Source organism: Hemiscyllium ocellatum, chromosome 9, assembly GCF_020745735.1.
Source record: "Hemiscyllium ocellatum isolate sHemOce1 chromosome 9, sHemOce1.pat.X.cur, whole genome shotgun sequence".
Taxonomy (NCBI): Eukaryota; Metazoa; Chordata; class Chondrichthyes; order Orectolobiformes; family Hemiscylliidae; genus Hemiscyllium; species Hemiscyllium ocellatum.
Genome location: NC_083409.1, coordinates 41,445,959 through 41,518,047, shown reverse-complemented (window position 1 = coordinate 41,518,047; position 72,089 = coordinate 41,445,959).

Here is a 72,089-nt window from a genome sequence, read left to right as displayed (position 1 = left end):
TTGGTTGGAGGTCCTGCATTGAGAAGAGGTATTATTCAAACCTGTGAAAATGTTGGCATATTGGATTGCAATTTGGTCCCTATGGCTGTTTTGTGTGCCTGGATGAAGAACTAGTTGTCAAAAGTCAAAAAGTTGTGGTCGACAATAGACAATAGACAATAGGTGCAGGAGTAGGCCATTCTGCCCTTCGAGCCTGCACCACCATTCAATATGATCATGGCTGATCATCCTTAATCAGTATCTTGTTCCTGCCTTATCTCCATAATCCTTGATTCCACTATCCTTGAGAGCTCTATCCAACTCTTTCTTAAATGAATCCAGAGACTGGGCCTCCACTGCCTTCTGGGGCAGAGCATTCCACACAGCCACCACTCTCTGGATGAAGAAGCTTCTCCCCATCTCTGTCCTAAATGGTGTACCCCGTATTTTTAAACTGTGTCCTCTGGTTCGGCACTCACCCATAGCGGAAACATGTTTCCTGCCTCCAGAGTGTCCAATCCTTTAATAATCTTATATGTCTCAATCAGATCCCCTCTCAGTCTTCTAACTCAAGAGTATACAAGCCCAGTCGCTCCAGTCTTTCAGCATAAGGTAATCCTGTCATTCAGGAATTGACCTCATGAACCTACGCTACATTCCCTCAATAGCCAGAATGTCTTTCCTCAAATCTGGAGACCAGAACTCCACTCAGTACTCCAGGTGTGGTCTCACCAGGGCCCTGCACAGCTGCAGAAGAACCGCTTTGTTTCTATATTCAATCCCTCTTGTTATGAAGGCCAGCATGCTATTAGCCTTCTTCACTACCTGCTGTACTTGCATGCTTACCTTCATTTACTGGTGTACAAGAACACCCAGATCTCTTTGTACTGCCCCTTTACCTAAATTGATTCCATTTAGGTAGTAATCTGCCTTCCTGTTCTTGCCACCAAAGTGGATAACCATACATTTATTCACATTAAACTGCATCTGCCATGCATCTGACCACTCACCTAACCTGTCCAGGTCATCCTGTAATCTCCTAACATCCTCATCACATTTCACCCTGCCACCCAGCTTAGTATCATCAGCAAATTTGCTAATGTTATTACTAACACCATCTTCTATATCATTATTTTATATTGTAAAAAGCTGCAGTCCCAGCACTGATCCCTGCGGTACCCTACTGGTCACTGCCTGCCATTCAGAAATAGAGCCTTTTATCACTACTCTTTGTTTCCTATCAGCCAACCAACTTTCAATCCAAGTTAGTACTTTGCCCCCAATACCATGCGCCCTAATTTTGCTCACTAACCTCCTATGTGGGACTTTATCAAAAGCTTTCTGAAAGTCCAGGTACACTACATCTACTGGATCTCCCTCGTCCATCTTCAGAGTTACATCCTCAAAAAATTCCAGAAGGTTAGTCAAGCATGATTTCCCCTTCATAAATCCATGCTGACTCTGACCTATCCTGTTACTACTATCCAGATGTGTCGTAATTTCATCCTTTATAATAGACTCCAGCATCTTTCCCACCACTGAGGTCAGACTAACTGGTCTATAATTTCCTGCTTTCTCTCTTCCACATTTCTTAAAAAGTGGTACAACATTAGCCGCCCTCCAATCCGCAGGGACTGATCGAGGATGAAGTGGATGAGTTGTAGGATGGTATTCGGAGAGTTGTTGGTATTGAGTACTGAGACAGTTGCCGCGATGCCGTCATTGTGGGGTACGCTGGTATAGAGTGCTGAAACGTACATTGTGACAAGGAATGTTCCCAGTTCAACTAATCCATTGGTGCTTAGTTTCTGTAAGAAATCTGTAGTGTCACAATAGAAGCTGGGGGTCCCCGGTACAATGGGTTTCAAGATGTCTTTGACATAGCCAGAGAGGTTCTCACATAGGGTCCCATTGTCTGATAAGATATAATGTTCTGGTGTGTTGGCTTTGTGTATCTTCGGAAGGCCTTTACACGAGAAGTATGTGGGATGAGAGTGCATAGGGAACTCTGAAGGACTGGATTAAAAGTCTTGATCAATGTGTTTAGCTCATGGATGTGTTCTTTGGTTGGATCGGCTGTGGTAGTTGCCTGTGGTGTTTCTGATTGTTCAATTGTCGGTACACTTTCTTGCAGTAGTCCATTCTATTCTGAATGACAATGGTTCCTTCCTTTATCAGCTGGTTTGATAACAATGTTGTGATTGGTTTTGAGAGCATGGCTGGTATTGCGTTGTGATTGGGTGATGTTTTGCTCTACCTTGTGGGTGCTGCTGCATCTGGCATTTACACATTTCCTGATGGTTTGAGCGTACATGTCAAGCCCAGGGCAGTGGGCCTTTGGAGAGGTCCTTCTTTGGTCGCTCCTCTACGGATCTCTCTGACGATTATTCCGAATTGTCTGTTGTCTCATTGGGCTTGCTGCTGATATCTTGGAAGAATTCCCAGAGTCTCATTCATCTAATTAATTCCTCCATGTTTGCCACAACATCAGTGGAGTCCATTTTGGGTGTGGGGCAGAAATTAAGCCCTTGGCTGAGAACTTCAATCTCTTCCAATTGAAGGGTATGATCAATTCCCCTGTTGTGATAACATTTTCAACTGTGGTGCGAGGGTGGGCTTGGTTCCTACTGCTGGTGATGCCAAGTTTCTCCAGTTTATTGTTCTTGGTGTGCATGCATGTGGTGCAGTTCTATCACCTTGCCTACTTGGCAGTATCATGTAACTGTACTGCGGTATCTTGAGCACAAACTGAGGGTGTGGACTCTAACTTGATTTCAATGTTATGGTGCCTGCTGTAGATTTGGTGCACGAGATGTATGAGGAGTTTGCAAGAGGTGTGGCTGCAAAGGCTTTTGGCGTAGTCTGTAGTGTAGGTCAACTTGAGTGGGTCCTTGATCCATAATCCTTTTGGAATCTTTCCCGCGTTCTTGCATTTCTGCAGAAATTTGATATCTGTGTCGATATGCATGATCTTCTTGGGGATACTCTGCGCTTTATGCCAGCTGTTAGTGGTGTCGATGGTAGCTGTATGTGGAGGAACTGGTGTTGGATTGGGGTGGACAAAGTTAAAAATCACACAACACCAGGTAATAGTCCAACAGGTTTATTTGGAAGCACTAGCTTTCAGAGTGCTGCTCCTTCATCAGGTAGTTGTGGAGCAGGACCATAAGACACAGAATTTATAGCAAAAAAGATTACAGTGTCATGCAACTGAATGATATATTGAACAAACCTAGATTGTTGTTAAGTCTTTCATCTTTTAGAATGGGTTGCAGATTTTGGTTCATTAATATGTAAATATTACACACACGCACTCTTATGTACATGCTCTCTCTCTCTGTCTCTCTCTCTGGAGAAAGTGAGGTCTGCAGATGCTGGAGATCAGAGCTGAAAATGTGTTGCTGGAAAAGCACTGCAGGTTAGGCAGCATCCAAGGAACAGGAGATTCGACGTTTCGGGCATAAGCCCTTCTTCAGGAATGAAGGGCTTATGCCCGAAACATCGAATCTTCTGTTCCTTGGATGCTGCCTGACCTGCTGTGCTTTTCCAGCAACACGTTTTCAGCTTTCTCTCTCTCTATCTCACATGCATGAGACATGGTGAATTTGTATGTGCAGAATTATATTTGCAGATACATTCTATTTTGCTCAAAAATGCACAGTCTGCAGGCAGTCGATCCATGGAATATTTTATGAATTCCATTTTGGAAACAGAACCAGTCTGACTCAACATTGGGGGATACAGACAGACTCTAACCTTACACATTTAATACATTGTCTGAGCTGAGATGTCACCTTTTTTTCACACACCTTCCGTTAAATCAAGAATGTGACTTAAAAGAATTCTGGGATATGCATATTAATGAACCGAAACCTGCAACCCATTCTAAAAGGTGAAAGACTAAACAACAATCTAGGTTTGTTCAATATGTCATTTCAGTTGCATGACACTGTAATCTTTTGCTATAAATTCTGTGTCTTATGGTCCTGCTCCACAACTACCTGATGAAGGAGCAGCGCTCTGAAAGCTAGTGCTTCCAAATAAACCTGTTAGATGATAACCTGGTGTTGTGTGATTTTTAACTTTGTCCACCCAAGTCCTACACCAGCATCTCCATATCTTCACTTAGTATAGTGTAGAATATCCTTTATTGTCACGTCTATACATTCTGTCCATGTGTTTGGTGCCTTCCCAACTAAGCATTTTCCATTTAGTCAGTCAAAGCCAGGGATCTCTTAAGGAGAGTTCTCCAGGGGTGCATTGCAGATATCCAAAAGTATTTCCACTGACATTCCCGGCTGTCCTATTCACAGTCTGCCCACTCTCACTTTGACATGCAGCCTTCCTGCCCTCTGTTTTCTGACTCACTCACTGCGGTACTTCACCGTCATTCCTGAGTGATGAGGGTTCAGTCCCCGCCTGAGTTCTTTGCAGCTTGCTGACTTAATTGTCAGCACTCCTTGGATTTCTTGCACTCAGCGAGATGGTGAGGAAAGAGATCAATCTGAGACTTGTACAGTTGAGAAGAGAAGCGAGTCAAACAGTCAGGGCAGGCAGGACAAAGCAGAGAGCAAGGTAGGACTGATAAATTAAACTGCATTTATTTCAATGCAACAGTCTTAACAGGGAAGGCTGATGAACCCACGGCATGGTTAGGAACATGGGACTGGGCTATCATAGCAATTACAGAAATATGGCTCAGGGATGGACAGGACTGGCAGCTTAATGTTCCAGGATACAAATGCTATGGGAACGGCAGAAAGGGAGACAAGACAGGAGGGGGAGTGGCGTTTTTGATAAGGGATAGCATTACAGCTGAACTAAGGGAGGATATTCCCAGAAATGCATCCAGGAAAGTTAAGTAGTGCAACTGAGAAATATGAAAGGGATCATCACCTTATTGGGATTGTATTATAGCTTCCCCCACCCCCTCACAATGGTCAGCAGGACATTGATAAACAAATTTGTAAAGCGATCTGCTATCTGTAAGAGTAATAGGGTGGTTATGGTAGGGGAATTTAACTTTCCAAACATAGACTGGGACTGCCATAGTGTTAAGGGTTTAGAAGGGGAGGAATTTGTTAAGTATGTACAAACCAATTTTCTGATTCAGTACGTGGATTACCTACTAGAGAAGGTGCAAAACTTGACCTACTCTTGGGAAATAAGGCAGGGCAGGTGACTGAGGTGTCAGTGGGGGAGCACTTTGGAATTCATGACTATAGTTCTACTAGTTTTAAAATAGTGATGGAAAAGGATAGACCAAATTTAAAAGTTGAAGTTCTAAGTTGGAGGAAGGTCAAATTTGATGGTATTAGGCAAGAGCTTTCGTAAGCTGACTGGGGGCTGATTTTCACAGGTAAAGGGACAACTGGAAAATGGGAAGCCTTCAGAAATGAGATAACAAGAATCCAGAAAAAGTACATTCCTGTCAGGGTGAAAGGGAAGGCTGGTAGGTATAGGGAATGCTGGATGACTAAAGAAATTGAGGGTTTGGTTAAGAAAAAGAAGAAAGCATATGTAAGGTATAGATAGGATAGATCGAGTGAATCCTTAGAAGAGTATAAAAACAGTAGGAGTAAACTTAAGAAGGAAATCAAGAGGGAAAAAAGGGGACATGAGATGCCTTTGATAAATTCAGTTAAGGAGAATCCAAAGGGTTCGTACAAATACATTAAGGACAAAAGGGTAACCAGGGAGAGAATAGGGCCCCTCAAAGACCAGCAAGGCAGCCTTTGTGTGGAGCCGAGGGAGATGGAAGAGATACTAAATGAATATTTTGCATCAGTGATTACTGTGGAAAAGGATATGGAAGATATAGAATGTAGGAAAAAAGATGGTGGCATCTTGAAAAATGACCATATTACAGAGGAGGAAGTGCTAGATGACTTGAAACACATAAAAGTGGATAAATCCCCAGGACCTGATCAGGTGAGCCCTAAAACTCTGTGAGAAGCTAAGGACGTGATTGCTGGAACCTTTGCTGAGATATTTATATCATCGATAGTCACAGGTGAGGTGCCACAAGACTAGAGGTTGGCTAATGTGGTGCACCTATTTAAGAAAGGTAAGGACTAGCCAGGGAACTATAGACCAGTGAGCCTGATGTTGGTGATGTTCAAGTTGTTGGAGGGAATCCTGAGCGACAGGATGTACATGTATTTGGAAAGGTAAGGACTGATTAGGAATAGTCAACATGGCTTTGTGCATGGGAAATCATGTCCCCAAAATTGACTGAGGTTTTTGAAGAAGTAACAAAGAAGATTGATGAAGGCAGAGTGGTAGATACGATCTATGTGGACTTCAGTATGGTGTTTGACAGGGTTCCCCATGGGAGACTGATTAGCAGGTTAGATCTCACGGAATACAGGGAGAACTAACCATTTGGACACAGAACTGGCTCAAAGATAGAAGACAGAGGGTGGTGGTGGAGAGTTGTTTTTCAGACTGGAGGCCTGTGACCAGTGGAGTGCCACAAGGATCAGTGCTGGGCCCTCTACTTTTCATCATTTATATAAATGATTTGGATGTGAGCATAAGAGGTACAGTTAGTAAGTTTGCAGATGACACCGAAATTGGGGTGTAGTGGACAGCGAAGAAGGTTACCTCAAATTACAACAGGATCTTGATCGGATGGGCCAATGGGCTGAGGAGTGGCAGATAAATGCGAGATGCTGCATTTTGGGAAAGCAAATCTTAGCAGGGGACTTATACACTTACTGGTAAGGTCCTCGGGAGTGATGCTGAACAAAGAGACATTGGAGTGCAGATTCATAGTTCTTTGAAAGTAATGTCACAGGTAGATAGGATAGTGAAGAAGGTGTTTGCTATGCTTTCCCTTATTGCTCAGAGTATTGACGGGGGGTTGCAAAGTCATGTTGTGGCTGTACAAGACATTGATTAGGCCACTTTCGGAATATTGCATGCAATTCTATTCTCCTTCCTATCAAAGGATGTTGTGAAACGTGAAAGGGTTCGGAAAAGATTTACAAGGATGCTGCCAGGGTTGGATGATTTGAGCTGTCGGGAGAGGTTGAATAGGCTAGGGCTGTTTTTCCAGGAGTGTCGGATGCTGAGGGGTGACCTTATAGAGATTTACAAAATCATGAGGGGCATGAATACGATAAATAGCAAAGACTTTTCCCTGGGGTGGGGAATCTAGCACTAGAGGGCATAGGTTTAGGGTGAGAGGGGAAAGATATAAAAGAGACGTAAGGGGCAACTTTTTCATGCAAAGGGTGGTACATGTATGGAATGAGCTGGCAAAGGAAGTGGTGGAGGTTGGCATAATTGCAACATTTAAAGGCACCTGGATGGGTATATGAATAGGAAGGGTTTGGAGGGATATGGGCCAGGTGCTGGCAAATGGGATTAGATTAAGCTGGGATATCTGGTCGGCATGGATGAGTTGGACCGAAGGGTCTGTTTCCATGCTGTACATCTCTATGACTCTGTGACTCACCTGCAATGAAGATTGTGGTCCAGCTCCCAGAACTGAGATTGGATTATGCCCTTGACCATTTGTGGAGCTAGCCACCAAATAACCCTTGTCCCCGTTGGCTACTCCCTTTAGACTTCCACAGCCATGTGTTAAAACGCAGATAATATGTCCGCCAAGTATGTTGCAAGCATGTACCTTAGATATGTTGCCAGCGTGCCCGCCCCTTTGATTGTTCAGTGCTGGCAAGCATAGCAAGTTGCTTGACTTTGTATCAGTGCTAAAAAGCAAGGGCAGAGATGTTGTGAGCATCTAAGTAAACACATAAGTGATAGATGAGAGAGGAAACTCTGAGCCCTGAGGTGCACAGAACGAGTGTCTCTGTGGCTACAGCATGGCAATGAAATTTGTCCATGATCTCCAAAGTGCGTTGTTGAACTGTTGATCCACATTATATATTAGTCTTAGGTGTGCCATGATGATGCAGTGAGGCTGGTGTTTTAGCAGTGCGGCCTTCCGTAAATTGAGGGCACACTTGGACATACAGTCATACAGCACAGAAATAAACCCTTTAGCCCAATCATTCCATGCCAACCATAATCCCAAACTAACCTAGTCCCACCTGCCTGCACTTGGCTCATATCCCTCCAAACATTTCCTATTCATGAACTTATCCAAATGTCTTTTAAATGTTGTGACAGTACTTGCATCCATCACTTTCTCTGGAAGTACATTCCACACATGAACCACGCTGTATAAAAAATGGTGTCCTTCAAGTCCTTTTGAAAGTTTTTTCCTCTCACCTTAACATAATGCCCCCGGTTTTGAAGACCCCCACCCTAGGGAAAAAAGAGCATTGTCAGTCACTTTATCTATGCCCCTCATGATTTTATAAACTCCAATAAGGTCACCCCTCAACCATCCCTACAGTCCAGTGAAAAAAGTACTAGCCTATCTAATATCTCAAACCCTCCAGTCCTGGCAACATTCTCATAAATCTTTCCTGAATCCTCTCCAGTCTAATTGTATGCTTCCAATAACAGGGTTACCAGTATTGCACACAGTATTCCAGAAGAGGCCTCACCAATGTCCCGTGCAATCGCAACATGACATCCCAACTCCTCAACTCAAAGGTCTGAGCAATGAAGTCAAGCGTGCTAAACACCATCTTAACTACCCGGTCTACCCGTGGGGCAAAGTTCAAAGAATTATGTGATTGGTCACTGCCTCGTGAAGTGTGCTCTGAGATGTTAGGGATTGCCGGTGAAAATGGAGGCCCAGAGAAGACGGTGAAAAACTGCAGTCACCAGGTTTGAGTTTCAAGCTGGGAACTGACATTGTCCAGTTTCCCAGTGGCATTTGCGCGAATATCAACCTGCACACAAATGAGGAGTGATCAGGTAACGATGAGATGACAGTGCTTGAAAATAGGGCCCCTCACTGCCCACTGGCAAGATTCTCATCCATCCAGTGAAACATGAAGGGGAAAATTCAACATTTCTTTCCCTCAACTTTGAGTATCTATTTTTTTAAAAATTCCAGTCACAATCTCCCAACTGATTGGCCGTTGCCCATATCAGTCAGATGTTGAAAACGTTCCACCCACAAGAAAAGTTAAGTGAGTGGGCAAGATTGGACAAATGGAGCATAATGCTAGAAAATGTGAAATTGTTCATTTTAACAAGAGCAGGAGAAAGCAAACATGTTCTCTGAATGGGGAGAGACTGTAGAGCTCTGAGATACCAAGGGATTCTAATGCACGAATCATAAAACATTTGTATGCATTTAGAGCAAGTAATTAGAAAATCGAAAAGAACGTTATTATTTATCATGAGGAGAGTTGAATATAAAAGTAGGGAGATTAATTTTCAGTTATACATGGCACTGGTCAGACTGCATCTGGAGCATAACAGGTTTGTATTTAAGGAACAATGGAAGTTAGTTAGAGGCAGTTCAGAAAAGATTTACTCAACTAATACCTGTCATTCTTATTGGGTTGGTCAGGCTAGTCATGTATCCTCTGCAGTTTGTGAAAGTAGGAAATGACTTGACTGAAACAGAGAAGATCCTCGGAGAGGTTTCAGAGTAGCTGTGGAGAGGATGTTTCTTCTTCCAGAAGAATCTGGAACTAAGGGAGCTGCCCATTAAAAACAGAGATGAGCTGAAACATTTTCTTTCAGAGGGTTGTGAGTCTTTGGAGTTCTCTGCTTGAAAAGAAGCATCCATTGACTATTTTTTGAAGGCAGATTAATTCTTGTGAAGTTTATCAGGGATAGGCAGGAAAGCAGATTTGAGGTTACGATTAGATCAGCCATGATCCTATGGAGTATTGGAGGAGGCTCATTCGACTAAATGGCCTACTCTTCATCCTTGTCTGTATTTCTTATGCAATATTAAGTCAAGCATGCTTTGACAATTTCTAAGGCTTGTTTGGATATAGAAACGTTACCCCTGAGTGATTTACCAAAAATAACTAAAGTTAGGTTATTCAGTTTGGCAGTTAGAATCAAAAACAGGAGCTAGCAAAGCAAGTGGTGACATTGGAAGAAAGGGAAAGTAGGCCAGAAGGTAGTTCAGGAGCAAATTATTGCAGATGCTGGAATCTATACTGAAAACAACAAATGCTGGAGATCACAGCGGGTCAGGCAGCATCCATGGAGAGAAAGCAAGCCAACATTTTGAGTTTAGATAACAGTTCAGAGTTCTGATGAAGGGAATTCCAGAGATTTTTGAGACTTTGTGTAATGATATAGCCTTGTTTGACTGCAGTCTCAGTAAGTTGGAGTCTATGCTGTTTTGTTAGTGAGGGTGGCAGCTTGCATGTCATCATGGTGTCGGCAGAGAAAGGCAATAAATTTCTGAACCAAAACGGAGGATGATACTCCACAAACCTTCACAGTTGACACAAAGGCTTTTTGAAATTGATCTTTGCAATGATCTTTCCTCTGGCAAACAGGGAGACTTCTCTGTTGCTGCTGCAATTAGAATCACATCCTTTCTTGAATACGATCAACATCTCAGTCTCCCTGAGATCCTTTAGCATGCACTCTGCTTCCGAGATGAGGGATCGGAGGTTGTGCAGCCATGCAAAGGCTGCCATGTTTCAGAATTTCAGGAAGGATTCCATCTGCTTCAGGGACTTTGCTGCTTCTCAGCTGTCGAATGGGTTTTTCAACCTCATTTCCACATGTGGAAAGATACAGTACTTCAAATTATTTTACCTTTTGACTTTAAGTGCCTGAGCCAGTTGGGTTATTGGTGAATGAATTTGAGGAACTCCAAATCAAAGACGTTGAAGATTCTTTTTTTTCAATGTTTTCTCCAACGAGCACTAACTACTGATTACTTGAGGAGCTCCACTCCACATTTGGCTCTCAGTGGAGTAGGTCCTTAGGTGTTTGGGCCAGAAATCATCTTGACATTTTTGAAGAATCCTCACATTGGTGTGCATATGGTGTTGGATCTCCCAAGATCTTTCTAACCAGCACTGGTACTAAATGTCACAGACTCTACGCTGTTCCACTGCCTTCAGCTGTCTATAGGACTGCTACTTTTCTCTTGTGCTTTGTACCAATGTTGAATTAAGTCCTGTATCTCTTCATTAGCTACATCAAACTGGTCACAATGCTAATGAATAACATTGAGAGCCACAAAGGACGTCCTTGCAGTTACTCATTGTGGCGGACCTCAGGATTGTCCAGACACTATGGCAACACTGTACTCCTGGTGGCTGTTAGTTAAGAAGTTGGCAGCGAGGCATTGACTGAGAAGGGCTACTCCGTAGAATCTTTCAGACTCTCGATGTCAATTTTCTTACTCTGTTACCTCTGCTGTTTGAGTGACAGACTGACAGAGATGGAAGATCAGATGAGGAAGTCATCAATACCCGAGTACCATGAACATCTCTGTAGGCTTTGCTTGAACAAAGACATGGGTGAACATGCCCTAGTGTTTAGACCGTGGGTCCTGCAATGAGGTCTTATAATTGTCTTGCTTTGCCAGAACAGAAGTGATTGTCTGAAAGGGCATGATAGTTGAGGAGGGAGTGGGAAAATCCCTCTTCTGTCTGGAGCATAACCTTGCAATAACAAACATCCTGTTCCAAACAAGACAAGTATGAGACATCATGGCCAATATTTATCCCTTGACTAATATCATGACAATTGGCTATCTGGACATACGCCTGGAATTTTTGGTAATAATGACACCAGAATTCTCTTTACTCCAAAGAAATTGACATGACATGGAGTTTGGAGGCATGTACACAAATCCAGAAGTTACAGTCTTTGATTCTGTGCTGTTCCTCATTGATTATCCTCTTGATATCAATGAATCAGGAATCATTGAACGGACAAGAACCTTCCTTTTAGCATTAAATATTACTCTTGAAACTATGAAAGGATTACACCGATGAAGCATAACTGGATTTTCAACAGAATACTAAGTCATAACTACTGTTGGAGAAGTCCTGGTAATGTAATTTTATTTTTTCCACTCTGAAAAATCATTTTTAAATGCATTTTTAAAAAAGTTTATGATCTTTCAGCTCTGATTGTATAGGAGCCAGTTAGTTTTGTCCCCTGTGCAAAATTGAATGAGAAGTGAAGGATAACATTTCAGACCAAGTGATTAGATTCAATTCATCTGTGGTTGGCATTCCAGTTTCCTAGAGATACTTAGCGCAGACAATTTTTAGGGTGAAACACATTTTCATGCTGAGCTTTAATCTTTCAAAGTCTGTTTCTATTCAGTTCACGCAATGAATCCCAAATGCAGCAAATGTTTGAAATGGCATTGATTTATATTACAGAGGGGAAAAATGGCTACATTAGCAAAGTTTGAAGAAATGTGACACCATTGCTTCACCAGCAGAGCAAGTGCTGTGAAACTTGCAGTAAAAATCAATAAGTGGAATAATCAACACCTGTACTCTCTTAAAATAGCATAAAATTAATTGTGTTCCTTTTTTTGAATTATTCTTGTCATAGAAGAGAGATGTGTGTGTTATAGTCATGAATATAAAAGTATAAAGTAGTGTGGCTAACAACATTGCTGTCTGATCTACTTAAATATAGTAGACCAAATCCTTATCTGATAAGACCCTTCGTACTTGATTCTACTGAGTAACAATTTAAACCATTTCTGGTTCAAGTGCTTTGCTTCAGGAGTAGAATGAATGTTTTTATTGCAGGACATTGGTTATTCAGTCAAATACACCCAACCACCTGACACTTGTGAGGCTTAGAACAGTAAGGCACAGTATTTTAAATTATTTTCCCTTTTGGCATTTAAATACAATGTTCAATAAATAAATATGATTTATCTCTCCACAGGACTCAGTAAAAATAAATTTTCTAACTAACTCATTGAAATGCAATGGTCATCAGACAACACTATTTAATCTGTGCATCTGTGTAAGTTCAACAAATAAATTACAAGCCCTGGAAGTAAGTCATGGCAAAATCACAACAACTGGAAGACCAACTGTTCAGATTCCACCCCATCCCAATCAAATTGTCAATGAAATTGCCAGCTAAAAATCAAAGATTTTCTGAGGAAAATAAATGATTTCATAACCCATAAGAAGCATACAATTATCTGTGAAGAATGGGAATCCTAGGGTTTTGTAGTGCATTTATGGGAAACATTGTGCTGAACAAAAGATGCAGGTAAATTATTGCCACAAAGTAATTCTGGTTCTCGAGTTCCTAATCAGTAAGTATCTTCACTTTGACTTAGAATAAGTTAAAACCTCATATTTTACATGCAGAAACAACTAGATTTTTTCAAGTGTATTGTACATAAACACAGGGAACAAATACTAAGAAGGCTTTCATGATGATCGTAGAGAGATTAGTTTGTAATCAGAAAATGCAATTAATAGCAGAGTCTGGTGTCTGATCAGTACAGTGTGACTTACAACTGGATTGAAGAACTGAGTTGCCTGGCAACCAATAGTGACCAAAATTTATTGACCTTCAAAGCAGCACATCCTTCTTGCCATTAATGGCTTCAACAACAGCTGCTTTGCTTTTTTAATATTAGTTTCACTTCTTAAGTGTTCACTATTTCTAATATATGTTGCACATGCTTTGACTTTTTGCAGGCTATATTGCTCTCTTTTTCATTTACAGGTATCTGAGATCCAAAAATATTTTTGAAGCAATGGAATATAATTTTGCAACAAAGAGCTTTTGAAAATGATTAGGCTGATGTTTACAGTAGCTGTAACTTAGTTTTAATTTCCGGATTAAAATGTTTGAGATCATTGTGCTAACTGAAATTAGGACAGTAAACAAAATACATTTACAAGGAAAGGCACAGTTTATTTCTGTTTGATATATGTCACCATTTGCAAGTGAACACACAAAGGAGCAAGAGTCTTTTTATATACTTGTCTGGGGTGTATATCACTAACAAATTCAGAAAGATCAATCATGGATCAAGCACATTCAGAGTACTAGGCACAGTTCCGGTTGTCATGTTATAAAACAGGGTGTAGAGGCAGTGAAAAAGGTACAAACAGATTTTCAGAGATTATACTGAGAAGACATCCTTATCAGGAAGTCTGAATAGTTGGGGTTCTTTCTCCAGATAGAAGATTGCTTGGTGATCTGAAAGTGAAAAGCTCGGTAACACAGAGAAAACATTTCCACTCGTGGATGAGTCCAAGACTGAATTTCCTGAATATAACAGTGTCACTTATCAATCTAATAAAGGATTCAGGAAATGATGAAAATGTGAAATGTGCTACCCCAAATAGTAGTTAAGGCAACAGAGCAGATTCATCTGAAGGGAAACTACGTATGCATGTGGGAGAAAGGAATCTAATAACATTAGATATACCACAAGCAATTAGATTAAATAGGGTGGAAGGAACATGTGTGGTACACAAATGCCCAAATAGAGAAGCTGGGCTGAGTGGCCTTAATTAAAGATTGACATTCAATATAACTCGTATAAGAGAACGGCTTAACTGCCTTATACTTGTGATCGGATTCACCTTGGGAAGGATGAAGATGGGGTGGCTGGTGAGGACAGGAGTGCTATTGCAGCAGGAGCTGCCAATATGACATGGAGGCTCCTCCGTTGGCTAAAGAGTGACAAAAGAGATGACCTCCAGAAGCCAGGTTCATCCATTAACAGAGTTCCCACCTGCCTCTGGTTATATGTGAATAGAGGTGCTGTGTTAGTGTTGTGAAAGTGCATCAGGACCTTGGGGCAATCTTATGATAATATCACGGTGCTGCACATCACTGAGCATAACTAGCACAGTGTTGGCAGAGTTAGAAGACACTAGCATTTGAAGAATCTTGAGCACATATAGATATGAACACACAAAGGGAGTGGATTTGTCTTAACCTAACATAACTTTAAATTACCGCCTGGTATATCTATGATTACCATGTAAAGCAGTATTTAGTATTACTGTTTAATACTTCCTTGAAATCCAAGTCTAAAGACAGTTCTTAAGTTTGCTTTCTTTTCAACCAATCTGTCTTGAACCTATGCTCATAAAGTGGCACTAATTTATGTGATAAAGGACGTAATCTGCCATTTAAGTGGCATAGTTGACTTCTTGGAGACAGGATGTGGGGTCGGCTATTCTTCAACTTCCCCACCACCGGGCAAATGCCATAGCATTGGGCAAGTGGCAAGCATTCCACCCCCTTGTCCTCCCTCATCATTTTACTGCCACCAACCCTGCCTGTACCTGAATTCCATTTCTGGGGAGCTAGTTGAATGCAACCATAGCCTTTCTATACCTGTCATGCAGTGGGCTGCATCACATAAACAGTGAGCGTTACGAGGTTATCAAACTTTGGCATTGAACCTGTTTATCAATCATTTCAGAAGTGTTATAGGACCATCATGTCAGTCACATTGTGGTTGGCTGTTTTTTTTTCTTTTACATGTTGCAAACATAATTATATTCTCAGTACATAAGTACATTCTCCTCAGCCATGTCTGCTGACCATTTTGTTTGTGGGTTGTCCTCCCAGACACTGAGGCATTTTTGCATGGTGATACAATGATAGCTCTTATTGGGATGTGTCATGGGATTGTTTATAGGCACACAGATGCCTTTGTGAGGATAGTTAATGGGAGCCTCTGAGGAAGCAAGCAGTCTGGTCAAACTGCAGCTGCAATTGTTGTTCATCTTTTTGAAACGTTTGCAAATGATTACAAAGGGACCACAGAGTCTCAGCTGAATTTTTTATAGCAGCCGCAGATGACTTCATGATAGATTCCTACCATGTCCTTATTAAGATGTCAGGAAAAACACCACGACATGCCAGTTGAAGAAGGGTGACAACCTTCAACATTAGATTAGATTAGATTACTTACAGTGTGGAAACAGGCCCTTCGGTCCAACAAGTCCGCATCGACCCGCCGAAGCGCAACCCACCCATGCCCCTACATTTACCCCTTACCTAACACTACGGGCAATTTAGCATGGCCAATTCACCTGACCCGCACATCTTTGGACTGTGGGAGGAAACCGGAGCACCCGGAGGAAACCCATGCAGACACGGGGAGAACGTGCAAACTCCACACAGTCAGTCGCCTGAGTCAGGAATTGAACCCGGGTCTCAGGCGCTGTGAGACAGCAGTGCTAACCACTGTGCCACCGTGCCGCCCACTGATAGTAAAAATGGTTGGCCATACATTCAAATCACTGTGCAGCAGATAGCACATGCACAATTCACAGGCCAAGACCCACACCGCTGTGATACAGGCAAAAGCACTGAAGGTACAGGAATTCACTGTTCCAAGTATGCCTGACAGATTTCCCATAGTCAAAATAATGAACATAATGGTGACAGTACTCCCTGAATATCAACAGGGAGCTTGGCCAAGGGAGCATAGGAAGAACAAATGTGGCAGACCTCATTTTGGCACAAAGCAAAATATATTTGAATTATACATTTCCATCTGTATACAGATATCGTACAAACTATTAAAATATAACTGGTCATATATGACTGAACAAATTGCTTATCCCACCAAGGACATTTCAACATGTAAAAATGGCTACAGATTTAACCAATATTTTCCCAACGCTGTCCTCATCTTAACTATGCCAATTCAGAGGCACAAATGTCATGAAAGATTGACTGCAATCTCCCTACTGACCCCATTTAAACAATAATTCCTTGTGATATCTTGGTAACTGCATCTGTGGTTCAGTCAGATCAACCTTAACAGCTTCACACAAAAAGAAATTGTTGCCATTAATGTCTTTAACTGCATCACTCATATGGAAGCAAAGTAGATAATGATGCGGAAAACCTCTTTTTTAATTAAAAAAGGCAAAAACACGGACTTTCAGTTATGAGATATGCAGCAGAAAAAAAAATAAGCTATTCTGGATCATGAGTATCCACGTGCAAAGAATTCTGATGCCTGGCCCCTTTAATCTCAAATATTATTTTCCTACAAATGCTACTTTGGAATCTTCAACATGGAAGGAAGTCAAGCATTGTACTTGTGTTCACTGGAGCTGAACTCAATATCTAAATTTTATAATTACCTTCTCAACATACAAATTGTATTTAAAGCATCACTTCTCCCATATCTCCTGTAACTAATTCACATTTTTACATTATCACTAGTATGTACAGCTAACCTAAAACTGGCACCTATGACAGACATGCTGACTGTTCTTGATGCCTCTAGGCCATTCTTCATGCAGGGTACAACTTCTTTTTCATCAACATTTTTTGATAGATTTAATGTAATAATTTCTGTCAGCATGCATTCCAGAAAATCCAGGTGACATATTGGTGACTTTTTTCGTGATGAAGAGGCATTTGTTCAAAGGCAAATAATTAGCGCCACATAAGATTTTCACTGGGCGGAACAGTTTTATCACCTGTGCATGCATTTAAATAAAAACAATCAAATCAAAGGATTTGGAGAAAATGAAAAGCCATTATCAGGTACCTACATCCCTTTTACTCAATATTTCCTCATTAATAAAGCAAATACTAGCAGATTTCAAACCAAGGACCATTTATTAAACTGCAGATCTGTACATGGTGTTTGAACCAAATACTGAAAAGCATATGCTTTTTCCTTTGGACTTAACATTGAATGAAAAAGTATTCAAGCCACTACAGAGACGGAAAATGTTGGGATAGTTCTCAATCCTCAGTTGTTCTAATATGGTATGCAAGTAGCTATTGGACAAATGTCAGTCAAACCACTGCCACTTGCTTTACCCTAATTTCTTCTTATATCGTATATACTGAGTTTGCATTAATATTTAACATTTCTTTTGCTGCACAAAGAAAGATTTGCAAATTACACGTTATAGCAAAAGAGGTATCATTTTATATAGTGATTGATTGCATGTGATGTTTAATGGCATGTGGTGTACATCTTTGCTGTTAGTTTGCTGTCGTGAACCCACAACATTAATATATTTCAGACAGTTCAATGATAAGCTACTTTTACAATGTTCTTTTAACAAGTGCTACTTTTGTTAACGAAACCTAGGAATAAAATAATAATCAACTCAATCATTGTTGCATCATCAACAAAGTTCAAATCAAGATCTTCTGGAAGGATGAAAGGTTGAGGATATGGAATGAGCTGCCAGAGGAAGTGGTAGAGGTTGGTACAATTATAACATTTAAAAGGCATCTGGATGGGTATATGAATAGGAAGGGTTTAGAAAGATATGGGCCAAATGCTGGTAAATGGGACAAGAATTTAGGATATCTGGTCAGCATGGATGAATTGGACCGAAGAGTCTGTTTCCACCCTGTACAACAATGACTCAATGACTTTAAAGCACAGATTTGGAGTTCTCATTAGGTGACAAATGTATTTTTAATATTAAGATTGTTTCATCTCTGCTTCGTTACTCATCCCATTCTCTTAGGTCATCCCCTCACAATTTTCGCAGATCTATCCAAAAATATTCAAATCAAATTAGTGCCAACCATGACTAATTCAGAAGGACATGGATTCATAAGACCACTTTAGTAATTTAGGTTGGCACTTCAATGCAGTACCATAGATTGGTTAGAGGTGCCGTCCTTCCATTGAGATGCTAAAGCAAAGCATTACCTGCTCTGTCAGAAGGACATCAATGATACTTCTCACAGAAAAGCAAGGCAATTCCTATCCAAGATTTAGTTCCCCACCAACATTTAAAACAGATTTGCTGTCTTCAAATTGGCTGCCACATCTCACAACTACAACAGCAAAGATTCTTCAAGAGTATGGCATTGACTGTGTCATTCTTTGGCTTTCTTGAAATTGTGAAAGACACTATGTAATATAAGGTTTTTTTAGTTATAAGTAGTGCAACCTTCACCGTATCAATCCATAACAAAGCAGACTAAAGTTGCACCTCGAGTGCAATATATTTTGTGTGTAACTAGTCATAAATATTACAACATACATTTTGCATATGCCTTTCAATCCATATTATGGTAGGTTAGATTTTTTAAACATCAGCTTGCTGCTTTTCTGAAGTCATCATATTTCATGGGAAGCTCCTTCTATTTGATGAGAATGGTTATCAGCATTTCTGACAATAATATACACCTTCTTCCCCAAAAGCAAAAAAAAATTGCCTTTTTTCGCCCAAAATTGGCAGTCCATCAAACGATAAATTCTCAATCTTAAACTAGAGTCAGAGAGTCATAGAGACGTACAGCACGGAAACACACCCTTTGGTCCAACCTGTCCATGCTGACCAGATATCTCAGCGCAATCTAGTCCCACTTGCCAGCATCTGGCCCACATCCCTCCAAACCCGTCCTATTCATATACCCATCCAGCTGCCTTTTAAATGCCGCAATTGTACCAGCCTCCACCACTTCCACTGGCAGCTCATTCCATAATGCATCACTCTCTGCGTGAAAAAGTTGCCCCTTATCTCTCTCTTATATCTTTTCCCTCTCACTCTTAGCCCATGTCCTCTAGCTCTGGACTCTCCCACCCCAGGGAAAATAACTTGTCTATTTACCCTATCCATTCCCCATGATTTTACAAACCTCTATAAGGTCACCCCTCAGCCATAAACAACACTCCAGGGAAAACAGCCCCAGCCTTTTCTACCTCTCCCTATAGCTCAAACCCTCCAACCCTGGCAACATCTTTGTAAATCTTTTCTGAACCCTTTCAAGTTTCACAAAAACATGATTTCCCCCACACAAAGCCATGTTGACTACCCTATTTGGTCCTTGCCTTTCCAAATACATGCACATCCTGTCCCTCAGGATTCCCTCCAGCAACTTACTCACCACCGAGGTCAGGCTCACTGGTCTATCATTCCCTAGCTTGTCCTTACCACCCTTCTTAAACAGTGGCACCACATTTGTTTTTCAATTTCCCTCTGGTCTATAATACAATCCCAATAAAGTGATCATCCCTTTCTTATTTCTCAGTTCCACCCACAGAACTTCCCTGGATGTATTTCAGGGAACATTCTCCATCAGTATAGCTGTAATGCTATCCCTTATCAAAAACGTCACTCTCCCTCCTCTCTTGCCTCCCTTTCTGTCGTTCCTGTAGCATTTGTATCCTGGAACATTAAGCTGCCAGTCCTGTCCAACCCTGAGCCATGTTTCTGTAATTGCTATGATATCCCAGCCCCATGTTCCTAACCATGCCTGAGTTCATCTGCCTTCCCTGTTAGGCCCATTGCCTTGAAATAAATGCAGTTTAATTTATCAGTCCTATCTTGTTTTCTGCTTTGTCCCTGCCTGCTCTGACGGTTTGACTCATCTCTTTTTTCAACTGTACAAGTCTCAGATTGATCTCTTTTCTCACTATCTCCCTCGGCCCCACCCCCCACCCCCCCACCACCATCACCACCACCCCACCCACCCCCTCCCCCCACCACCACCACCCCCAAGCTTACTAGTTTAAATCCTCCCGGGTAGCTCTCGCAAATCTCCCTGCCAGTATATTAGTCCCCTTCCAATTTAGGTGCAATCTGTCCTTCTTGTACAGGTCACTTCTACCCCAGAAGAGATTCCAATGATCCAAAAATGTGAATCCTTCTCTCATACACTAGCTCCTCAACTATGCATTCATCTGCTCTATCCTCCTATTCCTGCCCTCACTAGCTCGTAGCACCGGGAGTAATCCAGATATTACAACTCTCGAGGATCTTCATTTTAAAGTCCTGCCTAACTCTCTATATTCTCCCTTCAGAATCTCAACCTTTTCCCTTCCTATGTCATTGGTTCCAATGTGTACAATGACCTCCTGCTGACCTCTCTTCCCCGTGAGAACATTCTGCACCCTCTCTGAGACATCCTTGATCCTGGCACCAGGGAAGCAACACACCATTCTGATTTTTGCTGCTGGCCACAGAAACGTCTGTCTGTGCCTCAGATCAGAGAGTCCTCTAACACAACTGATCTCTTGGAACCTGATGTACCCCTCATTGCATTAAAGCCAACTAATATTTTCTAATATTTTATGCTGCTTTTTTCATTTCAATTTTGCTGTGAATCAGACAGCATTAACGAAACATTCTTTTTAATATAAATTAAGTGGTTTGTCTTTGTATATTGAGGAAGCTATGGATACTTAATGATTGGACACTCTACTCTTATTTTATTCACGGCACTACTGTGGTTCATCATATTGATTGGCAGTTATTAAACACCGACAAAAGTAGACTTCTTAACCCCTTATTTGAGAAAGGAGGAAATATGACCTGTAATCTCCAAGCCTGCCATTCAACAGCATGAGTTAATAACACGGTTGTTAGAAAGAATACATGATCCATTTTCTCTTATTCATTGTAATTACAGACACTATAGGTTGCACAGGTATCTGGTGTGATAGGTTATAACAGTGCTTTGACTTGGCAGCAGTGCTTATGAAATGTTCTGTCAGTTTAATGACAGACTAGCCATATTCAATTTTTTTCATGGAAGATATTCATTTTATTTAGTACGGAATTTAACTGAGGTGCATTAAAATGTGAAGCGTAAAATAAATTATTTTTCAAGCTGAATCTGAGTTGCTCAATTAACAAACTAAATACTACTTTCTTTTTCCAGTGAAAAGAGGTTTTGTTATCAGGTCAGCATCTGCATTGAACATTAAGATTGTGTAAATACACCATGACACAGCTCATTGTTTTTCCATGTATCACACCAAGCCATTTACCAAGTATAGGAATATGTTTGAGTAGAATTGCTTTCTGGAATTCTATTATCACATTTTTCATGCAGGATAATAACAGATCTTAAAATGCACGATGGTAGCTGTATATCCTATTTAGGAATGTTAAGTCAGTGACCTTGCAAATGAAAGCTTTAAGTACTTCAGGCAATTTAGACAATAGGGCTTACAACAAAGGCATGACATTGTTGGCAACTGCAATTTTCATATAAATAGTAACTTTCCACATACTTGTAAAATTTAATGATATCTCATAGCTATAACCAGTATTGACTTCCATTCTCACCTTGACACCATTCCCTCTACAATTCATCGAAGATCAATTGTTGTCCTCATCAAACTTACCTGCATTGGAAACAGTGTCCAAAGGCCTGGTGTGCAGTTCGATATGTACACTTATACCCACTCAGCCGACACTGGTGAAATCATTGAACAGGAAGTCTGGGTCTGTGCAATATTCGATGCAAACACTGGTCACATTGGTGAGGTTCAGAGGGTGGTACACTGTCCAAACATACAACAAGAAATTAATGCAAGGAAAATCAAACAATTCAGTTCCCATTAACCTGGCAGCAGTCATTTGTATAAATATCGTGACTGGGTTTTAGATGCATTTGAAAGATGAGGACTGGAAATCACACTAGAGCAAACAGATGAACATTTATTACATATTTATGCTACTTACAGAGAAGTGGTGGGAAAACTTGTGGCAGCCTCCTTAGCCCTGGGCCAGAAATTCTCAGTTCATGTCCAATGCAAGGACCCATTGTCCATGAGAGTTGCATTCCTAACATGTCGGAACAAATTTATCAACAGCCTTTACATTCTTCTAATAAGCCTGATTTCAGGCAATAATCATTGGAAATTCTCCCAGTCAGCTATCTTACAGAAGGCAGTGGCAGGGCTTTGCACATATTATAGACCAAACCATGGGACTGCATAGTCAAGCCCATGGAAACAATGAGGGGAAAATAGACAGGCAGAGAAATGGTTCAGCAGGACTCCATTACTTTTTTCTTCTCAGTTCCCAATTCCTCATCTCTTTCAGGGAAGGTTAGTGTTAGATACAATTGCTAGAGGAGTATATGAATACTCCTGTGAGGTGTGTGAGGTAGCTTCCACTTCATCTCAGCAATCAATTCGGGCCTGCAAAGGATGCTTGCTGCTAGACATCAACACCAAGCTGATTGCATTAGAGGAAGTTATGTCAGTTCTGACTAGGTAGGAACAAGGATGAACCAATGGACTCAAAACTCAGCCAGGTCAGTTCCACTACTGAGTTCAAACTGACTCCCCAGAGCGGAGCCCTGATGATTCCTGTGTCTTCTGGCCATGGTTGAAGGCGAAGACCTGTTTTGCAGGATAGTAATGCTCATTCTGTCCGACGTACCCAAGTCTCTGTGATACCTTCTCAGAGAGGACCCTGGAGACTCAAAACCTGTTGGGATCACCGAAGGAGTCAGATAATTGTCTAAAGGTGAGGACAATAATAAAGTAATGTCAGTCAATGTCTTTTTTTATTTAACTGGGCCTAGAGCATAAGAGCCCCTGTTCAGTCTCACTATTGGCTTGTGGCTAACAAGGTGAACTGGTCACCTATATGAAAGTGTATAATTCAGTGAAGTGCTTGGAGCAGTCATTGCCAATTGGAAGTCACTATTCAGGAATGCCACCTGTGGTGAAAATATCCTTGAGCATAATAATTACTGCTGTCGAGGTAGGATAAAATAACTGGAAATCATAGTCAACAAGAAGAATAATTTTATCCTTGAAAACAATGATCCATCCTGATGCATTTCCATTGTCCAGGTTGGGACTATAAGGCCCTCCCTTATGTTTTCCCTTATGCATAGCACAAACTGGACAATTGGAAAGCTTGTCTTCAGTGTCTTTGATACATCAGGCCACCACACAGAGTTGCTGGCTAATTCCCTCTACTTGCTAATGCCCAATTAATCCTTATCGAGGCACTAGCAAATGGCCAATGTGAGAACCATCAGACTAACTATTTGGTTGATACAGAGAGGAGGCTGTCATAGAGTCAAAGAGATGTATAGCATGGAAACAACTTGCCCATGCCAACCAGATAGCCTAAATTAATCTAGTTCCATTTGCCAGTATTTGGCCCATATCCCTCTTGATCCTTTCCATTCACATGCATATTCAGATGCCTTTTAAATGTTGTAACTGTACCAGCCTCAAACACTCCCTCTGGCAGCTCATTCCATACACACACCAGCCTTTGTGTGAAGAAGTTGCCCCTTAGGTCCCTTTTAAATCTTTTCCCTCTCATCTTAAACTTAAATTTCACACTGGGATCAGATTCATCCAGTATGGGATTAAAATAACGTCAGCATTTGTAACTTATCATTATCTCATTGATGCTACTGTCTCTTTGATGGTGCCCATGTTTTTTCACTAATGAACAGAAAAAAAATGGTCTTGTAAATTCTTCCTTTCAGTCTCGGTGATACTTTATCATGTAACACTGTATTGCATTTATACAAATTACTCCAACCAAACCTAATCCTTTGTTTAATTTCCAGTTTTAGACTGCCTCCCCACACTAAAACGAAGATTTGGGTGTTCACCCTATCTATGCTCCTCAGGATTTTATAAACCACTGCGTGCTAGCAGCCAAGAATGCACACTTAACTGAGACGTGAACCCACTCATCCATGAATCCAATCCAGTCAATTACAGTCTTATTCACCAATACTCATTTTGGGCCCTGCCCGGAAGACATGACTGCAAACCTCATTACACAACAATGAAACAATGGATAAAATAGCTGAATTTCATAGGTGGTGTGAATGGCTTTGACACCAAAGGCAGATGGTATTTGACCAAGGAAGATCTAACATTCATGGAATTTGAAACAAAACCCTCTAAGTGGCTGGAGTCAGACCTCAAATGTTGTAAGTTGTTTGAGACCAATTATTTCAGGCTGAAGACATTGCTGCAGGAGGTTCTCAGGGCAGTAACTTTTTGCTTATGTGGTTTTTATGTCCAAAATCAGGAGTTTTTGTTTAAGGCAGACTGGCAAGGTGAAGGCAACATCAAGAACTTGAACTTCTTTAGAATACTGTTTGTTGTGAATAAACACTAAGTATTCTTTCACCTGATAATCTGAGATATATCATGTTCTTTATTCACACCCTATTATTTATGCCAGTGGCAGCAACTCAATGATATAGTCACATGAGCCATGACCTAGACCCAACCATATTTAGCTACTTTATCAATGACTTTGCCTCCATTAGAAGCTCAGAAATGGGGATGTTCAGTGATGATTGCAGAATATTCAGTTTTACTTCATTGTGCAACAAGATTTCAAGTTGAATACCTGGTGGGTGTAACAGATAAAGTATTTGCCATTGTTGAAATTTATGAGCTTTAAATAAAAGACTAGCTCAGTTTGAGTTGAGAATCAGGTTTCAACTTGGAAAATGTTTCATCTTAGCAGATGGGCAGTTTATTAGGTGTTCAGAAATCTTCAGACTGGGAGAGTTTAGTATGTACAACATCCATGTTGCACAAGTTTGCAGAAGTCTCCAGGCTGGCAGAACTGAAAAGCAATTCAGGCTCTCAGAACTGGAAAGAAGTTAAATTTGAAAGAATCCGGTTATGTATAAAATTAGACAGGAGTGATATTTCACTGAAAATGAGTCTATGTAAATGGATATTGCTGGGATAAGTGGTGAATCTTTCTGTTTATGTTGAGGTCTTTCTAAACTATCAGAATAACAGCTTTATGAAACAAAGATCTTTGGATGCTGGAAATCTGAAACAAAGACAGAAATTTCTGGAGAAACTCAGCAGGTGTGACAGCATCCTGGAAGTGGAGAGAAAGCAGAATTAATGTTTCAAGTCCAGTGATTCTTCTTCAGCTGTGTTTGTTTTTATTTTGTGTATTAAGTGTGTGTTCTTTCACTAAGTAACATTGGCACAGACTCATGTGAATCTGTTCAGTGATGAAGTGCCACAGTGACCAGACTACAAAAATGAAAATATGATCCATCAAGCTAAATTTCACACTGGGATCAGATTCATCCAGTATGGGATTAAAATAACGTCACCATTCACCACTTATCATTATCTCATTGATGCTACTGTCTCTTTGATTATGCCCATGTTTTTTCACTAATGAACAGAAAAAAATGGTCTTATAAATTCTCCCTTTCAGTCTCAGTGATACTTTACCATGTAACACTGTATTGCATTTATTCAAATTATTCTAACCAAACCTAATCCTTTGTTTAATTTCCAATCTCACTTTTCCACTATATGCCCTGACTTGTTAAGCTTTTCGCCAGTCCTCCTGATAGTCAATCACATTCTCAACAACCCCAACGCATAGTTCAATGTCATTTACAGATTTCACTTGGTGGAGAGTTCACTTCCTATGGCATTAGCTTTGGGGTTGATCCATTTGCCTAGATAAATGTCACCCCAATAATACTCAAGAAGCCTAAAATCTAAGATAAGCCAATCAAACCAGTAAATGGCAGCCACATGAATATTGACTATGTGAAAATTGGCACACATGTTCTTTAGTATGTGTTGTTTAGAACATGTATATTCTATAACATATTCAAAACACACAACCACTACCACCAAACAATAAGGGATAGGGACTCCAGCATTTCTGAGTTTGGCTCCAAGTCATGTACAATTCTGGCTTGAAACTATATTACCATTCCTCAGTGCTGCTGGGTTAAAACCTTGAAATTGCCTACTTAACAGTATTGTAGATACACCTCACTGTAGCAATTAAAACAGCAGCACACCACCTCTTCTTCAGAGCAATTAGGATGGCCTTGCCGTCAGTGCTCTCAACCTATAATTGCTTTGTTTAATAAGTGCTATTTAAATTCTACCAATAAGCTACTGTTCTTGTAGTGGTAACTAACCCAGGAGAGATACCAGCACATTCTCTTCGATATGCACTTTTCCTAAAGTGAAATAGAATATATTCAAAAATAGTATGCTGGTGAAAAAGCATGGGTGTGCTTAATTTGTTTTTTTATAGATGTGTCATGTGGATTTAGCAAAGACCTGAGCTTGCAGCTATTAAAAATTGAACAGTTGCAATTTTCTGGCGGACACAAACACATATATAAAAGAAAGAATATGAAAGATCAATTCATTTATTGACTCTGTCCCATTCAGTCATTTTGCAATTAAATATTATGCCCATCAGAGTTTCCAGTCTTCAGCAGCTACAATATCTCCTAAGTTAGGTCAGAAAACATAGTAGTTCAAGGCAAAAACTAATTGTGGGGCATTCTTCTCTGAGTGCTCTCTGGAGTTTAGAAATTGTTCCAATGACTACAAGACCAACATCCAATCTTCCTTCTGCTTGCAGCAATATCAAGACTTCTTCCGGAAACTTGTCCAACTTTCATTCAAACATTGCAGCAAATCAGCACTCACTACATGAGCCAGAAATCTGGCCCACTTTGGGAAACAGACAAACCTCAAGATATCAAGCCTGTTTCTCTGTACACGCAACAGAACCTCAAGTTACCTGATTCTCCCAAATTTAGCAAATTTAAAACTTTTGAGATGGGCAATATTTTTATCATTTAAATTATTTTAATCCAACCATTCCAATGTCTACTGTTACTTTTACAGAAAAACAAGCAAGATCCCTGTGTGTACCAAGATAGGAGGATGCTTTTAAACAAGGGATTAATTGTCTTTCTCTGTACTTCCATATCAAAAACCATGTAATGGAACACAGTTGAGGCACAGTATTTGAGATGGAGCGGAACCAAGGTCTATGACAAAACAGCATGGTGTTAATTCCTGTACTGAACTGCTTTAGCTAAATAATCTAATGCTTCATCTGTTTGCATGATAACTTCTCAGCAATTGGTCATTAACCTTTAGAAATTCACACCATATAATGTCTATGCTTCTTTCCCACTGAAAAGAATACTATTCAGAATCCAACATGATATACCTATATTTGATAATAATTCTATTGAAGTTGCTGATGGACGTTTATCAACATTAGAATTATAACATTAGCTACAGGCACACAATCCTTTATCTGAAATCCTTGAGGCCAGTTGCTTTTCAGAATTTGGAACTTTTCCAATTTCTGAATAATTGACATTTTTACAGTGACATTTTTTAAAAATTATCTAATAGGAGATGAACTTGTGACTAGTATGAGTGCTGAGATACAACTGACACCTGCCAGTGCTGGGCCATGCCACCACATCACATCTGAGTGACGTGGTTCGAGTGGGTATGGAGTTGGGTCACCTGTTCACACGCCAAAATGATGCTCCATACTCAAAGAAAAGAATTTTGGATTTTGGAGCTTTTTGGATTTCAGAGTTTCGGATAAAGGTTTGTGTACCTGTATTACTGTCAGCTGTAGTTTCATTTCTCATTGTATTTATGTCTGTTGATCATTTAACATGTTTATGTAACACCTTTAAACCAATAAAACAACCCATGGTGCTTCACAGGAGTGTTACAAAATAAAGGATGATTCTCAATTACATAAGGAAATATGAGGTTGGACAAGTAGGTTAATGAGAAACATGAAGTGGAGAAGTGTAGGGAGAACATTTCAGAGCATGGAATCTAAGAAACAGAAAGAATGGCCACCAATAATGGAGGAAATAAATTGCAGGTACAAATATAGAAAACAGGAGTAGGAGTAGGCCATTCAGCCATTTGAGCACGCTCTCCCATTTAATACAATCATGGCTGATCTCCCAGTCAGTACTGTGTTCCTGTTTGTTACCCATACCCTTTGATAACTTTAGCTCTGTGTACTATATTTAATTCCTTCTTGACAACATGGGCAGCACGATGACTCAGTGGTTAGCACTGCTGCCTCACAGTGCCAGGGACCTGGGTTCAATTCCGACCTCAGGCAACTGTCTGTGTGGAGTTTGCACATTCTCCCCGTGTCCATGTGGGTTTCCTCCAGGTGCTCCGGTTTCCTCCCACAATCCAAAAGATGTGCAGGTTAGGTGAATTGGCCATGCTAAATTGCCCTCAGTGCTCAATGTAGGGGAATGGGTCTGGATGGGTTGCTCTTCAGAGGGTCGGTGTGGACTTGTTGGGCTGAAGGGCCTGTTTCCACACTGTAGGGAATCTAAATCTAAACATTCAATGTTTTGACATCAACCACTTCCTGTAACAGAGAATTCTGCAGATTCGCCACTCTCTGATTGAAGAAATGTCTCCTCATTTCAGTCCTGAATGGCCTACCGTGCATCTTTTGACTGTGAGCCCAGGTTCTGGACTCCCCAGTCATCAGAATCGTCTTTCTATACTAGACTAGCCTGGAATTTTATAGGTTTCTAAGCGATTCTTTCTCATTCTTCTAAACTCCAATGAATATAGTACTAACCAATCCAGTCTCTAAGTGTCAATCCTACCTCCCAGGAGTCAATCTGGTAAATCTTTGTTGTACTCCCTATTTAGCCAAAACATACTTCCTCAGATAAGAGATGTCAGTAACCGTAGGAAAATGGCAGACATACTGAACGATTCTTTTGCTTCAGTATTTTACAGCAGAAAAGGAGAACAGCTTGCTGGAAATCCCAAAGAAATTAACAGAGGATCAGGGACAGTGTCTAAATACAATTATCTTAAGAAAGTCATCAGTAATGGGGAAATTTATGAAACTGAAGAGTGACAAATCCTCAGAAGCTGCTGGTTCCTATTCATGGGTGTTAAAGGAAGTAGGAGAGCACGTTGCTGATGCCTTAACCATAATCTTTCAGAGTTCCCTCGATTCAGGAGTTATGCATCTGAATTGGAAGTTTGCTCATGTCACCCCACTCTTTAAGAAATGTGAGAGAGGGAAATCAAGTAATTACAGAGCAGTTAGCCTAACATCTGTAGTGGGGAAATTGTCGGAGCCTATTATCAAGAATAGGGTAACTGATCACCTCGAAAAATTTCACTTAATCACAGAACGTCAATTTGAATGCATGAAGGCCTGACAAATCACAGAGTTTTTTTTTAGAAGAGGTGATAAAGGTGGTGGACAGAGAAAAGTTGATGGATATTGTTTAATATGGACTTTCAGAAGGCTTTTGATAAAGTTCCACACAAGAGACCATTGGCTAAGGTGAAAGCCCATTGGCTAAGGGTAAGTTACTGACATGGATAGGAAATTGATTGAGTGGCAGGAAACAGAGTTGAAAAAGAGGGTATTTGGTAGGCCATGACTAGTGGTGTTCCACAGAGATCTGAGTGGGGCCTCAATTCACAAATTTCATTAATGACTTGGATAAGAGCACAAAACATCAAATATCCAAATCTGATGATAATACAAAATTGAGCAGCTTTGTAGGAAGTATTCAGGAGCTACGTTAGAGAGCACTTTTACACTCCAATGGAGACTAGAAACTCTGTTCCTTAAACAGCCTTCAATACAGAAAAGATTAGAAGGAGCACAAATATTTCAGAGGGATGTACAGCTGGAGGAGATTGGAGAGATGAGGTGGTGAGGCACTGGAGGGCTTTGAAAACAAGGATGAGAGTTCTAAAATGAATGCCTTGCTTAACTTCTCCAACATTAGTCAGTGACTGCAAGGTTAAAAGGGCAATGATAAGACATAGGCAGCAGAGATTAAACTCTGAAGAAGGGCCCTCTTGTTTTCCTCTCCACAGATCTGCCATACTTTCTGAGCCTCTCCAGCAATTTATGTTCTTGTTTATTTCAGAGCTCCAACATCCACAACTCTTTGTGTTGTTTTAAGGGCCAAATTCTGACCAAGTAGATAATAATTAACAGCATTGTAAGGTGTGCTTCACTAACAGTTTATATCATCACATTAGAATGTTTTTTTCTCTCTAATTGAAGGTTTACCTGGAAGAAACAAGCAGAGCAAAATAACATGGTGTCTGAATGAACTTTAACATAGCAATGAATTCACAAGTCTCTGAAACATATTAGCTGTTGCTTATACGTTTAACTTTAGTTATAGTGATCTTTACTGGAGGCTGCTGTATGTTTCAGATTGCTGGTTGGGGGGGCTTTGTTCATCTTAGATTGCTTCTAGTAAATTAATTCTAGTAATTTGATATTTCTGGTTGTACTATTGTTGTGATTTGGCATCTGTTTCTTGGCATGGTCGTGTTATTTGGTGTTAGTATTTGAAATGATTCTATTTCTGTGCACATGATGACATTTTCTGCTGGATTTGATGTCCCATCAAGAGTTTGATTATTCTGGCAGCCATCACTGTTGCTGTGAAGTTATAACCATGACCCGCGTTTCTACATCTCTTACGAACTGGCAAATGGCCCCTTCCTGCTATAGTTCGAAAGGACAGGAATTCCAGATGGTGTGTTCTGAAGACGAGTTTCGCTCATAATCAACATTCCTGTGCTGATTGTATTTTCAAATGGTCATTGGATAAACCTGACCTTTTCAAATTATGAAAGCCTTCATTGTCCAAAGTAATGCTGATTTTACTGGCTCGCTGGTCAAAAATATCGAGGTGCAGAAAACAGGGCTTGATGAACTGTCAGAACAAAGTAAGTTTATATCAGAAACACTCTGGAGGCAGGAAGCATGTTTCCGCTGATGGGTGAGTGCCGAACCAGAGGACACAGCTTAAAAATACGGGGTAGACCATTTAGGACAGAGATGAGGAGGAACTTCTTCACCCAGAGAGTGGTGGCTGTGTGGAATGCTCTGCACCAGAGGGCAGTGGAAACCCAGTCTCTGGATTCATTTAAGAAAGAGTTGGATAGAGCTCTCAAGGATAGTGGAATCAAGGGTTATGGAGATAAGGCAGGAACAGGATACTGATTAAGGATGATCGGCCATGATCATATTGAATGGTGGTGCAGGCTCGAAGGGCAGAATGGCCTACTCCTGTCTATTGTCTATTGTCTATTATCTGTTCCTTTTCAATTGAGCGCTGGAAATTTTGTGGTCACCTTAGCCTTTTTACAAGATTTATGATGTTATCTTAATGAACAGCTTGTTCAAGTTTCCCACAGCTTATTCAGCATTAACTCTGACTTGCAGGACTTTTAATAGCCACTGCCTTAGGTTATCATGGGCTACTGCTTGACTGCAATGATGGTGTTATTGAGTTCCCTGAATTTATTTTACATTGAGCCGGGTTTTGCTCGCAAGTGTGATATTTTTGGAGTGAAATGGAGTCGGTCGCTTCAAGGAATAAGCAAAGCAATGAGAAAAAGTTTTTTGTTTGTTTACAGGCTTCTTTCACAATCTGATGATTTTCTGTCCAGCCTGGTCTGCAGAACTCAGCTTCAGCAGGAATAAAATTCAACTGTCTGTGGAGGTCTAGTCAAGAGCTGCAGTTTGCTGATTGATCTCTGTTCCTGCACAAACTTTGCAGCAAGTAGACTTACTTTTTTGACTTAGCTTTTTAAACCTCCCTAAGTATGAACAACCTTACCTTACCAAATGCCTGCTGGATAGAGTGAAGCACGTTCACAGAATTAAGGCATGTCATGCAGAATCTCTATAGTACTTCAAAATTGAAGGGACAGAGTGAGTACCAGGAAGCTTACCAGTGAGACTGAACTGATGAGATGCTGAGCACAGTGGCCTCACAGCGCCAGGGGCCTCGGTTCAATTCCACTGTCGGGCAATTGCCTGTGTAAAGTTTGCACATTTTCCCAGTGTTTGTGTGGACTTCCTCCCACAGTCCAAGCATATGCAGGTTGGGTGGACTGGCTATGCTGAATTGCCCATGGATGTGCAGACTAAGTGATTAGGCGTGACAAATGCAGGATGATAGTGTAGGGGCATGGGCCTGGGTGGGATACTCTTTGGAGGGTCAGTGTGGACTCAACGGGCCAATTAGCCTACATCCACACTGTAGGGATTCTAATCCATAACAGATTCTTCAGTGTTGAGAAGCTCCCTTTAAGACATACAAGGCTGTGAAGGGAATGGCACTGGGAGATTGTCTCCAAAGGGGGAGAGTACAGAACATGGGTGCACAATCTTAGACTAAGGGGCTGATCATTTAGGACTGAAATGAGCAGAAATTGCATTTTAAACCTCCCAAGTATGAACAATTTTAATTTACCAAATGCCTGCAGGCAGAGTGAAGTGTCTTCACAGAATTAAGGCATGGCATGCAGAATCTTGACAGCACTCCAAAACTGAAGGTACAGAGTGAGTCGCAGGAAACTTGCTGAAAGTTTTCAAGCTCCATTGAACTTCCTTCCCCAGAGTGTTCTCAATGCTCTATCACTGAATATATTTGGAACTGGGACACAATGTGGGCTTCCTGGGGAACCTAATGATATAGGAAGCAGGCAGGAAAGGGGAACTGGAGCCCAAGATCAGCCATGATCAGATTAAATGGCGGACTAGGTTTAACAGAGCATATGGTTTACTCTTTATAAACTCAAATGAAATTACTTCGTCAATTTGATGTGTGAAGTATTTATTCTTCCCATTCCTCCTGCAAGTGTCCCTTCAGATATAAGTGGAGTGAATGTGCATTCCTTGAAATACCAGAGTTAATTAAGTGGATAGTTCATCCCGAAAAGCTGAACAAGCTCAGAGGGTTAATACTCTCTGCTGTCCCTGCTATGACTCTATGCCTGTGTAGTCCCCTTTGGTTTGGTTTGGAAACTCCAATCTGTCAGTGTTTTTTTGTATTACAACTTTATTTTGGTCTGCTGGGTGTCCACATCACTCAAAATGAAGTTAATGAAAAATCTGCAGCCACTGTATCATTTTGCGGGAAATATTTGCAGGACACATACTTTTTCCCCAATAAGGATAACTAGGACCAGGTTATTGTCCAACAGGTTTATTTGGAAGTACAAGCTTTCGGAGCGCTGCTCCTTCATCAGGTCACCACCATATAATAATAGCATAACAATAATTTCAATGAACGTCTGTTGCAGCTTTAAAAAAATAGTAAGACTGCATGAACTGTATTAGAACCACTTCAAATTGTTTATCACTAATCCAACTTACCAGCTTTCTCTAATGTGGTCTGGTTTTCCATTGGCCCATGTCCAGCAGTCCAGGCATTGCATTGAGTTTGCCATTGCTGATTAATGTGCTTCAAAATTCCAAACACCTGATATTGTATCATCATCGCCAATTGTTATAAAGGTATACAGCTAAGTGCCAGAATACTGTTGCATTGTATTCAGGTTCCGAGCAATAATGTATCAGTTCACCAATCACCTGGAGGACTGTGAAGTTCTAATATGTTGTGTCTAAAAGTGTGATTATTCTGAACTTTTGAAAGCACAACACCAGTTAACTTTGGTGCAGTTTCACTCGAAAGAGACTCAAATCTCCCACGCAGTAGTGATTGAGCTATGGCAGTGTCATGGAGAGTGAATTGCTACTGTATTTGCAAGCAGTAAAGAGAGAGTGATATAGGCACTTTTTAAAAAATTGCCTCTTTCTTGTGAATAATTTTCTTCATGAATGAGTACCTCAGCAGATGAAGTCAATAATGTACAGAAGCTAAATGAAAGCACACAAGTCAAGATTACTGTTACTGAGTAACTATGTCACTGAAGGTAGCTCCTAATGTTCATTCAGCTTTTCCTCCAAACCAGATCCACCAATTATGCCATCAGTGTCCTTAATCATAGTAATTAAAAATGTAGAAGCAATGATGATTTAATTGGAAGAACTATTAGGGAGGAGTCCTGGGAGTAACAATTTTTGTTTTATTATATCAACAGAAATAGATCTTTTTTAAAAAATAATCCAATTCTGTCAACAAAGCTCTTGAGTCTTTAGGGAACTGTAATGGTGAGTCTTTAAGACTGTTGATGGCTGTTAGATAATGTAACTGAACTAAAAGGACTGAATATAAGTAAATGATTTCACAGTTTTCACCGGAAAAATATCTCAAATGTGATACAATTGAAATTCAAACCAAGCACTCAATATTTGTTGAAGTATAGTGACTGTTGTTGTGTAATGATTTGGAGATGTCGGTGTTGGACTGAGGTGTGCAAAGTTAAAAATCACACAAAACCAGGTTATAGTCCAACAGGTTTAATTGGAAGCACTAGCTTTATAGCAATAAATTCTGTGTCTTACGATTGTGCACTCCACTCCATAAGCTAGTGCTTCCAATTAAACCTGTTGTTGTGTTGACATACTCAGTCATTCATCTGCAAAATCAAGATCTCAAAAAATAGTACTTTGAGGCAACTTACCTTTTAATCTGTTTCCTATTGGCTGAAGGAGGAAAGAGCTCTCTGCTGACTTTACTAGCACATTAAGAGGTTTGTCTGAAGGATGCTATCTCTGACAGAACAACACTCACTCAGTACTGCATTGTCTGCCTAGATTCTGAGCTGAAATCCTGTCCAAGAATGGACTTGACATCTTCCTGAAACTGAAGCCAGAAATGCTACCAAACCAAGTGGCCGCAATCATCCAGCCATGGAGCTTAGTGAGCAGCCCCTCTCTCGTCCATGGCAACACCAACACTGCCCCTCCCTGAATGTGGCTACATATCTAATTTCAAATAAGCCTATAACAAAAGAGTAATACTCACCCAGCATCAATATACTGTAGTGTTAGTTTAAGTAAAGTAGGCATCCAAAGAATGCATTGAAAATGTTCAATATTCAGGGATAGGAATGAATACCAAAAGATAGGAATGAATACCAAGAGGAAGTGGACATTATTTTAGCTACTCAGCTAGATGCTGACAAAGGCTTGGGAGAGCAAGGAAAGAAACGAATAAAGTTTTACATAAATGCAATTATTTTCTGCTACATTAACTGTCTGTCTTATTTCAATATCTGCACATGCACATTTACCAAATCTCTTGAAGTCAGTCTTAAACATTTGAAAGTCTTGTGATGAGTCCCAACATCCCGACGACAATTAAGTGTTGCGACAGTGAGCTCGATTTTGAGCCCAGGTGGAAATTAAAAGACCCATTTATAGGAGAAAGGAATTCTCCAGGCCACAGGCCTCAAAAAAAACTGTTCCTGCCCAGTTACATTGTTTCCTTCAATGAAAATAGCTCAGTTGGGGTGACAGATTGGGGGATTTTCTATGCAAATGATGTTACACACAGATTGTGTATCCATGGCCTTTTGTGCCAACTTTAAAAAGAAAATGTGACTGGAAGCAGGCTCTTCTCAAATTAATCACCATTCAAAGTTACTGCTAACTTACAGTGTTCGAAGGAGACTCTGAGAGTTTTTAGATTCCCTAGTATGGAAACAGGCTTTTCAGCCCAGTTAAGCTGGCTCTTTAGGGTACGTGGTTGTTGAAAGTTTAATTCTTTGTCATTTACTAAAAACTGACTGGTTTGTTGTACCTCAACATAATGATAATAAGAAGAATGATTTTCCACAAGCATTTTAAGTGATTTATATCGGACTTTTGCAAAAGCTTTTTTTTTGTGATAAATGCATTTTGTAAATCCAAATGTCTTTATCAAGAGATAATTTTAAAGCAAACTTATATTTTTTGACCAGGTCACGTTTTGGAAGGTTGCCCAATAGTGTTACTCATGGCAAGTTCCACGTTCAGGGGTTCGAGCAGAAACGGGAAAAGGTAAAGCACTTGTCAAAACTGCTGCAATTTGGGAGCATTTGTAACCTGCCCAGACAATTGCACCCAAAACGGATGTTCAACATGCGAAGTTTCTCATTATGCTTTCATTATCCAGTCGAAACCTGCACTGTTGGGTCTGGTGGCTAAAATGCACAAGCAGCTAAAACATGGCTTTGCAGTGGATGCTTCAGTGTTACTTCAACTGAGAAAGTCAGCTTTTCAGAATAATATATACCAAGCTTTTCTCATTGACCTCATCAATTTTGAACTGAGCTTTAGTTTAATACTAATGACCTTCCATTTGTCTGGAGAACCCTCAATAGTAAATGACTACTAAACGGGAATTTTAAAAAAAAACTCACCAGCAGCTTTAGCACTTCATCAACATCAATACTGTTCTGAGTCGCCCTTTCCCCACATTTCAAAATATCCATTTATTTTGCACTTACCAAAGTCTGGTTATAGAAAGTGAAGTATATACCTGCACATTGGGGTAATCAAAACAAAGGAAATCTGAAATAAGAAAAAGGTATCTGTGGAAAGAGAACCCTTTCAAGTCTAATGATGCTTTTAAAGCAGGTGGTAATAGGTGTTGCAAGGAAACAAAGTATTGGTCCAGAATAGATGTTAGCATGAGCCACAGATCAGCTCTGTTCATTAGACCATAAGATATATGAGGAGAAATTAGGCAATTAGGCCCATCGAGTCTGCTCCGCTATTCAATCATGGCTGATAGGGTTTTCAATCCCATTTTCCCATTTGATCCACTTGGCAATCAAGAAGTTATCTATCTTGGTTTTAAATGACCTGGGCTCCCCAGCTTTCTGTGGCAATGGTTTCTACAGATTCAGCACTCTCTGGCAACATAAGTTTCTCCTGAGCTCTGTTCTAAAGGGTCTTCCCTTCACTTTAAGGCTGTGGCCTTGGGCAGGAGGAATTAAAATGGAAGACCGATCTCATTGTCTCAAGCTGAGTCCAGAGGGCTGCAAGAAAAGATCTAATTGCAAATTAAGGTGCTGTTTCTGCAGCTTGCATTGCGCTTCACCAGAACATTGAAGCAACCCGAGGACAGAATTGTGAGCACGAGACCAAAGATGGTGAATTAAAATAGAAAGTGACTGGAAGATTGGGGTCATTTGCAGAGGGTTTCCGCACAGCTGGTCTCAATCAGAACAGAGAAGACCACATTGTGAGCAGCAAACACAGTTGGAAGGAGGACAATTCAATTACTGCCTCATGTGGAAGGATTGTTTGTGGCCTTGGACAGTGAGGAAAGAGGAATCAAAGTGACAGCTCATGCAATTGCATGGGACCATGCAAGGGACAGAGTGGTGAAGATAATATATGAGTGGACCAGATTATCACGGAGGAAACAATCCCTTCAGAATGCTCACGGGGGATTGTCTTGCAATGGCGTGATTTAGAAGTGACAGGAATGATAGAGGATGCTCCATTAAATATGGAGGTGGGTGGGGTCAAAATTGACTAGGTAAAAACAAGGACTGCAGATGCTGGAAACCAGAGTCTAGATTAGAGTGGTGCTGGAAAAGCACAGCAGTTCAGGCAGCATCCAAGGAGCAGGAAAATTGATATTTCAGAAAAAAGCCCTTCATCAGGTGTAGAGTCAGAGTGCCTGCAGGGTGGAGAGATAAATGAGAGTACAGTGGGGGTGGGGGAAGGTAGCAAAGAGTACAATGGGTGAATGGGGGTGGGGATGAAGGTGATAGATCAGAGAGGATGGTGGAGTGGATAGGTGGAAAGGAAGATAGGCAGGTAGGACAGGTCATGGGGACAGTGCTGAGCTAGAAGTTTGGAACTAGGGTGAGGTGGGGGAAGGGGAAAATAGAAAACTGGTGAAGTCTATGTTGATGCCCTGGGGTTGAAGTGTTCTGAGGTGGAAGATGAGGTATTCTTCTTCCAAGCGCCGGGTGGTGAGGGAGCGGCGGTGAAGGAGGCCCATGACCTCCATGTCCTCGACAGAGTGGGAGGGAGAGTTGAAATGTTGGGCCACTTGGCGGTGTGATAGATTGGTGCGGGTGTCCCAGAGATGTTCCCTAAAGTGCTCTGCTAGGAGGTGTCCAGTCTCCCCAATGTAGAGGAGACTGCATCAGGTGCAACGGATACAATAAATGATATTGGTGGATGTGCAGGTAAAACTTTGATGGATGTGGAAGGCTCCTATGGGGCCTGGGATGGTGGTGAGGGAGGAGGTGTGGGTGCAGCTTTTGCAATTCCTACGGTGGCAGGGGAAGGTGCCAGGATGGGAGGGTGGGTTGTTGGGGGGCGTGGACCTGACCAGGTAGTCACCGAGGGAATGGTCTTTGCGGAAGGCGGAAAGAGGTGGGGAGGGAAATATATCCCTGGTGGTGGGGTCCGTTTGGAGGGGGCGGAAATATCGTCGGATGATTTGGTTTATGCAAAGGTGAGTATCAGGGGGGTTCTGTCCTTGCTACGGTTGAAGGGGTGGGGTCTGAGGGCGAAGGTGTGGGATGTGGACGAGATGCGTTGGAGGGCATATTTACTAACTTGGGAAGGGAAATTGTGATCTGTAAAGAAGGAGGCCATCTGGTGTGCTCTGTGATGGAATTGAGCTCATGGGCAAATATAGAACAGTCTGGATAAAGGGGAGCAGGTCAGGGCAAAGGTCCTTACAGGAAGCAGAGTATGAGGAAATGTAATCAAGCTAAATGTGGGAGTTGGCGAGTTTATAATGAATAGTAGTACAGCGTGCATCCCCAGGAATTGGGAGTGAAATATCAAGGAAGGCAAGGGACATGGATCAGAGATGGACAGGTGAAAGTGAGACAAGGGTGAAAGTGGAAGTAGAATTGATGAATTTTGAGTTCAGGATGAAAGTAGGAGCAGCACAGATGTAGTTATTGATGCACTGGCAAAGGGGCTGTAGGAAGGATCCCAGATGGGGCTGGAGCAATGAACGGTCAACGTATCTCACAAAGCAACAGGCTTAACTGGGCTAATGTGAATAACCGTGGCAAAACCTTTTATTTGAAGGAAGTGAGGCATGTTAAAAAAGAAATTATACAATGAGAGAAGTTGTTCAACAAGGTGAAAGATGGTCATGGTGGGTGGGAACTATTCAAATTTAGAGTGATGCTGAAAAAGCATAGCAGGCCAGGCAGCATCCGAGGAGCAGGAAAATCGACTTTCAGACAAAAGCCCTTCATCAGGAATGAAGGGGGTGGGGAGAAGGTAGCTTGGGGGTGGAGAGACAAATGGGATGGCAATAGGGTTGGAGGAAAGGTAGCTGAGAGTGTTATAGGTGGATGGAGGTGGAGGTAATGGTGATAGGTTGTGGAGATGAGGGTGGAGCAGATAGGTGGGAAGGGAGATTGGTAGGTAGGACAGGTCATGAGGGCGGTGCTGAGCTGGAAGGTTGGAACTGGGGTATGGTAGGGGGAGGGAAAAAGAGGAAACTGGAGAAGTCTGCATTGATGCCATGGGGTTGAAGGGTCTCGAAGCGGAAGATGAGGTGTTCTTCCTCCAGGCGTTGAGTGGTAAAGGAGTGGCGATCGAGGAGGCCCAGGACCTGCACATCCCCGGCAGAAATATTCAGCCACGAGGTGGTTGGGTTGGTTGGTGCAGGTGTCCTAGAGGTGTTCTCTGTAGTGCTCTGCAACTAGGCGTCCCATCTCCCCAATGTAAAGGAGACTGCATCGGGAACAATGGATACAGTAAATGACATGTGTGAAAGTGCAGGTGAAACTCTGATGGGTGTGGAAGGCTCATCTGGGGCTTTGGACAGAGGTGAGGGGGAGATGTGGGTGCAGGTTTTGCAATTCCTGTGGTGGCAGGGGAAGGTGCTGGGAGGGGAGGGTGGGTTGTTGAGGGGTGTGGACCTGACCAGGTAGTCTCAGAGGGAACAGTCTTTCTGGAAAGCGGATAAGGATGGGAGGGAAATATATCTCTGGTGGTGAGGTCCATTTGTAGGGAGCAGATATGGCAAAGGATGATGCGATGTATACGGACGTTGGTGGGGTGGAAGGTAAGGACCGGGGAGTGGTGGGGTTCAAGGGCGGAGTTGTGGGATGTGGATGAGATGCGCTGGAGGGCATCATCAACTACATGGGAAGGGAAATTGCGGTCTTTAAAGAACCACCATCTACCACCATTTACTGTGGAAGAACTGGTCTTCCTGGGAGCAGATGTTGCGGATGCAGATGAATTGGGAATAAGGAATAGCATTTATACAGGAGGTAGGGTGGGAGGAGGTGTAATCTAGGTAGCTGTGGGAATCAGTGAGTTTGTAGAAAATGTCAATGTTGAGTCGATCTCCGTTGATGGAGATGGAGAGGTCCATGAAGGGGGGAGAGGAGTCAGAGATGGTCCAGTTGAATTTAAGGTCAGGGTGAAGTTGATGAACTGTTCAACCTCCTAGTGGGAGCATGAGTGGGGAACAGGCAGGGAATGGTGCCGGTGTAACGCTGGAAGATAAACTGTTCCACGTAGTCGACAAAGAGACAGGCATAGCTGGGGCCCATTTGGCAGGTAACACACCAGTACGGGATTTCCAGGTGGATGGGCATGTTGGAGGTGAGAGAAGGGGTCCGCAGGAGGGGGGCAAGAGTCTTGATTGAAAACGCAAGCTCGGAGGTGGAGGCAGCAGAAGACATGTTCGATGTCACAACATCCATTGAATTTGTTGATGTATGGATGGAGGGGGATGAAGGTAAGGCCTTTGCTGAGGACTGATCATTCATCCTCAGTGAGGGGGAGGTCTGCAGGTGAAAACCTGGTAGGGCTGGGAGCTAGGACCTGGTGTAATGCTGAAGCTGGGAGTAGGGGCAGAGACTGTGACTGGAATGGGTGTGGTAATAGGGGGAGCGGGGGTGGAGTCGTTTGCAGAAGTGACACTCATCCCAGGAAGCAGGGGTGGTGACAGTGGGATCTCAGTGGGGTGGGGGGGGGTGGAATGTGTTGGCGGTGTGCAGGTGAGTGGTGTCAGTACAGGCGGAAGTGGTTGCGACGGCGGCAGCTACGGGGATGGAAATGACGAGACGGCTGGTGTAGGTAATGTCTTTGGGGACGAAAGCGGCTGCAGTAACGGTCGCGAAGGAGGTGGAGGTAATGTTGGAGGGGGTGGAAGTTGACTGCGGCAGCGGCAACAGAGGGGGCAGAAGTGTGGTTCTGGTTGGGTCTTGCGTTGGTCTCAGCGGCGGTGGATCTCGTGGTGATCACGGCAGCTGTTGTCTGGACAGCGGTCGCGGAGGCAGCTTGGGCAGCCATGGCTGCAGGCTGCCGGGCAGCGGGGACGGAGATGACGTCATCGATCACCGCGGTGATGGTGGCTGTCATGGCCCCATGGCTGATGGTGGCCGAGCAGTTCCAGAGGCTAGGAGTTACACCGAAGTTACACCACAATTTGCAGAGTTACACCGGCACCATTCCCCACCATTTCCTCCACTACATTGATGACTGCAATGGCACCACCTCACGCTCCTGCGAGGAGGTTGAACAGTTCATCAACTTCACCAACTCATTCCACCCTGACCTTAAATTCACCTGGACCATCTCTGCCACTTCCCTCCCCTTCCTGGACTCTCCATCTCTATCAACCGTGACCAACTCAACACTGACATTTTCTACAGACTCAGCAACATCCACAGTACCTAGATTATACCTCCTCCCACCCTGCCTCCTGCAAAAATGCTATTCCTTATTCACAATTCCTCTGCCTCTCCACCATATCTGTCCCAAGGAGGAGCATCATTGAACACACCAAATGGCCTCCTTCTTTAAAGACTGCAATTTATCTTCCCATGTAGTTGATAACGCCCTCCAGCACAACTCATCCACGTCCCACTCCTCTACCTTCGAACCCTACCCCTCCAACCGCAGCAAGGACAAAACTCCCCTAGTCTCACCTTCCACCCCACCAACGTCCGTATACGTCGCATAATCCTCTGACATTTCCACCATCGACAAATGGACCCTACCACCAGAGATGTATTTCCCTCCCCATCCCTATCTGCTTTCTGTGAAGACCGTTCCCTCATCAGGTCCATGCCCCTTAGCAACTCATCCTCCCCTCCTGGCACCTTCCCCTGCCACCGCAGGAATTGCAAAACCTGCGCCCACATCTCCCCCCTCATCTCCATCCAAGGCCCCAAATGAGCCTTCCACATCTATCAAAGTTTCACCTGCACTTCCAACAATGTCATTTATTTTATCCATTGCTCCCAATGCGGTCTCCTCTCCATTGGGGAGACAGGACGCCTACTCACAGAGCACTTCAGAGAATATCTCTGGGACACCCGCACCAATCAACCCCACTGCCCCATGGCTGAACATTTTAACTCCCCCTCTCACTCTGCTGAGGTCATGCAGGTCCTGGGCCTCCTGCGTTGCCACTCCCTTACCACCCGATGCCTGGAGGAAGAACGCCTCATCTTCTGCCTCGGGACCCTTCAACACCAGGGCATCAATGTGGATTTCACCAGCTTCCTCATTTCCTCTCCCCCCACCTTATCCCAGTTCTAGCTCAGTACCATCCTCATGAACTGTCCCAACTGTCAGTCTTCCTTCCCACCTATCTGCTCTACCCTCCTCTCTGACTTATCACCTTCCCCCCGACCTCCATCCAGCTATTGTACTCTCAGCTCCCTTCATCCCAGCCCCATCTCCTTCCCATTTATCTCTCCATGCCCAAGGCTCCCACCCTCATTCCTAATGAAGGGCTTTTGCCCAAAACGTTGCTTTTCCTGCTCCTCAGATGCTGCCTGATTTGCTGTGCTTGTCCAGCACCACTCTAATCTTGACTGTGATCTCCAGCATCTGCAGACCTCATTTTTTACTCTGAACTCCAGTATCTGCAGTCCTCACCTTCACCTGGGAGCTATTCAAATTTCTGTTCAGGGAACACATAGCGAGCTCACCCTGGGGGAGGACGGCAGAACAAAGAGACTGGACATAAAAGGGGAAACAGGAAATTCTTGGAATGACAAAGCACGAAAAAGGGGAGAAAAGATTAGAATCAAGATAGAAAGAAATAAGTTAAGTGTCGAAGAAATGGGCAGAAACAATGAATTTATCAAGACTGCAATGTATGTGGACTTTGGGAAGGAAGTGGAAGGAGGATATTTACAGACTTATCACCACAGGTCAGAATTCCAAAGTGCCATAGAAATGGGAGGCATTAAACATGCCCTCTCTAACAGTCAGGAGGTTGCTCAATGCATGCCATGGACCATGGGCACAGTAGGTAGCCCTTGTTCCAGGGGACTTGGACCCTCAGACACATCAGCTCCAGGACGGAAGAGCCCTGGCAGCTGCCAGGGTAGCGGGCACACACTGATAGTTAATGGTAACACAGATCACCTGAATGTTAGTGAAACTGAATTTCGCAGTGCTATGATGCCACCCTTTCAGCAGTGCCACATGTACATTGTCTATAGCAGGCTGCTTTTGGGGGCGATGCTAGCTCAGGTCCCAATTCCCACTGCCCCCGGGCTCTAGCAAGGGCCTCGTGTCAAGCAAGCACTTTGACTGTCTAGTGAATCCCTCGGCCCCCCTCCAGCCACCCTCTTGAACTGTCCTAAATGAACAACGGACCTAGGACTGTAATCGCCCCGGACACCTAACCAGCTTTGAAAAGTAGCCCCGAGACAGGAGTGACCAGAGCCCTGACTACTGATGATAGACGATTCCCTGAGCTGCTGCTAGCCGGATAGGACTGACCCCTGATCACTGCCTGGAATATACTGGGACTGATCCCTTGTATCCGAGCATTCGGAGCAGATGACTGACCATGGCAAAACCCTGCACCGTGCCTGTGAATGACACTGCTGGGAGCGTCCTGAACTGCGCTGAGGACTATCCTCACCAGTTTCCAATATGGCTATCTGGTTAAATGAATGTGCAGGGTGCTTACTACGCAGACAACTGGAATGAACAGTCTGATGTCTCGGTGTGCCATTCTTTAAGATGCTCCTTCCAATTTTCCATCAGACGCCACAGACAGATCCTGTCTGACAAGCAGTTTGTCCGTGTGTGCAAAACAGCAGTAGTACTGATAGCCACTGGTTCTGGCTGAAACAGGCATGGCCAGGCATTGCCTGGATACTGGGAGCATGCAGTTGGGCACTAAGTAAGCAAGTGCCCTGAGAACAATTGAACAGCACTGAGATACAGCCTGATAAATCCTTGAGCTGCGTGCCAGTCCCGATGTGCAAAGCACTCCTGCTGTAGAGTTTTCAAAGCAAGTTGCCGCTGTGACCTGAAATGTAAATCTCTGCTTCCTAACCTATAGCAAGTATACCAAAGTGGGGTGAGGGGTTGGCATTTACACAGCCGGATGGCAACGTATGCGGACGAGAAGTGCATTCGGTTGGTGGCTGTGGACCATGGCCCTGATATGCAGTTTGGTCAGACACAACATGGAGCAAGAGGTGAGCTAAATCTGCTAGGCACCTGTGTGGTTTCCAGGACGAGTTTTCTTGACGTCCAGCTTGTTTTAGTGAGTGAGGGAGAATAGAAAGCTGAATATTACAGTGTTAGGTTGGGCCTCCAACTACTAATAATCATCTTTAATTGGCAACTCACTGCTCCCTGATTAGAAACACCCTGCTTATCAAAAGCATATAAGATGGAGCAAGATGTTCCTGATGTTGAGATAGACCTCTCTGGATTTCTCTTCAAATTCTGCTGCAAATCTCACCAAAGCCCATGTCATTCAGACCTCTGTGCGATTCCACCCACAAATTCATTTGTTCAGGTCGAGGGGTAGAAGGTATCAACAGAGAAAGGATCTGTTTTTAAATTAACCTTGTTTCACTCAACCGAGGAGAATCAAGAGGCGAAGGCTGTCCATCCCTCTTCACCCAGGAGCTTAACATTTTGGGGGCATCTCATCCTGAATCATAAGAAATTAGGGGAGCACTTCCAGAGCCTGGGTATTGGGAGATCATAAGGTGCAAAACTGTGGAGCAGAGGTAATGAGGTCAGTGATAGTCCTGGGAATAATGGCTTGATGTTTGGTGGTAGGGTCACGATCCAGGAGGTAATGGATAGAACTGCCTGAGAGTTCTTACTCAATATCCGTAGGGCAAAGATTGGTATGAAAAGACCGTGCTGTTGGATATGGGGGGGGTGTTGACCTCGTCAGGTCAAGTAAACAGGATGATAGCAAAGTGACACTGTGTTGTACACAACTCTCCATTCTCTTTTCTGATGGCATCCTGGGGAAATAAACTTAATCAACTTAATCTGTGGTGTGTGCTGCAATGATATACGAGCTCCTAGTATAAATCTAGTCTTCTTTCTCTCAGGGATCTGGGGTGGAGGGTGCTGCATGCAGCAGTCCCCTGCAACCGCAGATTGCGGTGGTTCATGGACTCCCAACCCAACTGCTTGTTCTGTGGTGCTGTGGAGTCCGTGGACCATCTGTATATTGTGTTTTCTGCGTTTGCACTCCCTTTTTGATTTTCTTAAAAACCTCCTCCTCTGCAGTTGGTTGCACTTCAGTCCCACACTCCTGATCTTCGGGCACCCGGTACGGAGGAGGGAGGGAAGGTCTGCAGACCTCCTCGTGAGTCTGCTCCTGGGCCTGGCCAAACTGGCCATAAACAGATCCAGGCAGCGGGCTGAAGAGGGGGCCGTTAGGGCCGACTGCCTGCCCCTCTTCCGCGGTTACGTTAGGGTCCAGGTGTTCTTGGAGAAGGAACACGCGGTGTCCACCAACACCCTAGAGTTGTTCAGGGAGAGGTGGGCGCCGCAGGAAGTGGAGTGCATTATTTCCCCCTCCAACTCTATTTGATTTAATCCCTGCCCTCCCCTTCACTGTTTGATCACACAGCATTGCCCTTTGATGTGAAGGGCAGTGCTTGTCACTGGCCACTCGGGTGTTTTCCTATCTTCCTGGTGGTGGAAATTGAATAAAGATTCACAGTTAGGCGGTAGTGTGGGGGTAAAGAGAAAAAGAAAAAAAAAGAGAAAAAATAAATAAATCTAGTCTTGGCAGCGGCTTCCAAACACCCTGTCTTCCAACTGCAAGGAAAACAAGTATGTAGTAACATTATTGCCTCCAACTGACAAACCACCCCTGACTTGGGACATATATCTCCCCTCTGCTATTGGAGCTAGGTAAATATTCTGAACTGCCTACCTAACACTAAACAAAAAGGCCAAAGAACTGTAGATGATGTAAATCAAAAACAAAAATAGGAACTGCTAGAAAAGCCCAGCAGCGTCTGGCAGCATTTGTAGAGAGAAAGCACTGTTAATGTTTCAAGTCCAGTCTTCAGAACTGAAAAAGAGTCAATAGACCCAAAATGCTAACTCTGCTTTCTCTCCACAGATCCTGCTAGACCTGCCGGGTCTTTCCAGCCATTTTAGTATTTGGGCCAATCTAAGACTACTGTGACGGTACATCAACGCACTTCAAAAAGGCCAAATCAGCTCTCAACGGTATCAAGATAAACATGATGTCCTGAATTTGTCAGCAACAGCCAAATCCTGAAAATGAATTCAAAAACATTCAAAACATTTGAGGTTAAGATGAATTTGCTGCAATGTCCTTCATTTCAAATATTTCACAACATGCACAGTTGACATCTGTTGTGCGATTGATACAAAATCATAATCCAAAATCACGCCCAAACAGTGAACCAAACAGCCAGCTAAAGAAGCACAGAACAAATTACTAAAAGTCGGAGCATCAAAATTAAAGTTCTGAGCTGAAATGAGCATCACGACTAATTCATTTAGAGAACAGCCCCAGCAGATTTGTTGTTTGTCTTCTTTTTCAAAAGGGACATTTCAGCCAGACAATGATGCAGTTCTAACAAATCAATCAATATTTTATTATTTTACTATGCACTTTCATGCTCTGAGTTTGATTTTATTGGCAATCTACGTTTGCACGCATCTCTCAGGCAACATGCCAGCTGATGTCATCCAAGGTCATCCTTCAGGCTACATTTGGGAGACACTAAAAAGTACAGACTGAAACCAGGACTGACGTCGCTCCTGGCACCTTGGAATGCTGAAGCAGGACTTCGGGGAACAGAAATAATCAGCCATGAGTATGGTAGACAGTGGATGTAATTATTCACAGAGAATGCTGCTTCTTTCATCTATAGCCCGTTGCAAGATGAATTGCCACCCAATTGCAAAAAAAAAGCATGTAGTTAAGATGTCATCTAGCAACAAATTCTCTTCACATTCGAAGATAATTATAAGGAAGCTGTTCATCAGTTGTCAGGCAAAATATTTGCAACTGGTCTTAATGATCCCACCTCCTCAACAAGCATGCGGGTGTGATTTATGTAAGAAATAGTAGCATTTACTGCAGGGGCCCATTCCAAAGCAGCGTGGAGTTGTGAATTTATTTCTGTGGCACACAGAGGGTAATGAGGGGTTATTATTGCATCCATCACTGGCGTGTTAAATCCTAGGGATGTTTTCATGTGCTTTGGCAAATTACCCTGAACAAACTTCTTGTGTGTGTGCCTGTGCATTTTAATCTACCTTTTTCTCATTGCCATTGTCATTTATTTATCACTGACTCAGAAGGATAAATCAACAAGTGCTGTACATTTGACCAAACGTATTTTGAACTTTCTACTTGTTTTTGGCTGCACTGCCACACCCCTCGACAGGATGTGTAGAACGGGCGTTCCCATGTCAAATGGCTCTGGTTTTCCAGCAGCCAAATAATCATTTCTGTGGGATGGAGGGGAGTTGGCACAAATTTAATGGAGATCGACAGTACTGAAAAAGACCTTTTGGCCCACTGAATCTGTACTGGGCAACCATCTGACTATTCTAATCTCATGTTCAACGACTTTGTAGTATCATCGAAACCCTACAGTGCAGGAAGAGGCCATTCGGCCCATCGAGTGCACTGACCCATTGAGCATTCCCCCCAACCCCTACCCTATCCTCGTAACCCTGCATTTACCATGGCTAATTCACCTCAGCTACACATCCCTGGACACTATGGGCAATTTAGCAGGATCAATCCACCTAACATTGCAATTCCACATCTAAATACTTCTTAAATGTTATGAGCATTTCTGCCTGCACCACCCTCACAGGCAGTGAGTTCCAGTTTCCAAACACTATCTGGGTGAAAAAGCATTTTCCTACATCTCCTCGAAACCTTCCACCATTCACCTTCAAACAATGGTCCTTGATCATTCCATCAAGGGATAAGTCTCTACCCCATTTCTGCCCCTCATAATTTTATAGCTCTCAATCTCCTCTGTCCCAAGGAGATTGGCCCTGGTCTGACCAATCCATCTTGAGAATTGAAATTCTCCAGCCCAGACAATGTCCTGATAAATCTGTTCTGCACCCTCTTCAGTGCTATCGCATCCCTCCTACAATGTCAATTCCAGAACTGCACACAATGGGGATCTTGTGAATCCTAGCAGACTCTGAGGAAACTGCAAAAGGAAATTGTAGATTTCACTGGGAAATTCCCCTACACCTGGAACCCTCTGAAAGTATCCATTTAAATTGGCTGGGTCCCACTGCAGTTATATAAATAGATACTCAGGAAATGTTAGACAATTAAAAACCAGTTACACAATCTAGGCTAACTCCTGGTTAACTAATGGACTGACACCACCCAAGCATAGTTCATTTACCCGCAATCCTTATGCAATACCCCCAGAGTGTGACCCTAAAACCCCTGTATCTATGGAACATGGTAGTCGCCACCACTGAATCTAATGGCCCTCTCTTCGCAGGACCCGAACAGCCCCACCACCCCCCTTCCCCACCCCCCCCCCCCACACACTTTGCCTAGGACCCAAAAGCAAATGTCCCCAGACCCTGCACACTCCCGCTATCACCCAGAATCTAGCACATTCCCTCATGCTGTCAAACCAAACTTTTACGCTCCCCCCCCCCCCCCCCCCCCCCCCTCCCCACCAATCACCCCTGAGCTCTCAGGGACTCAACACATCCCATTCCCTTCCGGGACCCAGCACTCGTCCCATGCTGCCTGCGCCCAGAGTCCCCTTCCAGGATTCAACATCCTAAATATATATGGAATCTAAGTATGACCTTCGCAGAGCATTAAGACAGCCAAGGACCAATACCGATTAAAAGTAGAGACCCAGACAGACACCCAGCGACTATGGCAAGGACTGAATGACATCACAAGTTCGAAAAGAGACAGTGCAAGACAGCAGACAATGGCATATCCCTCCCAGATCGTCTCAACGCCTTCTATGCTCACTTTGAGCAGAGTTTCGGCAGAGAGGTAACAATTCCGACAAGTCCTGACGAACCTATCCCAACAGTCACTGCATCAGAGGTCAGATCAGTTTTCCTTTGTGTGAATCCAAGTAAAGCGATGGGACCAGTTGGAGTACCAGGCCGTGCACTCAGAGCACATGCAGCATGTCTCAATGACTAGCGCCCAGTGGCCCTAACTCTGGTGGTCATGAAGTGCTTTGAAAGGCTGGTCATGGCTTTAATCAACTCCAGCCTCCCCATTACTCTTGACCCATTCCAATTTGCCTATAAGACCAAGAGATCCACGCAAGGTGCCATATCACTTGCTCTTCTTGACACCAAGAACAGCTATGTAAGAATCCTACGCATTGACTACAGTTCAGCCTTCAACACTATTATCCCCTCAAGACTGATTACTAAGCTTAGTGATCTCAGACTAAGCCCCACTCTCTGCAACTGAATCCTCAGTTTCCTGACCCACAATCAGTGAATATTGGGGAAATATTTCATCCTCACTAACACTCAACACTGGAGTCCCCTAGGGGTGTGTACTCTGCCCCCTACTGTACTCACTGTATGCCCATGGCTGCATCGCCAAATACCAGACTAATGCCGTTTACAAGTTCGCTGATGCCAGCAGCATAGTCAGTTGAATCTCAGATGGCGGTGAAACAGACTGCAGACAAAAGGTAGAAGACATGGAAAAATGGTGCACTGAGAACAACTTAGCTTTCAATGCCAGCAAAACCAAGGAACTCATTATTGACTTTCAGCGGGATGTTACTCATGTTCCCCTACACATTAACAGCACAGAGGTGGAACAAGTGGAGAGTGTCAAGCTCCTAGGACTGGTTATCCACAACAAGCTTTTTGGATTCTTCATGCGGACGCACTGGTTACAAAGGCCCAATAATGTCTCTTCTTCCTCAGGCAGCTGAGGAAATTTGGCATGACAACGAATACCCTTGCCAACTTTTATAGGTGCGCCAACGAGAGCATCTGTCTGGATGTATCACTACCTGGTATGGCAACTGTACCATTCAACATTGGAGACGGTTACAGAGAGTGGTGAACTCGGTCCAGACAATCACAAAGGCCAACTTCCCATCGATAGAATCCATCTACCAGGCCCACTGTCAAGGAAAGGCCGCCAGCATTCTCAAAGATCCATCCCACCCTGGCAATGACAACATCTACCATCAGGGAGAAGGTACAGAAGCCTGAACACACACACTAGCCGATATCGCAACAGTTTCTACCCTACTGCTGTTAGAATACTGAAGGGACTCTCAAACTCTTAACATTTGCCTGTACCTGTGTTTTTGTTTTTGCCGCTGTTTACCTATTATTTACTATCTATGCTACTTAACTCTGCAATCTGCCAGTATTGCTCACAAGACAAAGCTTTTCACTGTGCCTCGGTACACATGATAATAAATTCAATTCAAGTCAATTCAGTTCAACACCACTTTTGAGGCTTGTTTTCCTATCCCACCACCACTAACACCGCACGCCCCCCCCCCCCCCCCCCCACCCCCAACTCCAGACACTGGACTCCAAGGAGCTGTGTATGTGACTACCACATTGAAAATTCAGCAAATTATCCCTTCTTTCACAAACTTGACGAGAACTTCCCTTTGCTGCATCCTTCTTTTTTCCTACAATATTAAATTGCATTTTATATTCAGCTCTTTCAATATCAAAGCATTGCTGTTGCTTCTATATTTTGAAATTGTATCCTCCAAAAAAGACTTATAAATTGCTTTGAAGGGTGCATAATTAGCTTCTTCTGCAGCATTGTAAGTGAGGTTCAGTTACATAACCTCTACATACTGACCTTGCATTCTCTTTCTATTCATTTTTATACCACAGTAATATTGTAACTGTTCAAGACATCTTAAATTTGAATTATTCATGTTAAATTATCACCTCTGGTGCAATGCAGGATAATCAGAATTGTATACTGGATGCTGCAACCATAATATAGTCATTAACATACAACACAGAGCTGCCCTCAAAGAATCCAAATAAATGGTTTTGATCTGTGTTTAGGGATAAGAGAATAAAGATTTCTTTCCCATCCAAAGAACTCTTTAAATTATATACTCTCAACAGCAAAAATGCTGCTTTTTCTCCACCAAAGGTCTTTGGGAACACACACCAGTTGAGAGTTGATGTCGGTCCCTCAGGACCTCACAATTATCTCAAACCTTTATAGGGAAAGATATCCCAAAAGAAATATGCACCAATTTAACTTTCCACCAGGGCTCAGATAGGGTACATCTCACCCTCACAATTTAAGATGAATCTGCTTGTTTGAACCTGCTACAAAATTCTAAGAGGACTAGACAGAGTTTATACAGGATGGATGTTCGTGATGACAGAGTCCAGAACTGGGGGAACAATATAAGGATAGTGTAGACCATTTAGGTCCGGGGCAAGGAGAAATTTCTTCACCCAGAGAATGGTGGGCCTGTGGAATTCTCTGCCACAGAAAGTGGTTAAGGCCAAAACATTTCAGGTGGCTCAGTGGTTAGCACTGCTGCCTCACAATGCCAGGGATCTGGGTTCAATTCCAGCCTCGGGTGACTGTCTGTGTGGAGTTTGCACATTCTCTCCATGTCTGTTTGGGTTTCCTCCCATAGTCCAAAGATGGGCAGGTTAGGTGAATTGACCATGCTAAATTGCCCATAGTGTTCAGGGAATGTTAGATTGGGTGCATTTTTTGCACTTCAGGGATTCTAATTCTAATTGAATGCTTTCAAAAAGGAGTTGGATCCAGTTCTTAGGGCTAAGGGATCAAAAAGTCTGGGGAGCAAGCAGGAACAGGGGACTGAGTTAGATGATCAGCCATGATCTATTGAAAAGTAGAACAGACTTGAAGGGTAGAATGGCTTACTGCTGCTTCTATTTTCTAAGTTTTACCTGGAGCAGCAGGACCTCAAAAGTTCACAGCCTCTGTTCCACAGCAAAATCCTTTCCATGCAAACATAAAAAGAGCTACAGATACATTATTTATCTAATTAGAAGTCTAGAATCTAGGGCTCTCTCATACCACTACTTGTCCATGAAGTAAACAAAAGTGATTAGTTTAATTAAGCATAATTAAACGATTAATCACACTGAATAGCTCAAAATGTATGATAATTTTTGTTTAGTTTGTGGTTAGTTAATCATTTTCACACACAGATGGAAAAACACTCCAATTAAGAGCCACCTCCAAACCAAATTTAAAAAAACACTGCTTGTTTCAAATGCTAACATTGTTAAAATGGTAAATATTACAAAATTAGCCAATTAATTGACTCAAAGGACTTTGCACCAATTTCATTTAGGCCTTTACTTACATCATTGATTCAAGAGTTTAAATGAAATTTAAAATAATTTAAAGTCGTTATAAAGTAACTCAACTATTTTCTCTTAGAAATCATGACAAATTTTCCTCACACTCAGGCCTATTCTGGTGCTTTGCCTGAGGTTTAATATGGTTTCCGTTACTATTCTTATTTAGCAAATCTTTCTTGTTGATAGTTCAAGTTCCATTCAATTATTCTGTAGCATGAGGTTTACTGCCTACATTTTAAAAATGCCTTTAATGCAATGTTACTGTCAACCAAGTTCGGTTTTCTGCCACAGTAATAAATAAGTAATTCTCCAGGGTGGTAACTTTGCTGAATACCTTTGGTTAGCCCAAGTGTGACCCTAAGTTCCGGTCACCTTTCATTCGATTTTTCCATCCCATTCCCACGCCCGCCTCCCTGTCCTCAGCCTCCTGCACCATTCCAACGAAGCTCAGCATAACCTCGAGGTACAAGCAGCACCTCGGCATCTGATAACGCAGCTTACAACCTTCAGGATTCAGCTTCAAGTTCAGCAAGTTCAAATCATAAACACTGTTCCTATTTTTTTTTCCCTTTAGACAGCAGTTGTTGGAAATGATTCTGCTGCTGTCAGTTATAAGCCCATCTTTTGTTTTGCCACTTGTCCTATTACTGTTACAAATCAAACAGCCAGGCAGTGGAGAAGAGAACAAGAGTTTAACATTTTACACACTCACAGCAATGCACATTATATATCATGTGTCCTCAGTGCAACCATCCACTGTTCAATACTGTTCCTGTATGTGATCAGAGGTGAATCCCTAGTTAAAGCTCATCACCCAAATATAATTAAACACCCAATTAACATCAAATTAAAATAACTATTCCCTTTTGAATACACCATCATTGCTTTTGTCATTTAATCACTCCTGCTAGCACTTAGTCATGGCCTTTCCTTTTATTCTTTCCACCCCCTTCCCTTCCTTGTCTGCGTATTTGCTCCAGAGTAGGAGTAAATGGATTAGTCTATCAGGATGACAGGTTGTAACCAGTGGAGTGCCACCTGGATCAGTGCTTGGGCCTCAGCTATTTACAGTCTACATTAATGGCAAGGGTAATATATCTAAGATCCGTGACGAGACACATTTAAGAGGGAGAGTAAACTATCAGAAGGACACAAAAAGGCTGTAAAAAGGATTCAGATTGTTTAAAGTGAAAGAGTGAGAATTTAAAATGATCCACTTTGGTATGAAGAATATGAGGCACTTTTTTTTATTTGAGAGACTAACCTATGTTGTTTTTCTGAGGGATTTGGGAGGTTTATGTTTGCAAATCACAGGAAATGGAAGACATATTACAGAGGAGGAAGTGCTGGATGTCTTGAAACACATAAAAGTGAATAAATCCCCAGAACCTGATCAGGTGTTGCCTAGAACTCTGTGGGAAGCTACAGAAGTGATTGCTGGGCCTCTTGCTGAGATATTTGTATCATCGATAGTCACAGGTGAGGTGACGGAAGACTGGAGGTTGGCAAACGTGGTGTCACTGTTTAAGAAGGGTGGTAAGGACAAGCCAGGGAACTATAGACCAGTGAGCCTGACCTCGGTGGTGGGCAAGTTGTTGAAGGGAATCCTGAGTGACAGGATGTATATGTATTTGGAAAGGCAAGGACTGATTAGGGATAGTCAACATGGCTTTGTGCGAGGGAAATCATGTCTCACAAACTTGATTGAGTGTTTTGAAGTAGGAACAAAGAAGATTGATATGGGCAGAGCAGTAGATGTGATCTATTTGGACTTCAGTAAGGCATTTGACAAGGTTCCCCATGGGAGACTGATTAGCAAGGTGACTGATTAGCATATCTCATGGAATACAGGGAGAACTAGCCATTTGAATACAGAACTGGCTCAAAGGTAGAAGACAGAGGGTGGTGGTGGATGGTTGTTTTTCAGGCTGGAGGCCTGTGACCAGTGGAGTGCCACAAAGATCGGTGCTGGGTCCACTACTTTTCATTACTTATATAAATAATTTGGATGTGAGCATAAGAAGTATAGTTATTAAGTTTGCAGATGACACAAAAATTGGAGGTGCAGTGGACAAGCGAAGAAGGTTACCTCAAATTACAATAGGATCTTGATCAGATAGGCCAATGGGCTGAGAAGTGGCAGATGGAGTGTAATTTAGATAAATATGGGGTGCTGCATTTTGGGAAAACAAATCTTAGCAGGACTTTTACACTTAATAGTAAGGTCCTAAGCAATGTTGCTGAACAATGAGACCTTGGAGTGCAGGTTCATAACTCATTGAAAGTGGAGTTGCAGGTAGATAGGATAGTGCAGAAGGTGTTTGGTCAGAGTATTAAGGACAGGAGTTGGGAGGTCATGTTGCAGCTGTAGAGGACATTGGTTAGGCTACTTTTGGAATAAGTCTGGTCTCTTTCCGATCAGAAAGATGTTGTGAAACTTGAAAGGATTTAGAAAAGATTTACTGGGATGTTGGCAGGGTTGGAGGATTTGAGCTATAGGGAGATGCTGAATAGGTGAGGGCTGCTTTCCCTGGAGCATCGGAGGCTGAGGGGTGGCCTTATAGAGGTTTATAAAACTATGAGGGGCACGGATAGGATAAATAGACAAAATCTTTTCCCTGGGATGGGGGAGTCCAGAACTAGAGGGCATAGCTTTAGGGTGAGAGGGGGAAGATATAAAAGAGACCTAAGGGGCAACTTTTACACTCAGAGGGTGGTAAGTGTATGGAATGAGCTGCCAGAGGAAGTGGTAGAGGCTGGTACAATTGCAACATTTAAAGACATCTGGATGAGTATATGAATAGGAAGGGTTTGGAGGGATATGGCCAGGTGCTGGCAGGTGGGACTAGATTGGTTGGGATATCTGGTTGGCATGGACAGGTTGGACTGAAGGGTCTGTTTCCGTGCTGTATATCTCTATGAGTCTATGAGTAAGGAAGTCTTGGTGAAGTTATACAGGGCTTCAAATGCAGTCTTACAAGTGGTTAGCACTGCTGCCTCACAGCGCCTGTAGACCCGGGTTCAATTCCCGACTCAGGCGACTGACTGTGTGGAGTTTGCACGTTCTCCCCGTGTCTGCGTGGGTTTCCTCCGGGTGCTCCGGTTTCCTCCCACAGTCACAAAGATGTGCGGGTCAGGTGAATTGGCCAAGCTAAATTGCCCATAGTGTTAGGTAAGGGGTAAATGTAGGGGTATGGGTGGGTTGCGCTTCGGCGGGTCGGTGTGGACTTGTTGGGCCGAAGGGCCTGTTTCCACACTGTAAATCTAATCTAAAATCAGTCCCTCCAGTATCATTGCCTTAGAATGGGAGCAACAAAGACCCACAAGATTGATTTCTGTATGAGAAAACAGTCCCAGGAATGGGCATTCAAGGAATGGACTGAGGTTCTCTGTGGTGTAGAGGAACGAGAGGTTCTCTTATTGAAACATGTAAAATTCTTGGGGAGCTTGAAAGGATCTGAGATGTTCCGTGCTAAGTCTGAATGATCAATTTTGTGGTCGCTCAGGAGTTTGAGCAGTATTAGATAACTAACCGGGTAAGGTAAGTCTGAATCTCTAACACAAAGTTGGAGATATTTCCAGAGGATTCTAGGTGCTAGACAATTCCCCATTGGATGGTTAAATTTCTCGGACAATTCCCATGTCGTCTTCAACACTAGGACATGCTCATGGACCAGACATGGATTTCCAGTCCAAGCTGCTAAAAAGTCTATCTACTTACTGGATGATCTGGACCAGTATCCTCTCTCTCAGCATGGACAACTCAAGATGAAAGGGCATTGGCTTCAGCAGGCCCCTTGATGGTGCAGGGAGAGAGTGACATCTGGCCTGTCCGTGTTTATGGGCAGAGGCGCAGGAACTGCAAGAGATTTCATGTTGTCAATGTGAAAATGGTATACGCTCATGCACAATACATCCGCTCAGTTATCCTGGCAGTGGCTGTGATGCATTCCTGTGCCAGGCAGCTGTACACATGATCTATAGCCTGCCAGAAAGAACCAAGGAAGGCTGGCCCCTCAGAGACAAATACAAGTGACTGACGAGCCTTCCTCTGCCATCTGGCCAACCTAGGACCATTCACCTGTAGTCAGAACCATGGAGCCAAAAGAAACACCAACGAACAGACAGATGCCTGTTTAAGCAGTAGTGGCACTGCCTTGACAGCTCAGGGTGAGGTCTCACTAAACATAGCTGGATTCTAAAGCTCATGCATCCCCTGCAGTAATCTCATCATGAGAACGCAGCTATTAGCCCTGAGAGTGTAGAAACATCTCAAAAGGTGGGCTTTATGGAGAACTATTGGCTTAAAGTAGCAAAATGTCATTTGATGAAACTTTCACTTTAATACAAATCAGAACCAACACAATTTAAATGTAAATTAAACATGCAAATAAGAAGGTAAATTTCACGTTCATTTTTCAATACAACAATGTGCACCTTATATAATCACAAGCATTCACCTCACTCCCCCCGCAAATGCCGCGTTAAGTCGTTGCACAGTTCCACAGTCCTGTGTGTTGTTCTTTATTCACACAATGTATGAGGTGACCTATTGGATGACAGGTTTTATGTTTAGGTTTCAGAGGTATGATTATCATCATCAAGGCATTTCCATCAACCCAACTCACCCAAAGCCACAATAATCCAGATGGTGTAATTATCCCATTCCTTTCCAATTTAATGTTCAATAACATCATGGTTCATGGTTCAGTCACTTCTGGGAAATATCAACTCCTTATAACCTCAAAAGCTATTCACACAGATATCCAGGTTTTAGATTGTGCATGAAGATGAAGCCTCCTAGCCCTCCTGCATCTAAGGGGACATCATCTTTTGCCTCCAGCACTTCTTCGTTTCTAGCCAGATAGTCTTACTTTTTGTCTTACCTCTCTACCTGTCGGTACTGCTTCCTGGTTGAGGGTTGTTGGTCATATACACCAATACTTGTTACTGTCCAAGAAAACAACTAGCCTCTAAAATGTAATGCAGTTCCAGTATCAAGAACAAGTGAGAGGGTCCCCTTATCAGAGATCACACTCGGCCTTCCTCCTGGATGGACTTTACTGGTCAGATACACCCAGCCTTCCTCCTGGATGGACTCTACTGGTCAGATACACCCGGCCTTCCTCCTGAATGGGCTCTGGCTGGTCAGATTCACTCGCCCTTCCTCCTGAATGGGCTGTCGTTGGTCAGATACACCCAGTCTTCCTCCTGGGTGGGCTGTCGCTGGTCAGATTCACCTGGCCTTCCTCCTGGGTGGGCTGTCGTTGGTCAGATACACCCGACCTTCCTCCTGGGTGGGCTGTCGCTGGACAGATATACCCCGCCTTCCTCCTGGGTGGGCTGTCGCTGGTCAGATACACACCGCCTTCCTCCTGGGTGGGCTGTGACTGGTCAGATACACCCAGCCTTCCTCCTAGGTGGGCTGTCGTTGGTCAGATGCACTCAGCCTTCCTCCTGGGTGGGCTGTCACTGGTCAGATACACACCGCCTTCCTCCTGGGTGGGCTGTCGCTGGTCATATTCACCCAACCTTCCTCCTGGGTGGGCTGTCGCTGGTCAGATACACACTGCCTTCCTCCTGGGTGGGCTGTTGCTGGTCAGATACACCCAGCCTTCCTCCTGGGTGGGCTGTCGTTGGTCAGATGCACTCAGCCCTCCTCCTGGGTGGGCTGTCACTGGTCAGATACACACCGCCTTCCTCCTGGGTGGGCTGTCGTTGGTCAGATTCACCCAACCTTCCTCCTGGGTGGGCTGTCGCTGGTCAGACACACACCGCCTTCCTCCTGGGTGGACTGTTGCTGGTCAGATTCACCCAACCTTCCTCCTGGGTGGGCTGTCGCTGGTCAGATTCACCTGGCGTTCCTCCTGGGTGGACTGTCGCTGGTCAGATACACCCAGCCTTCCTCCTGGGTGGGCTGTGGCTGGTCAGATTCACCCAGCGTTCCTCCTGGGTGGACTTTGCTGTTTAGGAAATCAGAGGGCTGAAAGACAAAAGGAAGAAGTGGTTGGCTTCAGGAAATGGAGTAAAACAAGCTGTTCAAGGTCTCTCCATCTGCTGCTTTCACCTCATCTGGGATAGCAGGAGGGTGAGGGTTGGGGGCATTGAGAAGGGAGTATGAGGCAATAACATAACATCATCCTGGATCAATTTAGTGGGCTCTGCCACAGCTGGATCCTCCAGAGAGAGAGAGAGAGAGAAGCAGAGAGAGAGATGCAAATCCTTCATAATGAAACTTTAATGGGTATTTACCAGGGGGTATGGGCCACCTTGACCTTGAAGGAAGAGGGCAGAGTGTCAATGTATCAATGTGTTGGGTGATGTGCCCACCATAGCTCAATTGCTGCAGGGGAGGGGTCTATTTATTTATTCACAAGATGTGGGTGTTGCTGGCCAGGACAGAGTTTAGTGCCCATTGCTAATTGCCCCAGGAAGGGCTCACATTCACTTGACTAGGTAATTCAGAATTGGTTTGTGATCAGTGACAATACATGTGTTCTCAGGGTTTTACAAATGAGGAGCCCCTGCCTCTACAATTGTTAAACAGTTACAAGGTTCTTGCAAGCTTTATGACCTGCAGGGGTGGGGGATGATGTGTGAACTGATCACAGTACAGGAAGCCATGCAAGAAGGCTCATGAAATAGGAATGCAGTTGCAGCAGGGGACAGTGCAGTTATCAGGATAGACACTGGACTCTGCAGACATGAGCGGGAGTCCCAAAGGCAGTGTTGTTGGCCCATTGCTAGCGTTAAGGACATCTCCTCAGGACTCCACAAGAACTTGGAGAGGGAGGAGAGGGATACCACTGTTAGCCTCCATCTTGGTACCAACAACATTGATAGAACTAGAAAAGTTGTGCTGAAAGATTTTGAGCACTGAAGAGCTCAATTAGAAAGCAAGATCTCCAAAGGTGATAATCTCTGCATTACTACCTAAACCCTGGGTGCATTAACATAAGGTGAAGAGAGTCAATTAGTTAAATGTGTAGCTCAAAGATTGAGATGGATGGAAGGGGTTTCAGTTCATGGATACTGACACTAGTACTAGGGGAGGAGCAAGCTGTTCAGGTGAGATGGACTTCACTTGAATAATGCTGGGTCCAGTGTCCTGACGAATTGAATAACTAGGGCAGTAGACAGGGCTTTAAACTAATTAGAGGGGGCTCGGGTTTCAGAGAGGGGATGGCTTAGAAAACATGAAAGCATTACAGGGCAGCCAGTTGGATAGCGATACCCAGGGTGGAATAAGAAGGGACAGAGTACACAAACATGGAAAAACAGCAGGAAAATAGGGTTGACTGGGGACAAAACAACAAAAAGCAAAAATAATGGCTCTTTATTTGAACGCACGTAGAATTCGGAACAAAATATTTGAATTAGCGCACAAATGGATAAAATTTAGCATCCATTCTGGAGATATGGTTACACGGAAATCAAAAATGGGAATTAAATATTCAAGGGTAGATTACTTTCCAAGAAAGCAGTAAGGGTCTTGGGTGAAACACAAATAACAGCAAGAACTGACCTAGGATCAGAAAATGGAGAATCCTTATAGGTGAAGGTAAGAAATAAAAAGGGGAAAGAGACTCTGGTGGTAATAATCTGCAGGCCCCCTAACAGTGGTTGTATCAAATCAAATCAATTAATGAGGACATGAAGAAATGGCAGTCCATTAATCATGGGTGACATTAATCTCAATGTAGATTGGGGTTGTCAGATTGTCAGAGGAAGCCATGAAGAAGAATTAATAGACATTATTTGGGACAGTTTCCGAGAAGAGTATGCCGTGGATCCAATCAGGGATCAGGCTATTTCAGACCTGGTGATGTGTAAATGAAGCACGTCTACTGAATGACGTCAGAGTAAAAGATCCACTAGGAAATTGTGACTATAATATGGTAGAATTTAGCATTCGGTTTGAGGAGAAAAACTAGGGACAGAAACAATTGTGCTAAGCATAAGCAAGGGTAATCACAAAGGAATGAAGGCAGAGCTGGCTGGAGTGAACCGGGAAAGAAGTTTAGCAGCAAAGACAATCGAGGAACCAGACTTATACAAAAACACTTAATGGCTCACAGCAAAGATAGGAAGGAGCTAAGCCAAACATGGAGCTTAAGCATAACATCAAATTGAAAGAAACAAATACGATGCAGCAAAGATTAGTGATAAGGGGATTGAGAATGTTTTAAAATCCAACAAAAGTCAACCAAAAAAGAATTATAAAGAGACAGAAGATAAACCTTGAGGATAAACCTGTGAGCAATATCAAGACAGACAGCAACATCTTCCTTAAATACATAGGAAGGAAGAAAGAGGCCAAAGTGAGTGCTGGTCTTCTAGAGAAGGCTGGGAAAATAATAATAGGGAAATGAGGAAATAGCTGAGGAGTGGAATAAATATTTTGCATCAATCTTCACAAGAAAAAACATTAACAGCATTCCAAAATGATTGCACCACGGGGCAAAAGGAATTGAGGAACATAACAACAATCACTGGAGAAAATGTCTGTGAGATACTAATTGGGCTAAAGCCTAACAAGTCCACTGCACCTGATGGATTGCATCCGAGGATATTAAAAAAAAATAGCTGCAGAGATAATGAATGCTCAAGTACTAATCTTGCAAGATTCCTTGGATTCTGGAAAGCTCCAGAAGATTGAAAAACTGTCAATGGGAAGGAGACAAAATACAGACAGGCCAGTTAACTGAACATCTGGGCGGCACGGTGGCACAGTGGTTAGCACTGCTGCCTCACAGCGCCTGAGACCTGGGTTCAATTCCTGACTCAGGCAACTGACTGTGTGGAGTTTGCACGTTCTCCCCGTGTCTGCGTGGGTTTCCTCCGGGTGCTCCGGTTTCCTCCCACAGTCCAAAGATGTGCGGGTCAGGTGAATTGGCCATGCTAAATTGTCCGTAGTGTTAGGTAAGGGGTAAATATAGGGGTATGGGTGGGTTGCGCTTCCTTCGGCGGGTCGGTGTGGACTTGTTGGGCCGAAGGGCCTGTTTCCACACTGTAAGTAATCTAATCTAATCTAATCTGTTATTGGTAAAATGGTTGAATCTATTATAAAGGGTGCAGTAGCAGAGCACTGAAAAATACGTAATGTGATTCAAGAGGGTGAGCGTGATTTTACAAAGGGAAAATTGTGCCTGACAAATTTACGAGAGGTAACAAGTGGTATAGATAAAAGGGAAGCAATGAATGGAATATATACTTGGATTTTCAGAAGACATTTGATTAGGTCCAACACATTAAGCTTCTTACTAAACTAAGAGACCATTGGAGGTAGTATATTAGCATGAGTAGAGGATTGGCTAACTAATAGAAAATCAGGCATTGGGATGAGGGGGGCATTTTCAAATTGGTAATCTGTAACTAGTGGAGTGTCACTGGGATCAAGGCTAGTGCCACATTAATTTATGAAATACATCCACGACCAGTTTGAGGAGAGTAAATGTACTATAGTCAAGGTTGTAGAATATACAAAAACTGGTGACAAAACAAATGCTGGGGATGACACAAAAAATCTGCAGAGGGAGATATCCAGATTAAGTGAATGGGGATAAACTTGGCAGATGGATTATAATGTAGGAAAATGTGAGGTTATGCATATTGACAGGAAAAGCAAAGGGATTTGGGGGTCCTTGTACATGGATCACCAAAAGCTTGTAATCCAACTTCAGCGGGTATAAGGGAAGGCAAATAGAATGTTGCATTTATTTCATAGGGAATGGAACATAAAGGTAGGGAGGCTTCGCTAAAACTATACAGGCACTTGTATAGATGCAAGACTGATGCAAAGTATTTATTCCACTCCTCTGCCATTTCCTTATTTCTCTATTGTTTCCCCAGCCTTGTTCTCTACGGGACCAACACTCACTTTGGCCTATTTGAGGAGGTTCTTGCTGTCTGTCTTGATATTGCTTACAAGTTTATCCTCAAGGTTTATCTTCTCTCTCTTTACAATTCTTTTTTGGTTGACTCTTGTTGGCAGTTGTGAACAATTTCAGGCCCCTTATCTAAGAGACAATGTGCTACCATTGAAGACAATCTTGAGAAGCTTCACTAGGCTGAGCCCAAGTATGGAGGGACTGTCTTATGAAGAGACGTTGAGTAGGTTGGAGCTGTACTTATTGGGGTTTAGAAGAATAGGAAGCAACCTCATTGAAGCATGCAGGATTCTTAGGGGATTTGACAGGGTAGATGCAGAAAGATTTTTTTTCCCCTTGTGGAAGAGTCAAGGACAAGGCAACATAATCTTAGAGTAAGTGGTTTCCCATTTAAGACAGAGATGCAAAGGAATTTCTTTTCTCAGAAGGTAGCTAATCTGCAAACTTCTTTCCTTCAGAGGGTTGTCAAAGCATGTTCAAGGCTGAGACAGTTTTTAAAACAATGAAGGGAATTAAGGGTCTGGGTAAAAAGAAGCAAAGTGGAGTTAGGGATTATCAGATCAGCCAATCTTGTTGTATCATGGAGCAGACTTGATGGGCTGAATGGCCTGCTTCTGTTCCTACAGCTTAATGTATGATAACAATCATTTATCAATAGCAACATAACCGAACCACATTCACCAGCCTCTATTTCAACACTGGTCTGACATAATTTCTAGTCTCCATTCCTTATCTCTCAGCTCTCGCTGCAGATGGCTGAACTTGGTTGACGTTCTGACTTGGGCTGCCAACTGGCAAAAAGCATTCATGTCACATATTGTTCATCTCCAAGAAGAAAAAGCTGAATTCTACCTCCCAATCTACAATGGACCATCATCATCCTGAGGGGTAGAGTGACGGTTTTGAGGGGTTGGGAGCCAGAAATGGAGAAGTGGGAGTATGTGGACCGTAAGAAAGCAAGTCAGGAAAGATGTAGAGTTCTCAGCGGTTTGGAGCTGTAAGCAGGCACAGGGATAGGGATTGGAATTACCAATTGAGGTATGTCCTTAGGCTCTCCATATTTGTACAGCAATGAATAGACAGTAGAGATTGGGTACTCGTTATAGAATTACACCAAAGTGAGCTGGAGTAATCCCCATTGGTCTGGAAAAGATACTGTTACCACCAAGCTATTCAATAACAGCCAAGAATTGAGCTCACTATTAGCCACCAGTGCTCCTGCCTGAAGTGCATATTACATAGCACTGCAGTGACTCAGCAAGCTGTCTTCAACAACACCTTTCAGTGCCTGACTTCAACCATCAGGAAGAACAAGAGAAGTAATATTGTGGGAATACCATCAAGCCACAAAATCCTAAGATGAACATTTATTTCATAGAAGAATCATAGAATCCCTACAGTGTGGAAACAGGCCTTTCGGCCCAACAGGTCCACACTGACCCTCTGAGGAGTAAATCCTCTAGGAGAAAGTGATGACTGTAGATGCTGGAGATCAGAGCTGAAAATGTGTTGCATTCCTGAAGAAGGGCTCATGCCCGAAACGTCGATTCTCCAGCTCCTTGGATGCTGCCTGACCTGCTGCGCTTTTCCAGCAACACATTTTCACCTCTGAGGAGTAACCCCACCCAAACCCATTCCCCTACCCTATATTTACCCCTGACTAATGCACCTAACCTACACATTCCTGAACACTATGGGCAAGTTAGCATGACCAATTCACTTGACTTACCCATCTTTGGACTGTGGGAGAAAACCAGGGCACCCAAAGGAAACCCACACAGACAAAGGGAGAATGTGCAAACTCCACACAGATAGTCGCTGGAGGCTGGAATGGAATTTGGGTCGCTGGAGCTGTGAGGCACCATGCCATCCTTTCTTTAAGAAATAACTAAAAGCAAAATACTGTGGATGCTAGACATCTGAAATAAACTCTGATGTACCCGACAAACTTAGCAGTCCTGGCAGCATCTGGTAAAGACAGAAACAGAGTTAACACTTCAAGACCATTATGTTCTATAGAAGTCAAGCCGCACTCAAAATATTATCTCTGTTTCTCTCTCCACAGATGCTGCCAAATCTGTCAGACGCGACCTTCAGGGACAGGTGGGACCTGTTGCACCAGAACTGAAGGGGCACCAATATGCTGGGCAGAAGTTTGTTAGAGCTCTTTGGAAGGGTTTCAACAAGATTGGCAGGATGGTGGGAACCTGAGCTATGGATCAGATGATGGAGTAGGTAGTGAACAGCCAGACACAGCGTGCAGAGAGTCTGTGAGCAGGGATAGGCACTTGATAGGGGCAAAGGTGCGGTCAATGTGTGTCTATTTTAATACAAGAAGCATCAGGAATAAGGATGACAAACTCAGTGCATGGATCAGTACTTGGAACAATGATGTTGTGGCCATTACAGAGACTTGGATAACACAGGGGCAGGAATGGTTGTAGGATGTTCCAGGGGTTAGATGTTTCAAAAGGAATAGGGGGAAGGTAAAAGAGGTGGAAGAGTGTCATTGCTAATCAGGGATAGTATCACAGTTACAGAAAGGAAAATCATTGAGGAGGGTTCGTCTACAGAGTCAGCATGGTAGAAGTCAGAAACAGGAAAGGAGCAGTCACCTTATTGGGAGTTTTCTATAGGCCCTTCAATAGCAACAGAGACACTGAGGAGCAGATTGGGAGGCAGATTTTGGAAATGTGCAGAAGTAACATGGTTGTTGTCATGGGCAGAGTCAATTTCCCTAATATTGATTGGAACCTACTTAGTTCAAAAGTGTGGATGGAGCGATTTTTGTCAGGTGTGTCCAGAAACACAGGTGTGTGACGCAATATGCAGATAGGCCGCCAAGAGGGGAGGCCATACTGGATTTCGTGCTTGGCGATGAACTAGGCCAGGGATCAAATCTCTCGGTGAGAGAGCATATTGATGATAATGATCACAACTCCATGATCTTTACTATACTCATGGAGAGGGATAAGAGCAGATGGTATGGGAAAGCATTTAATTGGGGGAGAGAGAATTATGATGCTACTAGGCAGGAACTGTGGAGTATAAATTAGGAGAAGATATTCTCAGGGAAATGCACGACAGAAATGTGGAGGTTGTTTAGGGAGCACTTGCTGCGAGTGTTGAACAGGTTTGCCTCACTGAGGCAAGTTTGAAAGAACCTTGGATGACATCTCGTCAAGAGGAAGAAGGAAACTTACTTAAGCTTGTACAAAGTTAAAAATCACCAGGTTATAGTCCAACAGGTTTAATTGGAAGCACTAGCTTTCGGAGCACTGCTCCTTCATCAGGTGGTCACAACGCTCCCAAAACTAGTGCTTCCAATTAAACCTGTTGGACTATAACCTGGTGATGTGTGATTTTTAACTTTGTACACCCCAGTCCAACACCGGCATCTCCAAATCATACTTAAGGTTGAGTAGGAAAGGATCAAATAGGACACTAGAGGGTTACAAGGGAGCCAGGAAGGAACTGAAGAATGGACTTAGGAGAGCTAGAAAGGGACATGAAAAGCTTTAGCAGGTAGGATTAAGGAAAACCCCAAAGTGTGCTACACTTATGTAAGGAACAAGAGAATGGCCAGAGTGAGGGTATGACCGATCATGGAAAGAGGAGAGAATTTTCACCTGGAGTCAAAGGAAGTAGGTGAGGTCCTTAATGAATATTTTGCTGCAGTATTCACTACTGAGAGGGACCATGACATTTCTGAGGGCAGCATGAGACAGACTGATATGCTAGAACAGGTTGATGTTAGGAAAGAGGACGTGCTGAAAATTTTGAAAAAAACATAAGGGTAGATAAATCTGCTGGGAAAGATTCTGGATGGAGACTGGTACCTCTGGAATGGACTCAGGAGTTAGAGGTAATGAGGTGAGGGCCATGAGTATTGAACGAAGGAGGTAAAAAAAATTCTTTGTCTGTGCCGGAGTCGTAATTCAACCTTGGATGCAATTCTATTTCTTCAGTCAATAAAGTACATGATCATTCGATGAATAATTTATTAATTTGATTGATTAGAGCTATGGTTGACTTAAAAATGTTCACCAACACAATCGGATTTAAGATTGAACAGTGCGCATCATTGGCAGCATAAATTTACATTCAAATTGGTACGATCTTGGTCATGTCATTGTATCAATATGCAAGTTCATTCGAAACTATCTACTATTATTCCTTCAGCAGCAGAAGTACTTTGCAATAAAAAGAACGCCACAATGAGAAAGCTTCTGCCCTTGATCCATGAGTCACTGAAACAATTACAGCACGATTAATACAGAGAATACAGCAGTCACAGTAAACATGCTGCCCCTCAAGAAATCAGTTACAGTGCTTGAGATATGGTTCTTCACACTAAATCTTGCTAGATGCCAGGGAAAGGGGTAAGTGGGGGTGGGGGGGTATATTTAGAGTGAAGGAGAAGGCACTATGACAGGCTCAGAGTAAAATTATCTGTATTCAGTGTCCATATTAATAATCTAGGTTGAGAGAATGAAGTGTGGTCAGAATAAGCATGTCAGAAGGGAGCGGTGTGCTTAAAAATGTGGCAATAGTAAAACATCACATGGCGACAATTGTTGAGAGCAATTTCGAGAAAATATATTTCTGTGCTAGAAACAGTTCTGAGTTAAAAGGCAGATTGCCTACCTGCCAACACATTCAAAAAGTCGCATTGTTCTGAAACATCTCCAAACTTCAGTGTTCGGACCTCTCACAACTGTCCAATTTTCTCCACTACATTATTGGCAGACAGACCTATACACGTCCAAATCTTCAGAATTCTTCTCTATCCTCTGCACCCTACCCCTACTAAATCTTACTACACATCTTCTGCATAAAAACCACACCTACTCGAAATCTCTCCACATCTGCCTTTCTCTTCTGTGTCAAAGTATTCCTAATACGCAAGCTAGTAATCAATAATATATTTGTAAAATTCTATTTTGTTCCCAGCAACTCAATTGTGTTGGATAAAAATGAACAGATTATTGTAAAGCTGTGTAGAAGTCTACATGAATTAAGGTATGATTGGGTAGGAACCAGGTTCCCAGACTTGTTCTCCAGAGGCAGTTCACCATTGCAGTTTAAAAAGATTTACAAAAAATAATTATACATGACCGTGAAGCTATTGGATTGTTGTAAAACCCATTGATTCAGTCATGACTTATTTTTTCAGAAGGAATTCCACTTTTCTGCTGAGTTAAAGTGGTGAATGACTCAATAAATGTTTTATGGGGGTCCTCAAGGAGTTGCATTGGTGGTGCTGGAAGGGTTAAAATAGAACAGCAAATAACACCTATTGTCACTAGATAGCTAACAATAGGAAGATTACTCTTGGAGCTGTGTTTCAAGTTTGTCATTTTTAATCTGCAGCTGTTCTTTGTAATTTATGGATACTTATCCTACTTTCATGTTCTACTCCTTAATGCATGCAGCAAATATTAAAGGAAACCTTTATTTTAATTATCTACATGGTAAGAGTGATATCCACAGAATTCTGTCACGCGTGCTATGAGAAAGGTTCAATACAATCCTGGACAAGTTCATTAATCAATATCGGGACACTTGGGCTAGCCACTGGATGTCAAACAGATGATTAATAATCCCATTCACAAAACAAAATCTATGCCAAATATGGATTTGTGCCATTCTCTGGTATTCCCCATCTTAAATTAATACGAATGTAATTCTAAGGAGTCATTTCTCTAATTTATTTGAGGAAAGAAGGTATTTTATATTTTGTTTGTTCTTACGCCTGTCAAGGAAATATTACGTTGAACATTTAATAACCACAAGTGAGTATTTTTATCTCTTACATCGAGAATGAGAAGTGCTCCTAGTCACTTCTCACTGTTTTCATGCAATTGCCAGACTGTTCTCCTTCTAAGGCCAATGGATCTGTCAGCCCCATTAATTATGTGCAGAAACTGAACACTGCTCATGTCATGCTATCCCATAGAGTCTACTAATACATGCATACCCCCACCTTGGATCATCTGTTGTTCCTGAAGACTGCTACCTTCAATGTCAGAGATGTCTATTTACAAATACAATATTCTTTGCAGTCTTAACTCAGGAGAATTTGTTTCCCTGGAGAAGCTTCAGAAGTTCTTGCGTTGCTGCTTCAACAATAGGAAATCCCCAGGCGCCTAGTGTAAGTCAGTAACACACACTTCAAAAAGGTGGAGTTGATCATTCACTTCTCAAGTGTTTCATGCAGCCTATATTCATGCCAAAAATACAACCCAACATTCTCAGAAACAAGGATTGTAAGAGAGCAAAGCTGTACCCATTTTAAATTGTCTGACAGTTTTGAACCAGCTTGAATCTAGGCTACATAACTCTTGCCACCATAGTGATAAAAAATGGACCATGGATTTTTGACTTCCGTCATCTGATTTTTAATACGTGGAACTTGAAATAGTTTTAGAAAGGAATCACCTAACCAAAAGTTAAGCCAAGCTTCATGAAACACCATTATTAAAGAATGAGTCGAAATTGAAATTTGAAGAAACCTGAACTTCCTGTTTGATTTACACCTGTATGAGAAATTTTACAGCTTAGAGATGAAGATCCTCACCTTAAATTGTTTAGCTTGAAAACAATGAATCCAGATATTGAAATATACACAAATAAACTCACATTTCAGGGAACTGTGCTTAGTAGAATGGAGGAGATGTATTTGTGACTAGAACTGGTGACAATACAAACCGGGAAAACATTCAAACACCCAGGAACCCGAAGATACCTGCAATATTTACAGATGCCTTTGACATAGGACATCTCCAGCCGACCGTGGTGACAGGTTAATATATAACAGCTTAAGAATGCACATTATTTAATTTTTTTATCCCTCTTAAATTTTGTACCTGTGTTTGTGTTCATGCGCTTGATGTCACGTCATTATTTTTTCAGGGTCAGCAAGTAATAAAATTGTTCTTCCTTTCATTCAAGAAAACATTGTAATTGATGCTTTATTGTTTTTGGTAAACTAATGAACGGTATTTTAATTGGAGTAAGACGTAGATGGGTGCTAAAAAGAGCATGAAATCTTTGTTTCAGGTAGTCATGGGGGTAGCAAAGAGGGAAGTCAATTCATTTCATCTCACTAAATCATAACACATAACAACAAACGTTAACATTTTAAAATGCTTATTTCATGATCAGGTGCTGGACACTTTCCCAACCACCAGAGTCAAACGGATATATGTGCAATATCATTCTTTCTGAGCTCTACGTAGCTCGAAGAACATATCACAATGATGTTTCCTCCAGGATAACTCTGTTCATAACTTGGTGCTCAATATCACAATTCATGCTGAGAAAATGATTGCCAACATCGTTGCTCCCCCTATTTCCATTGTTGGCATTCAAAAGTAATGAGTGCCCATTTATCTCCCTTAAGTAGGACTTGCGTATTCAAGCAATCTTCACAGTTTCAAATCCAGCACAAGTAGAATTGACCTCAGCTTGCAGATTTCTTTGTATCCAATTTTATTATTATGCAATTTTATCTTATTCATATTTCACTGTATCCACTTAATGAAGCAAATCTCAGAGGATTTGCTTATCATGTGATTAGACTCAGATGGCTTAAAATTCCAAATCTTCCAACTAACATCTAGCAGTTTTACTGGAAGTAAGTTTTGTTGGTTAAGGTCTAATTAATTTCCTCTACTATGCTCTGGGTAATTCATTCCAAACCCTTTTTATTAAAACTCTCCATCCTTATATCTAATAATTTTAGTTGTTTTACTTTTCTGAAAGGCAGGCTGCCTCTTAAAGGCAAGGTAGAATTTTTTAGCACAGTGGAGACTCAGAGGAGTCCACCCTGATGGATGTGGAACTGGAAGCATCAGCGATGCAGTGGTGCAGCAAGAGACACACTGTATTTTCATGGTAGGCCAGCAAATCCTCAATGAGTGTCAGAAGGGAGTGGGAGCAGATGGTGGGAAGGTCAACTCGCTGGCCCCTGAATTCCTGACAGAAGTGCCACAAGAAGTCTAGTCACCTTATGTGAGTTGTCAAAATCAGTGAGTGTATCTTCACTGGATACCTCCTACTTTCATACATGTTGCAGCCTTTGTGTGCTCCTCCACTACTCCTTTGAGGATGTGATATGGCAAAAACACCAACATGCCTCCAAAAACACTCCCGAACTTGTTCAGGTGCTTTGCAGTTGAAAGAATCCCCCAAATTTCACATAACTGCAATCAGGTATTAGAGTCTTTAACAGCACAATGGAGGTCCCAGCTCGCAGCACTGTTCAGGAACAGGTGGAACAGACATTTCTATGACCTGTACTGTCCATATTTGGTATTCTGGCATCTATCAACTCCTTGCTTTGTGCGACCACAGGATAGAGTCAAGTCAATGCGTTTAGGTGTAGACTATGCAGTTAACTGCTGCCTGCCCAAGGAGGGAAACAAGGTATCCCAAAGTAACACCACCCAATACCACAGCAGCAGCCTGAACTGGCTAATAGACAACATCGTGGGCGGCACAGTGGCACAGTGGTTAGCACTGCTGCCTCACAGCGCCTGAGACCCGGGTTCAATTCCCGACTCGGGCGACTGACTGTGTGGAGTTTGCACGTTCTCCCCGTGTCTGCGTGGGTTTCCTCCGGGTGCTCCGGTTTCCTCCCAAAGATGTGCGGGTCAGGTGAATTGGCCATGCTAAATTGCCCGTAGTGTTAGGTAAGGGGTAAATGTAGGGGTATGGGTGGGTTTCGCTTCGGCGGGTCGGTGTGGACTTGTTGGACTGAAGGGCCTGTTTCCACACTGTAAGTCTAATCTAATCTAATCTAAGGCTAATCTAATCTAATCTAATCTGGGGAATTAGTGGGAGGGTGAATGAGTGCATCCCAGAGATTTATCATATTCCACTGAGTAGCTGCCCCTTCTCCAGAATGGTGTCTCCACAATCCTGGTGATCTGTGTGGGACAGATTACTGGTCATCTCTGACACAATGCAACTCCTCTGAACATTATTTGCAATGCAGATCCCTTTAGAAGTTGGAACCGCGTTATGGCTTTAGACTGTGCTTGTCCTGGAACATCCAGACATTGGGTAGTTTCTGTTTGTGCTCCAAAGGAAACTGAGACATGAGCCTTCAGAAGTCGCATCATGATTGGATCTTCCAACAGGCTATAAAGATGGCCAACACATTTATACTGCAAAGGATGGCCTCCCAGCTCTGCATGTGTGAAATTCAAAGTCAAGTTGGCCCTGGACTCTCCCATGCAATTCAACATTGACCTTGGGCTTTCTGGCTGGCCCATGTTGTCCAGCTAGGATCACAACCTAGGTGACCGCATGCATCAGCAGTGATCTGGCATGAGACCCAGAGCTTCCTGTGACATAGGTATGTTGAGAGAGATGATCATCTCTGCCAGTACACCTTATGCTGTGAGTCTCATGTCTTTCAAGCTAGATCTCAGACTGTATTCCCACCTGCCCTGTGGAAGGTCACATAGTTGAGAAGGTGGCAGTTAGTCGTGATGCTTCTGTTGCTGTCAGCGGTGGTACAGTTGCATAA